At 34.3% G+C, this 72,089-nt stretch overlaps 2 protein-coding genes and 2 pseudogenes across 3 annotated transcripts; 1 reads left to right on the top strand and 3 right to left on the bottom strand.

The window, feature by feature from the left end:
- Positions 1 to 3,316: 3,316 nt before the first annotated feature.
- LOC143557807 (eukaryotic translation initiation factor 3 subunit I-like) lies at positions 3,317 to 8,453 on the bottom strand. The gene is made up of 8 exons (XM_077046793.1): positions 8,222 to 8,453; positions 6,996 to 7,211; positions 5,345 to 5,472; positions 4,804 to 4,923; positions 4,621 to 4,710; positions 4,431 to 4,517; positions 4,237 to 4,316; positions 3,317 to 3,566 (listed from the first exon to the last, which is right to left on the bottom strand). The coding sequence occupies exons 1-8, from the start codon at positions 8,403 to 8,405 to the stop codon at positions 3,488 to 3,490; spliced, it is 984 nt and encodes a 327-aa protein (XP_076902908.1). The 5' UTR covers positions 8,406 to 8,453; the 3' UTR covers positions 3,317 to 3,487.
- Positions 8,454 to 31,126: 22,673 nt separating this feature from the next.
- LOC143557809 (serpin-ZX pseudogene) lies at positions 31,127 to 32,766 on the bottom strand (annotated as a pseudogene). The gene is made up of 2 exons (XR_013139635.1): positions 32,395 to 32,766; positions 31,127 to 31,915 (listed from the first exon to the last, which is right to left on the bottom strand). The product of XR_013139635.1 is annotated as a serpin-ZX pseudogene (transcript).
- An 18,912-nt stretch (positions 32,767 to 51,678) lies between these two features.
- On the bottom strand, positions 51,679 to 54,491 carry LOC143557804 (spliceosome-associated protein 49-like). The gene is made up of 3 exons (XM_077046791.1): positions 54,356 to 54,491; positions 52,774 to 52,985; positions 51,679 to 52,052 (listed from the first exon to the last, which is right to left on the bottom strand). Exons 1-3 carry the CDS (start codon positions 54,393 to 54,395, stop codon positions 51,882 to 51,884), a joined length of 423 nt encoding a protein of 140 aa, XP_076902906.1. The 5' UTR covers positions 54,396 to 54,491; the 3' UTR covers positions 51,679 to 51,881.
- A 1,843-nt stretch (positions 54,492 to 56,334) lies between these two features.
- On the top strand, positions 56,335 to 61,658 carry LOC143557808 (protein FAR1-RELATED SEQUENCE 5-like; annotated as a pseudogene).
- Positions 61,659 to 72,089: the final 10,431 nt, after the last annotated feature.

Below are 72,089 nucleotides of genomic sequence, written 5' to 3'. Positions count from 1 at the left end.
ATCCGGGTGGGTTCGGGTATAAACCGAACCTAAGATGAGCTTAGGGGTCACCCTTGTTCAGATCTGGATCGAACGGGACGAAAAACGGTGAAAACGGTGCTGTAATGCGTTTTTCCGGCCACCGCACGGTTTTCCGGCGAAGGCGGCGCCGGAGTTGGCTGGTACGAGGATAAGGTAAATGTCAGAGAATGTTCTAACATTCTCTTACCTAAACCTAATTCGTTAGCGGAAGGGAGACGAACTAGCCTTAGTTCGTTATGCCAGTTCGCTAGGGGAAGATAACGAATTAGCCTTAATTCGTTGTGTCAATTCGTTAAGTCAAGGATGACGAAAGAACCCCCAGTTCGTTAAGGGTTCAGTTCGTTAAAGGACCAGTTCGTATAATAGTCAGTTCGTTATAATGAATGAGTTCATTCGTTAAGAACCCCATTCGTTAAGGGCTGGATAACGAACTAGAAGATTGGCAGAATTACAGAAGTGGTCCCTAGACTTAGAAAAGAGTGATATAAATACATAATAGCCCTTGGACTTTATTAATTAATGAAAGACACTTTAAAGGTCAACGAGTAACGATTAACTAACCGGGTAATGATTCAATGAAGTAAAACCGGCTTAGACGCGTAAGGCTAATTAAGTAGCAATGAGAATGACTAGAGCGATACTTAATATTGTAATTATTAAACAGTTAGACGCGCACAGCTCGAGAAGGAATAACCAGTAGCAGAAGAAGTAACCGAGTTCAGGTGAGTTTCTAGCCCCATTTCCTTGTTATGTTTTCGGGGCTGTGTGCATACTCGATGTGAAGTGTGAATACACTTACCTTGAGTGGTAAGTGTATGCTATAAAGTTGGATATGATATGTATATAGATGTTATGAATAGATGTTTGACGATGCGTAAACGATCTCCGTATATTGCATGTATCGCCAGGGAGAATGATCTCCAAGTGGTTATAAGAGTGTGTGAATATTATTATGTGATTTGCTTATTATGTAAATGATGTAATGATAGAAAGTGTGTTGTAGTCAAGTAGAATAAGGTGTGATAGAAGTGGAAAGGGATCTACTAAGAGTGTTAGGCGCATGACGATAGTACGTGATAGGGTAAGCCTATACGTGCTGTTGTTATTAAAGTGGCAAAAGTGGCATGACGAGATAACGAGGGAGGGAAAGCCTCTATGTGTCTTTGTTATTAAGTGGCATGAAGTGGCTAAGGTGTAAGTGATAGTTAAGGGGTTAAGTGGTAAGGTGAGCAGGTTAGATAGTGGGTTATGTGTCTTCGGATATGTATATAATTGCATGTAGTGGTTGTATGATAAGTTGCTTGATTAACTAGAACTCACTCAGCATAGCTGACTTTTAGTATGCACGCAGGTGAGTAGACTGAGGAGTTAGCATGAGGATGACACATGGCATGGATTGAACGGCTGGCATTTGAAGATGGAAGAAATGATGTTTTAAATATGATGTTTGTGTTATGGTATCAAAGAAAAGATTTAATGTTTTGTAACTAATGGTTGATATTTTATATTCCGCGAAAAGTTTTAATTAACTCTGATATTTAGAACTGCGTTTATGAGTAAATCCAACACCAAATGTAGGGCTACCGGGAACGGGGCCTTACAGTCTATAACTTTTTCATATGATATTTTTTTTAAAATAAAATTCACCATAATAATAAGCGTTTTTTTACCGTTAATATGAGTATAATTTTGTTACATAAGAATAAAAAATAATTTACGTCATTGTGTATTTTTGTTTACCATTGTGTCTTTTTTCGTCATTGTGTCTTTCTGTTTATTATTGTGTTTTTTCACCATCGTGTCTTTCAACTGATCATTGTGTTTTTTTTAATACTAATAACACCGTTGTGTAATAATAATATATATATATATATATAATGAAAAGTACCAATAAATTATCTGATACATAAAACACAATGATGAATGCATATTCCACAATAACATGAAACGTAAACATAATAATGAATACATATAATATAACAACACAATGACCTGAAACGTAAGACAAAATAGTAAATACATATAACACAATGACCTTAACCGTAAGACACAGTGTTAAATACATATAACACAATGACCATAAACGTAAGACACAATGGTAAATACATATAACACAATGACTTTAAACGTAAGACACAATGGTAAATACATATAACACAATGACCTTAAACGTAAGACACAATGGTAAATACATATAACACAATGACCTTAAACGTAAGACACAATGGTAAATACATATAACACAATGGCCTTAAACATAAGACACAATGGAATCTACATATTACACAATGACTTGAACGTAATACACAATCAACATAAAGCAAATGTTGAGCACAAAGACACAATGACAAACGAAAGACACAATGACGTAATTTTTGTTTTAATTTTTATCTTTAATATGAGTATCAATTGAAAAACACAATGACCAAAATATATAATACAATGCATAGAAAAACCCAATTAAAAAACACAATGGACAACCAAATAACACAATACAAAAAAACCCACCAATTTTTTTTTATATAACAATATGATATTCATGTTAAAGATAAAACGCCCGTTATTATGGTAAAAAAATTTTCTAAAAAAAGCGTCGTACGAAAAAGTTATAGACGTTTTAAAGTGATGGAGGAATTGACATATGCCTTGCATGTGGAGAGAGGGAGTTATCATAAGTAGGTTATTACCTTCATGCCCTTTTCATCATTTTTAATTTTCAAATTAATCTTCACCATCCAAATATATGATCAATGGATTAGATTCTTTCTCACCCTTCTCATTTTTGTTGTCCTTTACATTTTGACTTTACCCTTACGTCATTATCATACAATAATTTACGACCTATTTTTATAGTAGATATTTAATCGTGTGATAATATTTATATTATTACAATTTGTAAAACACTATTTAACTTACATTCATATTGAACTATTAATTATATAAAAACATCCTTTTAAATCTTTAAGAAATGTAAAATTTAAATATGTAATAATATTAAAATTGTTTCATAAATTAAAAAAAAATCCTGAATTACGTATGACTAAATACCCAAATTTCGATTTCGATTGTTTGATTTAAAAGCTAGTAAACTATATGAGAAAACCATAGCTGCCAAAACTGCAATTTACTAGTTAGAAACAAATTAATGCAACTACATTTTCAAACTTCTATAAATGCTTTTACCCTACTTTCTTATTGGTATTTAATGAGTATTCAAATAATCATTGTTCGCAAGAAATAAAGATTAACTTCAACAAACTATCTTTTTGCATCCCATCACACATGCTCGAAATGATTTGTCTTTCTGAATATTTTGTATACCCAAAACTGAAACAAGTTTTGAATAACCATTCAACAATATTTAAATTACATCTAAACAGCAACATCAAAATCTCAACCTTACTACAGAACCCAGTGACAAAGTTCACGATCCAAGTTGACCGTCTTAAACTATGTTTTGCATATATCAAATCGACGGAATCTTGAAGTAATCGGGATCAAAGTGATGTAGTCTCACATAACCGTCTTCACCGCCACTTGAAAAACTATAACAAAAATATCACAAACAAGTAATTAAACCGCTAAAAAAGAAAACGATAAAGTATAACACCTTAAATGAAGTTGATCAATAAACATGAAGATGCAAACAAGCCGAGCCGAGCCTAACTAAGCTCAAAGCTAGGCCAGTTTTACTTGCAAAAGCTCGAGCTCGACTAGTTTGACTTGCGAGAGCTCGAGCTCAGATCGTTTAACTTACAAGGCCTCGAAATCATCTAACTCCGGCTCTATTCATAAATCTCAAGCTCAGCTCATAAGTAGTTTTACAAGCTTTAGCTTGACTCGTTTACTATGCATTTATAGTAACCTTCATAAACATTTATGATTATAATTTTTATATATAGCAAAATATATATTACCAAATTATTTTTATCATAACTTTATGCCTAAAAAAATACATGAATATACATTTAATTTATTAAATGGAAGTATAAAAAGATAATAAGACTCTTTTCAAGGGCCACTCAAACTTGATAAATAAAATCGGACCCAAGCTCATTAACCAACTTAATTTCCGAGTCAAGCTCATTTAAACTCGGCTCAACTCCAACTTTTAGTGGGCCAGTCAAGAGTAGCTGACAAGTGGCTCGGCTCATTTACATCCATGTGACCATCATCGAATATTGATTTCAATATAGATAGAGATGAAGAATGTACCTTTTCCCATCAGGGTTGAATGCCAAAGCATTAATTGGACCAAAATGCCCTTTAACGCCTCCGATCTCTTCTTGCAAAACCTAGTACACAATAATGATTTCACATAGACCGTTAACATAAGCAGTTTTAACAAAAGCAAATCATAAAAGACCAACAAATGAATATAAAAATCAAAATAAAATTTATTGTTTTACCTTATCATAAAATTTGGCTTCAAACTTCCCGGCACGATGATCAGTTGTGGTTACAGCAGAGGCATCCTGACCACCACCAAGCACCACCTGAAATGTTCAAATATAATGAATATATATTCTCTAATGTACAAATATCATAGAAAATAATATATAAAAACAAGAATTAGTAAAAGCATATTATGAAACTTACATGGTTAAGAAGTGGAGACATTGCAACGGCATTGACCGGACGTTCGGTAACATATGTCTTGATCAATGTCAATGTTCTGCTGTCCCATAGCTAACAAATTGGACAAAATTGAGACAATAAGAATGTTTTTTTTACTTTTAACTGACTATAAAACCATAAGAAACAATGAAAATAGTCATATACCTTTGCGGACTTATCTAATGACCCTGTGAGAAAATGTGAACAATCGGATGCTTTTGCAAGTGATGTGATCGTCTTCTTGTGACCAACTTCTTTGTCATTTTCTTGTAGCAATTTTCCAGTCTGTTTGTATAAAAATAGGAAATTAAAAGTAGACGATGTAATATTCCAATAACAGCCCGTTTCAGGTTTCAACCCGAGCCGAGCCCATTCTAGTCAAAGCCTGTTTTGACCCAAAACCAATTGATAAAATTTTAAAATGAAATGTTTGGACCAGAACCCAGTTTGACCAGAACACGTTTTGACCCGCTCCGACTTGACCTGCTGATTTGACAGGCCTGCCAACATGGCATTTATAAAACCGAAGTAGAAGTAACACTTTAGTCACATTTTCTACACAAATAAGCAACTATTTATTGAGATTACAACTATTTACAAGCAAATTCAATATAAAGCCACATATTAAGATTAACTGTTTTAGTGTAACATAAGAAAATGATTTCAATATGATACAATCAATTAAGTTGAAAGTGAAAAAACAAACCTCTGTATCCCAAATCCGAATAATAGCATCTTCACCTGCACTAATGATTGTCTTGTTTAAAGATCCCCAAACCGCTCTATTGATCCTTCCTTGAGGTCCCTTTAGTACAAGTATGGAATCCGCAATCTCTGAAAAGTTGTTTTAATTAGAACATAATGCATGATACTTTTAATCATTTTATAGTGTAAACCAATACACAGTCTAGAACAGAAGAGTTTATAGATGATTTCTCTAATTTACTTAAAAAAAATAACAGTGAAGATAACTTAAACAAAATAAAAGAAGAACATCCGTCAACTAATAATGTACATCCATCACATCCTGCAACTGTCTCTTCTCCAACTAAGTGTCCTTTCTATCTCGAGTGCATATCCTTTTCACCCCATCCATCCAGAAACCATTTTTCATCATTTAAAATATATACTATTAAGATTACATAACAATAACAATAACAACTTTATGCAAATAAATTACTACAGTAATTATAAGATTTGATTATAATAATATATTTTAATAAATATAACAACTGATTAACTATTCCATAAATTAAAAACAATGTACGAAGACTAAATAAAAACAAGTAAATTTGTATGAAAAAAATATAAACTGAATGGGTATATTTATAGAGTTAATTTAATAAACTAAAGGAATTATTTTTGAAGCCTAATGGTCAACAGTCTGTTAAAATTTATTTTGTTAATTCAATTTTCATTTAGACGGTCATATTAGCGTCTTGATCACATCGGGATAGTCGGCAAACATCTGTCGATCAAGATAAATTTTAGTCAGTACCGACTGGGATGGGATGCATTGTACCAACGAGCCACGTTGACCCATCACGTTCAAAATGCTACCACACCACGCAGCCCTAGGCTCTCTTCAACTTTAGTTATAAAGCCTAAACGAGCCTAACCTAAGGTTTGACTGTGTTGTAGCAGTATAAACAGAATGAGCCGACATGGCTAGTCAATACAGACTGAACACCGCCCCCATCCCAGTCTGTAGACTCGGTACAGAGTAAAATCTACCATTATTGACAGACTTTTGCCGGCTATCCCGATTGAACTGAGCCATTAACATGACAGTTCAAAAGAAACTTATAAATCCTGTCAGGCTAATGATTGTTAGGTTAAAGATAATTAATTTTTTTACTTTAATATTAACCCTACAAATATACCCGATCAACTCATATTTTCTGCACCGATTTAGTTGTTTTCACTTGGTCTTGTACTTTATGATAATTTATGAAGGAGAAACTTTCCGGAATAGTAACCAAGTTTAAATTTATTAGGTTAAAGTCCTTCAACTTTTTTTGTCTCTTTCAAGTCACTATAGGTTTGATTTTCTGTTCCTAACTTGCGTAATTTTAAAGTTACCTAAAAGATGTCTCAGGTCAAAAAAAAATTTACTTATTAAGTGGATTACATACAGTGACTTGACATTTGTAATTAAAAACCTTCAACTGAATAACAGAAAATTGGTTCATAGATGGTTGAAATAAAAACAATATGCACACAGATGGAACTAACAAAGATTTGGAGCGAAATCGAAAAAAGTTAGTTGCACGATGGGAAGCTAACACGGTGCAGATTTAACATCAAAAAAGAAATAACAGAAAATTCAGGTCAAATTAGTGAAAGAGCAAACTCACGGTCATCGGGATCAACAGCAATGCATTTGACATGAATTGCAGAAGTCTGACCCATAAAGGGATCAGTAGTGATTATAGTAAGCTTATCACCAACCGAAAAGTCAACAGCTCTAGCAGGAGAGTCAAAATTGAAAGTAAAAAGCTGTGTTCCACTTTGAACATCCCATAGCTTAGCCGTTTGATCCGCACTCCCTGTAATCAACCTTGTTGAATCTCCTGCATAACCAATTGCCAATCAATTATCCATTGCCAACACCACAATTCAATCAACTTAAATCAATCATCCTGGTGTGCATAAAACCAAAAAAAAACAAACCAAACCAAACCAAAACAAAAACCGATGGTTTGGTATGATGTTTTGGTAAAACCGAAATTGTGGTTCGGTTTCGGTTTTGCATGTGATAATAACCAAAGATCCGAACCAAAATTGTAAATCTTCAATTTTTAATTTTCATTTTGAGTAATTTTTTAAGAATATAATATATATGTAACTCAAAAATTTTAGTACAAATGTATAGCAATAAATTAGTTATATTAACAAACAAAATAATATAGACCCAATTTTTTTATTTTGGACCAATATTTTTCCTTTTTTCGGCCCAAAACTATTAAATTGAAAACCGAAACCAAACCAAAAACTAAAAAACCGAAACGAAACGCCTTTCAAAATTTCACAAACCTAAATTTCAGTTTTAGCCCAAAACCAACCCAAACCAAACCATGGAGGCATGGACACCCCTAAACCATATCATAATTAGTAACAAATAATTTAGACCCAAAATTATTATTCTGGGCCAATATTTTTCTTTTTCCGACCCATAATCATCAAAATACAAAACCAAAATCCAAGAAAACCATAACCGAACTGGTTTCATAATTTAACAAACCGAAGTTTCGCAGACCCAAAACTGATCCAAACCAAACCGTGGACACCCCTAAACTACATCATAATCAGTAACAAAATAATCTAATCCCAAATTCATTATTTGGGCCAACTTTTTCCCTTTTTCGGCTAAAAACTTTCATAATCAAATGATTAAATCGATAACCAAAAAACCGAAACCGAACAACTCTCAAACTTTAAAAACCAAAGTTTAATTCTTTAATTCAGTTTTATCCCAAAACCGAACCATGCACACCGCCCCTAAACCAACAATTACCAATATTAGCTCTTGAAGCATCCAAATAATATTATCTAAACTGAAAAAAGAACAAAAGAAACGAACTTGAAACATCACAGCACCAAACGGCACCGTTGTGGCCACGGTAGGTGCCCAACCGTTCGCCGTTATCGGCAAACCAAACAGTGGGAGTGTGATCTTTAGCGCACGAGAACAACAGGTCTCCGTCTCTGTTATACTTCAAGAATGTCAGCGGCCTCTCATGGCCTTTCATCAGTATCGGCCTCATGTTTGTTTGTTTGTTTATTCAGATCGATGTAATTTGAAACCCTAATTCTGAGCAACAAGAAGATGATGGTGTAAATTAATTGGATTGGTGATTAGAGATGGGTTGGGCCGCCTTTATTTGAGGGCTTATGTTTGGATTGAATTTCTTCAGATTAATACTAGTGGGCATAAAACCTATTCTGGACCCAGCCCAGTCAAAACCCATATAAAAACCCGACCATACCAGGAAGCAGTTCCGGTTCCTTAAAAGCCTGATTTGTCCACCTCTAAATGAGATGTTGAGATGGAAAGAAACTGGTTCACAAACCGAACCCAAAAACCAACTTGGTTCGAGAGAAACTGGTTTACGACCGAACAGATGTAGAAAGTGTTTGAAGTTGAGCCAAATTGTAGGTTTGTAACGGGTTTGAGAAATTGTTATTGAAACTAGCAACAATCATACCGGGTAGATAAAACTCGATTTTAAATTAGATAGATGATTTTTCCCTCATATGTTGGTTTCAAACCGAACCAATTTAGACAAAAAATGATTTTGAATGATACCGAATCAGTTTGGACCCAAAAACTGACTTTTGTGTTTCTTTGAGAAATATATTTTTGGCTCAAATTTGCTAGCTCATATATATGTCTGAGTGGTGTTAGCCCACTTGCTAAATAATCAACTTGCATGATTCGTTTCTTTACTCGTGTATAGGTAGTTTAAATGACAATATTTTAGACTTGGATGTCTTAATATTGTTGTTAACATGTTATTTGAGGATTTGATAAAAATAATATACAAAGTCAACTAAGTTGAGATATACGAGTCAACTCCCCGAGGCATGAGTTGACCCGAGTTGTAGGCGAGCTAAGTATGAGTGCAATTCTTGGCTCGATTGAAAGTATGGGGTCAAGCTAGCTCAAATTGTTTTTTAGTTGCTCAATCTTGAGTTGATGTGTGCTAGGTTTAATGAAACTTCTAACAATCTCACTCCAGTGTTGTAAAAGTCGGCCCACGCGGCCGAGTACTCGGAGCCTAGGCGGACCTCTGCTATTTACTAAAGCGCCTTTCACCTACTCGCCATAGTATTGTCAGAATCGGTCTAACTCAGTCCAACTCGGGCCTAGGCGGTCCAGATCGATCTAGGCAGTCAATGATAAGATTTGACTTTTTACTAAAATAAAACCTAATTTCCTTCTTCACCGTCATTTTGTATTACCTAATTATCAAACGACGATTACTCTCTCAAGACCAAAGGATTTCAATCTCTAAAGTTTAAAACTAAACTATGAGTTAGGCTAAGCTATTTAAAACTAAACTAAGGTCTAAATTAATTAAGCTAAAGTAAAGATTAGGTAAATAAAGGTTAAAATTTGGCTAGCCGTAAAATTATATAGTTTAATAGTTAGTAGTAAAAAAAATAAAGTAAAGTAAAATTAAAGTTAAAAATTTGTACAATTATAGACAATGATTAAATTAAAACTTGGATCGTTCTTAGAAACGTACCGTGTCCCCGGCAACGGTGCCAAAAACTTGATAGCGTGCGTGCGTGGTGGTTATTTATATAGGATGGGATGATTTGCTTTTGCACAAGATCGTGTTTTAAATTTATAAAAGTGATTTCTACAAAGACTAAACACACACAAAATAGACAAGTGTACCTATCGCAAAATAGGCAAGTGTATCTTTGGACGCAAATGTTTCTAATGATAAATCGTTGTTTTACTTTAATCGGGAGGTTTTAATCAATTTTGGGTTAATTTTTTTGAACTTTTTATAAAATATAAATACTTATATATAATATATAGGTGACTAAGACAAGAGGTTCTAAACGAGTAATTCAATTATGTGAAGGTTACCATCTAAGATCAAGAATCCACTCCGTTTTAGCATTGATAACTAATATTTAGACATGTGGTAAACTTGCTGTAGCAATATATGATAGATAGTTCCTTAAACCTTAAGTGAGTATCTTTGGCACTAAGGAGGTAACGTGCACATTTTAAAGTTCACTCTTTCCTAATGTCATGCCATCTTAATGATGTCAATTTAAGTTGGCAAGTAGTTTCGTAAAGTAGAAAAATTAGGATTGACTTCGATTTCTCAAATATCAATTCTAATAACTTCGGGTGGTTGTAGTTTAGTCACACAACCTCCCCTTGGTTGATTTATGTAGGTTATAATTACACATTCAATTAACATATGATTTCTTTAACTAGCATGATATCCTAAGCAAAGCCATTTTCGGATTACCAAGACTTAGAAAAATACATCATAACTTATATCTCGTCATTTCTAAGTACAATATAAGGATCCATGTTTCGATAATGTATCAAAGTATTTCTATCTTTCAAGAACATGAATTGATCATGAACGATTGCCAATGGAATTGACAACCACCAACTTTGAATTAGTGATTTAAGATGGTGAAACATTCTCGTCAAAAGATAATTGTAATATAACCATGTACTTTAATAGACTACACCACGTGTTTTAATTAATTATCAAGTAAAATAAAGTTTCTTCATAGATTTTAGATGGTAAATGGAGTTTAGCTCATAATGAGCATGATGATAAACATTAAGATGGATGATGATAACAAATACATGATTAAACTTGGAACAATCTAACCAAATGTAGATGAATCTTCCTCCTTAATGGTGATGATGATGGACGATGATGATGGTTGATGGTGATGATCTCCAAGCCTTCAAACTCTTCACTAAGTCTTCTATGTGAGTGTTAGTGTGTGTTTTTATAAGAGATAATCGGATAGAATTTTTTTCAATGCACACCAAATGAGTGCAACATGAGCCACTATTTATAGACAATCTGGAGTGAGAAGCACGGCCCCGTGTCCACGTAGGCCAATGTTTTATAGTGACATGTGCAAAAATTCATTTTGTCTTTTCTGGTTGTCGTCCACGGCCCCGTGGTTGAGAGGCACGACCCCGTGCTTTTGTTCCCAGTTTTTTTCTTTTCTTGTAGATTTTTGTCTTCTGGTTCCAGAAGCATGGGGCGTGTTTCTTGAGGTATGGGGGGCGTGTTTCTTTGTTTTTCTTGTGTTTTCTTCTATTTTTCTTCGTCTTTTCGCTTGTTTCTTCGTTTGGGGCTTGGTTTTACCTGAAATTACATTTTATTATGATAAGTAGTCTTCTATGCTATGTTTTGATAGAAATTGCAGTTTTTAATGATTATTTGATGTCGAAAAGATGTATAATTTTATGTACATCAACAGCCTACAGTCTGACCCTTATGTGCCTTCCATTTTCCTTACTAGTTGGCTATTCTTGACTTGTTATTTATTAATAGATGTTCTTTTACTTTGTTAACAGTTAAACACAAAACAATTTGGTTGGTGTAATGTCATCAAATACCCAGTCAGACGTAACTCAAGAAAACCTTAAACGATAATCTAGTGATCCTGGGATTAAGGAATGTTGATAGATCCTAACAACAAAAATAAAGCGAAATGTATTTTGTGCAACAAAGGGATGTCCGGAGGAGTCAATATACTAAAACAACACATTGCACAAGTAAAATGGAACGTCGCCCCGTGTTCTAAAGTCACAAAAGACGACCAAATAAAATGTAGAGATGCTCTTAACGATAACAAATTGAAAAAGAGGCGAAAGGAACATGATGATCAATCTTTAAGAGCGGGGTGAATATTGGAAGCGATGGACATGACGAAACCATTATTATTGAAGATGATGAAATGGTAGATGCCTTTGGCGCTGCTGAGCCTCCGCGATCTTTTGGTCAAATGGATCAATTTGTGGATAATACTATCAATCCATAATATGTATTGAATAAGGGAAAAAGCAAAAGTGATATTTTATCAGATAAAATTCGTAAGGAACATATAATTCACGCAAAAAAGTATATATGTAAATGGGCATACAAATGTGCAATTCCTTTTCATGCATTTGAAGATGATAGCTTCATATTGAGGTTGGAGGCGGCTGGCCGATCTGAACGTGGGCTTCCACCTCCGACTAGATATGAGATGGGAGAAACATACCTAAAGAAAGAAGTTGAAAGAACAAAAAATTTATTGAAACCATATAAAGATGAATGGAAAACTAATGGATGCTCGATCTTGACGGACGCTTGATCTGATAGAAAAAGAAGGAGCATCATGAATTTGTGTGTGAATTCGAAGTTAGGAACTGTTTTTTATCCTCTAAAGAATCTTCCGACAAAGCTCACACTTGTGAACACATATACGAGTACATAGAAGCTTGCATCAAGTAAGTTGGTCCCGAAAATGTTGTTCAAATTGTGACTGAAAATGCTTCAAATAATATGGGAGCGGCAAAGTTGTCACACGAAAAAAGGCCAACTATATTTTTGACATCATGTGCAACGCATACCATCAATCTTATGCTTGGAGGTTTTAATTTTAATCGTGCTTTTTTTGATTTAGCATCATTGTTTTTTATTTTCTTATTTTTTTTATTAATATTATTCTTTATTGACATGTTTATTTTTTTCAAAAGGTATTGGTGTGCTACCTAGATATAAAAAAAATTCCCATTAAAGCAAAAACACTATCCGTGTTTATATACGCTCATCATAAAACTTTGGCTATGATAAGGAACTTCACTAAAAAGTGAGATATTGTGAGCTTGGGAGTCATCACATTTGCTTCTGCATTTCTCACTTTGCAAAGTTTGGCCGATAAAAAGTCCCAACTAAAACACATGTTTACTAGCGATGAATGGGAAAAGTGTAAGTTTTCCATCACACCAAAAAGTAAAAGTGCTTATAATACGGCGTTCAATACCCCATTTTGGACCGGTATAGCTTTATGTTTAAAAGTCCCCCCCCCCCCCCCCCCCCGTTTAAAGTTTTAAGGATGGTTGATGTGGATTGGAAGCCATCCATGGGGTTTATCTCTGGTGAGATTAAAAGTGTGGAAGAAGATATCAAGAATGCTTTGGGAAATAATGAAAAAGATTACCAACCAGTTTTGGTATCATCCCAAAAAAAAATGAAAAATAGGCTTGACACGAAGCTACATTTAACGGCATATCTTCTAAAACCATTTTATCTTTATAACAATTCGAATATCCTAAATGATATTGATGTGTCAGATGCGATTATCGATTTAGTTGGCACAATATATCCAGGAAATCACAGTTTGCAAAACCATATTGTGACGGTCGAGTTGCCAGTGTACAAGGGTAAGTAAGAAAAGTTTAGTCGGGATATGGCACTAAAAGGATGTGAGGTGAATGACGACAAATTTGATTTGGGTACGTTATATATTTTAATTTATAACCGGCACGAGTTAATAATTCATAGTTTGTGAATTATATAAAGTTGTTTTTTCAGTTTAGTGAATTTAATGATTTAATAACATGATTTTTTACTTTTCACATTGTAGCGAATTGGTGGGCAGCATATGGTGCATTGGCTCCCGAATTGAGAAAGATTGCTATGAGGATACTTTCTATAACAACTAGTTCGTCGGGATGTGAACGAAATTGGAGCACATTTGAAGGGGTTAGTAACTTTAATTTGGTGAATATTAGTCAAAGTATGCTTATTTAGTTATTATTTATTTAACCATTTGTTGTTTATTTTTAACATTTGTAGGTGCATACAAAGAAAAGAAATAGACCGGAGGCAAGCAAATTGAGCAATCTTGTTTTCGTTCAATTTAATGCAAATTTGATGGAAAGTAATGTAAAAAGGAAGACTAGGAAAATGGAAGAATTGTTAGCAAAGGATGCAAGTGAGGCTCAAGATTGGATTGTTGAAGGTGATGATGAATCTTTAGAAAACCGAAGAAGTGCTAGATTGAGAGAACTTGACGAGGAAGATTTCGTGTCCGAGGATGAAGAGGAATTGGATGATGAGGTAGAATATGAATCGAATGGGGCTAACATCAATGAGCAATACGGAGGCACCTTGGAACACAATGATTAAATATCTAATATGTCTAATTGTCTAATATATTTTTGAATGGATGATACTTTTTGAAATACGCTAGTATTTATAGTTTGAACTTTTGATGTATATTTAAACATCGATCATTTAATGTATTTTAAATTTTCATTATGGTTGGATGCAATGCAATTATTGATTTGAGCATTCATTTTGTTAAATATTGGTATGTTTATGATTTACACATGTGTATTAGTATATAATATCCTAAAAATAATTTCCTCTATAAATCACCATATCTAAGTACTCCCCGCCTAGGCCGAGTACTCACAACTCCCCAGTCGGCCGCATCTTCTTTACAATTAATTGGTTTATGTCATATGTTATGCGGTGTTTTCCATTAATCCCTCTATGTTGTTTTCCATTTCCAAGAGGAAAACAAAGTAAGAGACGACCATCCGTTAGAACTAGATGTCAAGCAAATATACGTTTTCTGTTTCTTGAAAATAATGTGTATAGAGTCTATAGTTTTCTTAAAGATAATCACCATGGTTTTGTTGATACTGATAACTACCATATTTCAAGTATTGGGAGGAACTTTTCATGTTGTAAGGAATACTTAATCCATGATTTGTCGAAGGTGAATACTAGACCGATAAGAGTAATATAATGAGCACATATTATGACGGTTTTTGAAGAAGTTAGGGTTACATATGTTGATTGTAATAGTTTTAAACAATCAGAAGAAGTTAGGGTTAGATGATTCTCGCTCACAATCAGGATTTGTATTCACTTTCAACCTCAATTGATTGAATTATGATACAAAGGAACTATTTACTGGAAAAGCTCCAACCAGAGTGTGATGGTGGATTCCACCATTGAATCTGAATTCATAGCTGCATCAGATGTTTCTAAGGAGGCTGCTTAATTAAAGAAGATCATCACTGACCTCGATGTGGTTCCGAGTATTCTTAAACCAATCGAGGTGTTCTGTGATAACACAGGTGCTATTGCTCAGGCCAAAGAGCTCAGATCTCATCACATAGCCAAGCACATCTTAAGGAAGCTAAGTAGCTAGTCATTTGTTTTTATTTAGTATTTGGATGTTTGAGCATTTGAACAGTTATACTTTTGAGTTCACTTTTGAATTAATGGTTAAATGCAAATGATGAATATCATGATTGTGTTCATTTTAATACGTTTAATCCATAATTATTGTATTCTATATTATCCATAGTCGATCAGACTCGTGGGAACGGTTCTGAACTAAGACTATTCTGACTTTGGACTCAAGGAGTTGACTTCCAAACTCACATACCTCATTATGAATGACATTAGATGTAACTCGCATCAAATCATCTTCATGGATCTTAGTCATAAAATTTTTTTATATAGGTATTCTCATTTAGTATCCTTAGAAGTTAAACCTGAGATACATGTTAAATGTAAGGCCCCGTTACCGGTTTCCTACATTTGGTGTTGGATTTACTCATAAACACAGTTCTAAATATCAGAGTTAATTAAAACTTTCGCGGAATAATATAAAACATCAACCATTCATTACAATTATCCATAATTTGTCTTTTAAAACATAACATAAATTATAACATTCGAAACATCATGACCATCTTCAGATGTCAGCCTCTACAAACCTGCCATGTGTCCATCTCAAACCAGCTGTCTCAATCTGTTAACCTGCGTGCATACTAAAAGTCAGCTACGTTGAGTGAGTTCTAGTTAATCACACATTATACCATACATACACTTACCTTTGATTATGCATCCGAAAACACATAATCGTTACTTTACTAATTTACTTTCATTACATAGGTTCATACATACGTTCATACTTTATTACTTTCATACTAAATAAATTACTGTCCTTTTCTATCTCGGATATTATTAGGATCCGATCCCTTCCTTTTCTATCTCAGATATTATTAGGGTCTGATCCCCCTTTCCTTTGTCTATCTCAGATATTATTAGGGTCTGATCCCTTTCTTGTCTATCTCAGATATTATTAGGGTCTGATCCCTTTTTACTTCTCTATCTCAGATATTATTAGGGTCTGATACCTTTCTTCCCTATCTCAGATATTATTAGGGTCTGATCCCTCTTTCTTCATCTTCGTACATACTGTCTATACATGCCCATAACATACATACTTTCTTTAATCATTCATACATATTCATATGTTGTACATATATCTATCACACACATCCATCTATCATAAACATACCTCCCTTGTTAGCACGTGCAATATCCGAAGATCGCTTATGTACCGACAAGCTTTCATTCACATTTAAGATACACATACATAACATATAAATCGTACATGGCATACACTTACCATTTAAGGTAAGTGTATTAACTATCGCATCGAGTATGCACACAGCCCCGAAAACATAAAAAAGAAATGGGGCTAGAAACTCACATGAATGCGGTTACGTTCGCCGTTTATAGTTATTCCTTTCTTGAGCTGTGCACGACTAACTGTATAACAATTACACGTATCAATTATCTATCACTACCCACATCGCGTTTCTAGTCTAATTATAACCCTCAACGGACGGGGGTCCGGGGGCAGCGGGGTCTAGGGGCTGCCAGTGTCCAAGGGGCAGAGCCCCTGGCTGGGGTCGAGCTGCCAGGTCAGCTTGGAAAAATTTTATTTCTATTAACTGTCGTAACACATTTTCCATTAGGATTTTAAATCATTATTTAATTCACTAACTCAAAAGTTCAAGGGCTTAATTGTAATTAATTCATTCTTTTTCTAAGTCCAGGGACTGTTCTGTCATTTTTTTAAACTTGCAGTTCGTTACTCAGTTCTTAACGAATTAACTATCATAACGAACTGGTCCTTGTAACGAATTAGACCTCATTCGTTTGGTCTGGCTAGCGAATTGAAATTCATAGCGAACTGAACTCTTTTAACGAACTAAACCTTAGACGAACTGGGGTTCATCTACTAGTTCCCCCTTAACGAACTACTTAACGAATTGGCATACGAATTGCTTAACGAATTAGTTAGCAAATGAAGCTAGCTCGTTAGTCTTCCATAGCGATTTGTCTTAACGAATCATGGGTTAGTTCGTTAAGCTTCCGTAACGAATTAGGGTTAGGGTTTGTCAGAGAATGTCAGGAACATTCCCTGACATCCTTAAATACATGCGCCGCCTTTCCGGCGCCGCCGTGCCAGAAAACCGGGCGGTGGCCGGAAAAACGCGGTTTACCCCATTTTACACCGTTTTTCATCGTTTTTCGTCCCGTTCGATCCGGATCTGAGCTAGGGTGATCCCTAAGCTCATCTTAGGTTTGGTTTATACCAGATAATACCCGGATCTCGTAACTTAACGGTTTAACGGTGTCGGCTCATCGTTTCATGACTAAATCTAACGGGTTTAAGTTTATAAACATCAAACTATTATTACCTCGGGTCGGTGCTCGATTTCCTTCTTGGTTTCGGCTTAGAGAAAGGAAGAACTAGAGAGAAAGCTTAAGTGTGTGTTTTGGGTGTTGTATGGAATATGTGTGAAATGAGGGATTTAATGGTGATTATGGTTTATATATTTAGGAATCATGGGCTTAAGCCCATGGTCTTTCCTTCTTTCTTTATAACCCAAGTCCATAACCCATATCCATTTAACCTAACACTAGCCCAACTCATATTCTATTTATCTAAACCGATAACGACCCACTATAAAATAGACAAAGTTTATTTTATTATTATAACCGAAAGTAGGATGTTACATTAAAACCTTCATTTACTAAAGGCTACTCTTTGATTAATGTCAACCTTTGTCACGTAACTGCCGGCTATAAAGGCATTGGTTGAGAATATTCTGAAGTTCAGTGGGAGTTGTATGTAATCAAGATGGGATTATGTACTTTTACATGATATGTAACAGTTAGACATCTTGGCGCCCTCGTTGATTCAAACTGGTGAAGTGTGAGGCCTCACCCAAACTTACCGTGTGTTTGATTGGACCACTTTGATTCTAGATCGAGAACAATAATGATTGAACAGCATATGAGATTGTGTCACACCCCAACCTAACGCGGAAATGTCGGGGCGTGAGCTGACTGGTATCAGAGCTGAAGATTTAAGATAGGTCGTTAGTGGTGCCTTAGTAACATGCTTAGGAACCCATACGTGCTTATCTGTTTGCCTTATGTGTTCAAAGATAATTGTTTACAACTTTTTTAGATAATTATTTAATGATTAATTATTATTATTATTATTATTATTATTATTATTATTATTATTATTATTATTATATTGTCGTGCACACACACACAACTCTGAGGCTATGCCTCAACCTTCAAAGATAATTTTCTTAAATATTTTAAATCAAAGTATGCCTTTTATTTTTGGGAAATTCCTTAAAATTTCCGTAGTTTTATTTTTAATCATTCACCTTAAGGCTAGGTAGTATGACAAGTTCCTCTAGGCCAAAGCGGAACACAACTGTCATGCGACCGACACCTTAGGTTGATTTTAAACTGAATTCATGGTGGTTCGTGGCTAAATTCGGTAAATTCCGATTATTGTGTTTTGTTATTTAAATGGTTAGTTGGGTGAAAAATCCATGGTATCCAAGGGCACTCTTACAATCCATTCCTCAACTTGTTTTGAATGTTATTTTTGTTGGAGTACATCATACATGGTGGTTCATGAGATGCTCTAACTACTCATAATTTTCTCTCGTTTACTCGTTATTTAGTTTGGTCGGTTAAACACCATGTAAAGCTCATGGGCCGATAAACCCTATTGTATTGATAATTCGTTAATTTGTTGGGCCATTTAAAATGCCATGTAACGCTCATGGGCGGTCCAAATCAGTTATTTTTATTCGTTAGTTTCGTTGGGTCATTCAAACTACCATAGAAAGGTCATGGAAGGCCAACACACAAACTTTGTTATATATTATTTACAACATTAATATAAAAGAAATCCTTATTAATAATATATAATATATATATATATATATATATATATATATATATATATATATATATACACATTAAAAGCATTTTTAGTTTAATATAAACATGTAAAGCAAATCTCTTTCTATAATCTATCCAAAATTCTATAAATATTTATTTAAGTATTTTATTAATTAAAATATACTCTTTATTTAAGTAATAATAAATCTTTATAATTTTTTATTTTCGCAAAGAACACTCGATCATCAAATCCCAAATCTCTATTTAGTTTTAGATTCTTTATTCAATCCGTATTTATTCTGCAACTATTGTTAGGATTTTTCGTCGGTAATTTTCGAAGAGCGTGACTCTTGTTTGTTACCATTCTTACCACATTCGTTTATTACTTGTTTAATTGCTAAGGTGAGTAATCACTCCCGTTTTTACTTAGTTTAAATCTTTTGGGGACATATGTGTATTTACAGTATTTATCTATTATCTAGTACTCAATAACCGCAACTTTTTAATTCTTGTGTGTATATCAGTTTATGCATAGCTTGCTATTTGCTTACTTGATTTATTTGAATACATTTCGGAGAGGTCCATCATTTAATAGTATGATCATGCGACTGTCTTAGTAGCCATCGTACAGTTCATCTGGCATCGAGCTTACTGACAACTTACTTTTGGTAACCAATGCTCATTCGCATGGCAACAGTTTAGCCCTATCTTTATATTTGTGTGTTTTGTTTATATGTTATGGTTTAACTGTTTATTCTCACATGAACAATTTGCATCTTTCTTTATTTATTATATATTATTATTGTAGTGTCTTAAATTGGTGTTTTACTCACTCAACATGTGTTGTTGACAAACCTTTCTATTTTATACGCATATGCAGGTTATTGTTTGAACTAATTGCAAGATTTGGTGAAGACTTAGTGAAAAATTTAAGTTAGATAAATTATAATCAAGACTTAGATGTGTATTCATTGTTTGTTTATTAAGTTGTACTTTGTATTTGAATTTATTTGAATATTTAACTAAATTATAATCAAGACTTAGATATGTATTCATTGTTTGTTTATTGAGTTGTACTTTGTAATTGAATTTATTTAATTAAATTAAATAGATATTGTCATTTTTAAATTATTGCATGATAGTACCTTGAGCAGTGGCGGAGCCACTCTATAACCACCGGGTTCGGCAGAACCCGGTCCTTTTTCGGTTTTATATATAACCTATGGTCTTGAATTAACGAGCGAACCCATTCTTTTTCTGCGAGCGAACCCGTTATCATTTTAAAAAGGTATATTCGAACCCATTTAGTATTATAGAAAGTTTAGTTAATAAACAAATAAAAGCATCGGCCATTGACTCGGCAACCGATCAACTTTTTTCTTCGCCGTTCGCCTCAATGTTCTTCTTCAGTGAAGCATGTAAAGTCGGATTTGCATAATTATTTGGGTGACGATTATATAAATGATGCTTCTATTTGTTCTATTGAGAATGAGTTCTTTTTCAAAGTCGCGATTGAAGATATTTTTCGAAACATGAAAATACGTAAGGAAAAATTATAATATGCAATATCTTTATATTTAATGACTTTGTATTTTATTGAATGCTAACGATATATTTTGTTATGGTATTGATATTGCATTTTACTTATCTAATCGAATGATCAACCCAACCCGACCTGACCCGACCCATTCGGGCGCGAAAACTTTGACATCGGGAAAAAAAATCAAGCATCGAAATTTCCGAACCCCTAGGAAAAAGTTTCTGGCTCCGCCATTGGCCTTGAGAGATGTGAGCAATCAGCTCACGCCCTGGCATTTTCGCCTTAGGTTGGGGTGTGACAGATTAAATATGATTGATTTCTCATTGTTCAATTGGTGTCTTATACAGAAAGGATAGATGACAACGATTACCATAAGTTCATTATCTTGAATAGTGTATTCCAAGATGTTTTTGGTTAATGAATTTAGAATGTCATAACCAGTTGGGGGCAGCCATGTGTAGCTAGAGCACTGCTGGCAGTCAGCGTTGATCAACTTAACTAAGACCGTCCATGTGGGAGACTGTTGGAATTATAGACCGGCTCGGTTAAGTCAACACGGCCGACCGGGTTATGACCCGTAAGAGTTACATCTTGGGTGACGTATGTGAAACCCGCTAAAGTTAGTTAACCGTGATTGGCATATTAACGAGATAATATAATATGGAATGGACCTTGGAGTTAGAGATGGGTTTGGTGGCCCATATTAGCTTAACTAGTTATTATAACTAGTTAACCTACTGATATGGGCTAAATTATATACAAATATTAAATGTGTTTCTTTCACTTTTGATTAACTTAAAGATTATTTTTATTAGATAATATACACGTGTTAGGTTCATATGTGGATTTTTAAGGGTACAAGAGATAAAAGGCTAAGACGCAATATCTATAATATATATAATATAGCAATGAAGGACAAATTAAGATGGTGATTTTAAGTACTTTACAAATTTTCAAGCATATGGTACAAGTTTAAAGAAGAACAAAATAGTATTTTTAGCATAAAAACTCCATATTTTTCCAAAGTATTTACAACATTTGCCCTTAAACTTTAATTAACTTTTGTAAAATTAACGAATAGTTACAACTTTAATCCTTCATCTTTTATGCATATATTATTTATATTTTCATTTTTAACCCAAATTTCTCCTTGATTTTTAAACGGTCATAACTTTTTCGTACGTTAATATTTTTTTAAAAAAATTGCACCATAAAAACGAGCATTTAATTCTTTTTAATTTGAGTATGATATTGTCATAGTTTTTTTTTCAGTTAAAAATAACATTTTACGTATATGTGTTTGTGGTTTGGTTTTGATGGTTTTAAATTAAACCGTGAGCCTAGCTATTAGTAATGCTTTTGTCGCCGAAAATTAAAACCGGACCGTTGAAAATTTAACTCAACAAAACCAACCATTGCTAATATTTAGGCATGACTTTGCTAGGGTTTAGTATTTGAGCCACCTCACGTGTCTTCGTGTTCGATACTTGGATTTACTAGTATGTGCTGCTACGCGACCGGTACACTTGCCGTTTGTGTGAAGCTTAGTTAGGTTTATCTGTTTTATTTAAAGCTTAAGTTGTGAATTCCGAGATTTAGTGTTAATAGTTATATATAGCTTTTCGCACATCACCTAATCTTTAGATGAGGTGACACAAGAGACAAATACCTAGCCACCATCTAACTCTCTCTCTCCCTCTCTCGGCTTTCTCCACCGCCGGCCGCCAACCACCGTCGACCGCCACCCACGTCGGCCGTCGCCGCACTTGCTGCCCGGCCACCGTCACCGCTGCCGTTGCCACCGTGCGTCGTTAGCGTTGGTATTAGTCTCGTGAAGTCACCTAGCGTTGTTCGTTAGCTCTCGGTGTCTCATCTAACCGAGGTAAACTTAAATTAATTGTCAGTTTACAATTATATTTTTTTTGGTTTGACTCGTGCTCGTATTATTTGTAACCGGATCCTGTACGGTTCCTAAAAGTGATGATTACTCGATTGATTTTCCGCTGCGTAATCTTAGTTTTTAATATGATTAACAACTATGAAACATTTAATTAAAACGGGTTTAATTGTTAAACCGTTGACTGATCACCACTGGAACCCAACAGGGTGTATGCACCTAGTGTTCATAAAATAAAGGAACAAATCGTTGTATACTGGCTTGCTACAGTTAAGGCAAATGTACTAATATGATAAGAGACACGAAATCATTGGGTAGTGTATCAATGTTTTGAAATGGTTAGGTATAGATGAATTACGATTGTGGTTCAAGCAAAGTCTTCAATTAAATGGTTCACTATGTTGTAGGTTGTCGAGATGCTAACATCGAGTCATCTTATGATCGAGTCGGGTGTGTTAGAATTGTTGGTAGATCTGCATATAACCTGCGTGCACACACGGTAGGTGTTTTTCTCAACAATAGCTAATAAATGATAGTATTATTTTGTAAAATCTAAGTTTAGTTTATTAGTACTACTGCTTGTTGCCAACAATTTTTATGTTCTGTCATTCAATATATAATGTTATTTGTTGCATTTCATGTTCATCCATTCCTGAAAGTTTCATTATAGCCTGCATTTGAAAGACTATTCGTTGTCAGAATTGCATTTGCATAGTACATTACAAATCAACAATGTATCAAACAATACTAGATGGGAGCCCGCGCAACGCGGCGGGTGTTTGAATATAGACTCTGGTAATCACGTAACAATTATGTGTGTTCATAGTTCGTTTTAAAAGTTTAAAATTGTTTTGTCACACCCTCAAAATCCACTAACGGAGTTTTACCGTCAGAGGGTGTGAACTGGCAGGATCGGAATCATCAGTTATAATCAAACCATAAAATAAAGTTTCAAAACCTCGAAAACGTTTACGAGTAATTAAATGCGGAAGCGTAAAAAAATCAAAAGTTGCGTCACGCAGGGCGACTTAAACCAAAGATAACCGTTAAAAATAAGTTTGCAGGACAAAAGCGTTTTCAATCAATGCATGTTCTTAAACCGCGCGCCCGCCTCGGCTACCTGAGAATAACATACTAAAAGTGTCAACACAAGGTTGGTGAGTTCACAAGTTATATAAAAATAAATCGTCTAGCGTTTGCGTTCAGCGTTACAGCGTTAAGCGTTTTGCGTAACAACGTTACGGCGTTTTGCGTTACCAGATAGTGTTATGTCAAATTATTTATCGATAGGTAGCTAGTCTATACAACAAGTATTACTAAGTGTTCGACACCGAAGCTGACTCGTTTATTAAGTGCCTTGTCACCAGGTCATCCAGACCATGGTACGTGTTAGCCAAAATTACACCCGCTCGACCTCCAGTCGAGTTTAGCGTTGGGTGGGGTTTGTCAAACCCAGTAGTACTACTCAACAGTGACTCGCTATTCAAAATATTAACCGGTTCGATGTGTAGGACTTCAAATGTTTCGTTTGCCACTTAGCCTTTACAAGTGATATATAATTTGTAACAAAATCTTAAATGCGTTGTGGAGTATGTTATCTCCCCCAAGTGAAAAGCGTTTGAAAACAGTTTAAAGAGGGGAAAGTGAAACTCACCGTTTGCGAAGAATTTCCCAAATTAAATCACCAAGATGCGCGTCACAGAAAAACTCTCTCTAGCGTTCTAAATCAACAAAGAGATTTTTCTAAGTGTCGGAATATTATCGAGTCTCTAGACCCGGCACATAATACCTATGCACATAACATGTTTCGTGTTTCGTTTGTGAATCGTGTGTGACTTTAACCAGTGTATTTGTGACACATTATATGTGTAAGCAATCATATACGTGTCATGTATTCATAAAGTACATCACTATCAATTATTCCCCGTAAGGGCATTTTGGTCGACAAATAACAATTAACTAGCAACTATTCCCCATAAGGGCAATTTGGTCAAATTATGACAATCAATTAGCAGTTATTCCCCGCAAGGGTAATTTGGTCAAAACATAACAATTATATAGCAAGTATCATGTTTCATGCATTTTCACACAACTCAGCAGCTAGTTTACCGAGACAGAAATTCTACTTGAAAGATTGTACTATTCCACCGATCATAGCATCTCAATTAATTTACCAAAAATCATCACAGAAGCATATATGTCTCAGGTTTCCAGAAAATATTTTATTATATTTTTATTCCACATAGTTTTCTCACAATCATCAAATCATTACAGCAAACTCATAACAGTCAAATTCATGCGCAACAGAATGTTATTTGCAATTCCCGTTAAACGAAAAATCCAATAAATGCAAGACCACTTGGGTTAGGTTCCTAACTCAATGAGTCAACTTCCAGAAGTGGAACCAACCCAATTGGTCTCGTAGTTCATGAGATATAACATTTACAACATAACCTAACAGCAGGTCTAACAGCTCAGCTTTGCACAACGTTTTTGTAAAATCATAAAAGTTAACTTCTACTTGTCCAAAAATTACAAGTTTATATTCTTTAGAAACCAGACTCAGCCTAGTTTACTGTAGTACCAACAATCTCAACCAATTTTCATGTTTACACTTCGTTACAGTCACTTAAACATCAAATACACATTCTGTCCAGAAACTGTTTGCATCCAAACTCAACATAATAACAACCTATGAACTATCATGCATTCATATGACCCTCTAGACTCCATAAACACCATCCATGCACATCAATTACATATTACATACTTGATTAGGGTTTGTGTTTGAACTCAAATCAAAGACACAACAATTTACATGCAACAAGATTCAATCTAGTTATCAAATCATCATCAATCAACAACAATCATGTTAACTTCATACATACATGAAATCGGCTCATATAGGGTTTTCAATTAACCCATTAAACATCAAAATCAATCAACAAGAATGTATAGAATAATCAAATATACCTTCCTAGCACCTAGTTCTTCGATCAAAACTTGGAATTGGTGGTTGTATGTGTGTGTATTGGTGACGGCAGCCAAGGAGAGACCAAGGGAGGGGGCTGATCGGTTTTGAGTGGGGAGGAAAAATAAGTTAGGGTTAATTGTTAATGATGTATTTATAATAATCTATGTTACACTTTGGCCCCTCCACTTCTAAGTATTACTTTTCCTAGCTTAAACTAACTTGTTTACATCTTGAGTTAACGTTTATAACCATGTTATCACATAACACATAAGTCTAACACATAATTATCACATAATTACTGTTTTGACGTTTTTCGTTTATTCATCAATCGTTTGCGTCAACTCGTTTGCGTTTCGGTGCAATTCCCGAAAGACTACACATGTAGTAAGTGTTAAGCGTCATTTAAACCCTAGTTTAAATGTAATGAAGTGTGCGTTATAGATTCAATGATCTTTAGTTTGAATTGACGGAGTTGAGTTAACGGAGTTAACCTGAAATTGACGATTGTCACATGTTTAAACCGAACATCGATTAAGTTTCACAGTTTGTTTTTTCTTTAACTTTCGGTTTCAATATATAACTATAACAGTTTAGTTTCGATTTTCGTCAACAAAAAATCGTTACTAATGGTTTGTCTCACATGTTTAACTTAAAAATCATCAAAACGGAGTTGTGAATAACTATACGTAGCATATTATTTTTTTTAATTGAAACATACTACAACAATATCATACTCAAATTAAAGAAAATAAAATACTCGTTTTTATGGTGCAACTTTTAAAAAAAAATATATTAACGTATGGAAACATTATGGTCGTTTAAAAATCGTGGGAGAAAGTTGGTTTAAAATTAAAATAAAAAATAATATATAATGAAAGATGAGGGACCAAACTTGTAAGTATTATTTAATTTAACAAAAGTTTGGTAAAGTAGAGGATGAAAAATTGTAAATATTTTTAAATACTTGAAAATTCACGTGCGATTTTATGTTGTACCATGTGTTGTATAAATTGTAAATTCCCTTAAAACCAATGTGTCTTAACTTGTCATCTTCTCATCTATAATATATATAAACGAAACCATAAAAATTCTACGTGTCGCGATGTGGTCGCTCCTCCTTTTTTTGGAGTCACCAGATTTGCTTAATTTTTAAATTGAGGCTTCTCATGCATTTGACCCGAATTCATGGGTATGGGTCTCATCAAACCCAGATATTTCTTAAACGGGTTATAATATCTCATTAAATTAAAAGCTAATCTCACCAAATATTTGATATAAAAATCATATAAAGTAGGGATGTACTAAAAATTAATATATGATTTATTTAATACATATATATATATATATATATTATTTATAATTAAAAAACAATTTTATAGTAAAAAAATAAACGGGTCTTGGATCTCATCAAACCCATATAGCTTTTAAACCGGGTATAACATTTCATTTGTTTGTGAAACATTTATCATCAAAACATAGTATATTATTAACTTTTATACAATAAAAAAATAAAAATTCAAAAATAAATAAATATTAGAAACAAATCCTACTCTTCTAATAAAAAGTAAAATAACTGGGACTCTTGGCGAGCTGAGAGTGCTTCTCATTGTACAAATCCCGCCCAAAAATTTTATTCCACCCGACTTGATCCAAAACCTTGATTTTCGGATCTTTATAATCAAACAACCTAATTATCAAAATCGTGTTTTGTTAACGCAATGCTTTAGTGGCTGGTGTTTGGGATTGCTAATTTTCACTAACTTATAACTTATAAACGTTTTGAAAAGTAATAAGGTATTTGTGATTGCTTATATTGTGAGAGGAAAAGTTTCATAACTTACAATACAGTAGAAACTCGATAAATTAATACTCGATTATTTAATAAACTCTCTAAGATAATATTTTTTGCCGGTCCCGACTCGGGGATAGCGTGCTAAATTAATAATTCGCTAAAATTATAAGATAATACATTTTTGATAATTTCTTTAGACCCCATATAAAATATAAATTAATAATTCCTTATATATAGCATATTACATGAATGATTTATGAAGTTTTCTTGAAAAATGACTCAATTGTCTTTTGTTTTTTGTTGAAATCAATTTTCCCTTGAATCTCGTCTCTAATTTACCTTAGCATGGTAAGAATTTCTGGTGTTTGTGTTAACCTATTTTGATCTTGTATTTATATAGAAAATATTTTTAATGTTCATAAAGTGATACATTGAACACAAGAAGCATAATAAGGTGGAAGATTGAAGGTTTCTTTCAAATTGTGTCATTCATTTGATATACATGCATTGTATATAATAATTAAGTGAAAACTTGAAAAGTGTTTGTAAACTAAGTATTCTACCATAAATTAATAAAATATTAATTAATATATAAATTAATAATTATTAATTTATCGATTAATTAATAACTCTTTTAATTAATAAATTTTGGTGGTTCCAAATGTATTATTTTATAGGGAAAATGTCATAAAAAACCAACATACTTTCTCTTTTTGCTTATAAAAGTCCTTTAACAAATTTTTGCATGTTAAAGTCTCTCCACATGCTAATTTTGAACATAAATGTAATATAACTTATAATAACATGTTGTTTTTGCTTATGTTGCATACACATAAAACTAAATATGTTAACATGGACGGCCTATGTGTCAAAAATTGGCATGTGAGCAAATTATGTTGATAATTTTTTTTATATTGTTCCTTTTGAGCCTTTTGTAATGTGGTTATTGTTATTTTTATATTTTAATTTTTATACTTTTATAAATATAATTGTATGTTTATATTATAAGATAGTTGGTTATTATTATTGTTGGATGATAATGTGTGCACAACTCGTGTTCTAATGCTCTTGTCAATACTGTGTGCACAGCTCGTTCTATTCCATGGCCATCACCATAATCACCGGTATAACTATTCTACCCTAGCTCATACATCTTCTTATTTGATCATCCAACAATAATAATAACCAACTATCTTCTAATATAAACATATAATTATATTTATAAAAGTATAAAAATTAAAATATAAAAATAACAATAACCACATTACAAAAGACTCAAAAGGAACAATATAAAAAAAAATATCAACATAATTTGCTCACATGTCAATTTTTGACGTCCATGTTAACGTACTTAATTTTATGTGTATGCAACATAAGCAAAAAAAACATGTTATTATAAGTTATATCACATTTATGTTCAAAATTAGCATGTGGAGGGACTTTAACATACAAAAATTTGTTAAGGGACTTTTATAAGCAAAAAGAGAAAGTATGTTAGTTTTTTATGATATTTTCCCTATTTTATAACTTAATAAAAAGTTATATTGAACCTCTCCTAAAGAGACGAACCATTTGATTATGTATTGTATATTTGTATTTGAATTTTGTAACAGATGAATGTCAATCACCTAAAACGTTTCTCTAACCCTAATCAATTTTGTTTTCCTACTTTTGTTTCTAATCGATTATGTGTTTTATGTTTTTCTATTCAGTTCAATTCAGTTCTCACAGTTCTTAATATATTCAAAGCATTCAGGTACCAAATCTATTATTATTTTCATGATTTTGAGTGTTTCATTCATGTTTTTAGCTAACATTCCGTTAGCCTAATGCCCTAATTAATTTTTGTTAACATAGGCTGTGTAGATTTTGTATAATATTAAATTGATTGATTTATAATTTTATGTCTATCAGATGATTCTATAAAGAACTTGAAAGGTATGTGATAAATGGTGTAAATCATTGACCTTTGCCTCCTTTGATATCAAAGTGGAGGAGTTTGAAACTCCTCTGATGACACTTTGAGTGACATATATATTCTTCTTTTATTAAAGGTTATTGTGCATTACATAAGTGATCTTCAAATGGGTCAAAATTAGTGTGGATATTTGGATCTTAATATTTAATGAAGTCCGAAGTATTGAAAGAGGCCAGAATATCCTTTAAAGTTTGTAGCTATATTTTTGTTTTACATTTTACAACGATAATCATAATCTGTAGAACTGTTAAATGTGGCAAGATAGGCGGGTCAAATAGATTAAACACCCTTTTGTCCATTTTCTAGGTTTGTTTTGTAAATAACTGATCCAATAAAAAATGATTACAAAAGCCGAAATGCCTAAAGGTTAAAAGATAAGTGAGACAAATAGATTTTGGAGCAAGGAGTGTATCATTCGTTGGAACAAATTTTAAGGTCCTGCACGTGCAGTTGGCTGTGAAGTTTGGTATTGAAATCCATGCTTAGTTGATAGTTGGAACTCCAGGAGTAAGCTTTTCACTCTCTTGCTGAATAAATAATTCTATTTAGTTTGTTAAATCATATTGTCACGTGTGACATTCATATTTCACTCCATAGGAGGTGTCAATATGAGGGGTTGAGCGGGCTGGGTAATATGTCATTATCACTATGTGCCAGAACATGCCTGTAAAGGGAGTTGCAAACACTTTTTTATGCATTTTTTTTGCTTCTTTATAAATATTAATGTGCTACTTATGATTTTGAGTTCGGATCTTGAAGTAAAAGAATTTAGTAGGTTTTAATGTTGTATGCATCAAGCTTTCGACGACTTTCAATGCGATTGACCTTTTTAAATTTTAGTTGACACTTGTATTGTGGAGGCTACATTTGATCTTAATGACAGGTCTTGCAAGGTTCTTATACACTGTGAATTTTTTTATGTCGGAAATGAGGAAAGATTTGAAAGATATGGCCATGAAGATAAGGATCATAGGACAGTGGTTTCCAATTTAGATTATGAAATGGCTATGATAAATACAACTTTGCTGCTTTAGTTAGATGGAACCTACAAACACATAGTGTGACTTGGATTCTTTGTAATTTTTCATGATGTATATGGGTTACAATAGATTTTATAATCATAGCATTGAGGGCATTGTTGGAAATTACAACTGGATAGTGTATGAACCAATATTTTTCTATGTTTATAAATTCTTTTTGGGGTTCTGTCTTCTTTACAATATAAAAAAAATGTAATAAAATAAAAAATAGCTACATACATATTGTTTAGATTATATTGAATTTTTTGTTATTTGAAGTATCCCGTGTATTACGAGGGCTCTAAAGCTAGTATATTATATTTGAGATTAAGAGCTTATTGTGTGTGGCTGGAGATCTTTAACCCCATATCAGAAAAGGCGTAAGCTAGAACTTTACATGCATTTGAATGCCAACATTCAAGATGTATGTATCTTCTCGTTCCGTGAGGGTAAAAAATATCGTCTTCTTTACCAAAAAAAATAGGTTTCTTTCATTCAAAACAACTTGAATCATAACCTCTCTCACAAAAACAACAAATCTGACAAAAATAATAAATCATTCGCTTGAATTTGGTAATTAAATGGCCCAAAATGCAATAGTCTTACTCCAAAAACAAGTTGGTACAAAAATCAATGTATAAAAAAATAAATAAAACAAGCCTTCCATAAACAAAAGACAACTTATTCATCAACCCTTGTTTCATCCAACATGAGGTTCAATCACCTGTCCCATAAACAACACGACACCGGACCTATCTTCTCTTATCACAAACAAAAACGGATGATCCGCCACAAAATCAATCTTCTTTGGCTTCTCCCACGGTGGTGCACAGCCACCCAATTGCGCACTCGTGTACCCTGCAGCTTCAGTACCTTCTTCACAAACCTCCACAACAGCTTTATGAAAAATGCTTGAAACATAAAGGCTTTCACCAGCAGATGAGTCAGCCATTTCACTCAAATCACAATCAATGGTGAAAGGCAATACAAGTCCTAATTCCGTCAACAGATCAGTAGCTATAAACTCGAATGAGATCTTAAACTTTGGTAACAAAAACCGCCCAAGTTGTACTTTATTGTGTGGAATGTGACGGTCTAAAAAGTCTGATGTGGAGCAGATTTTCTCTACTAAAGATTGCAGGCCGTCTTTTGCATCTGGTAGGAAAACATACATTGTGAACCGACGTTTATCTTGACCTTGTAAATACGGAAGACCCAATACTTTGAAGCCATCATATTCGCGCACGAATTGTCTTTCGTAGCTGGTCATGAAAGGAACTTTGACTTTGTTGCCGTCGAGTAGGTGGAAGTCATATTCTTTTGTCATTGATTGTTCAAACTTCTGACTCCATGCTCCCTTGAAGTAGACAGCATTTGCAAAGATGAGTCTGGTGAGATTGTTAACTGCACTTTCAGGAAGGACTTTTTTGATTAGGTCATTTGTTTGCTTTTCGGCCCATAGATTCACCTTGTTGACTACCTCGACAGCCTTTGTTAATCAATAAAGAACATGTTAGCGATAAGATAAACAATCTTAAATATAAGAAAGTGTTATAGCTTTAATAAAGATAGAATCCAAACAATTAAAAGCCTGAAGAATGTGAACAAAATAACCAAGATCTATATATCACAGTAAGAATATATAACGATGGAACAATCGATCCATGAAACACCATTGACATGATCATTAAAGGTAAACCTAGAACATATGATCTAAACATAGCCCATCAAAGTTGAACATAATTTGATTAGGGATAGATTAATATATCAAAAACAAAACGAATAATAAAATATGTTCTAAGATTCTAAAAAACTTACATAATAAATTTGTTGCATAGAACTTTGACTAGGTTTACGTTAATATATCACAAACAAATTATATTGTATAGCATGCACAATATGATCTAAACGATTTATGCAACAACTGTACATAGTCCAACTTGAAGTTAGAACTTAGAACGTACTGACCTTGGTCTGGAAATCAACTTGTTTGCAAGCGGCTTTATAAACGGTGTCAGCAATGTGTTTCAAAGAAGGTTTAAGAGAAAGCGTTTCATCAAACCAAAGCCCGTTTGTGAAAGACAATCGAGGTCCGCCATATGGGCTTCCATCGGCTAGGACTGAGGACGCAAGCTGCGAATAGAGAGAGTTGAGGTCATGGGTGGAATTAGTTTTGAGAAAAGCAAGAAACTGGTCGAGTGTTGGGCCTTTAGAACCAGCGGCTGCCAAGCTAAGGACGGCGTGGATGGAAACCGGAGAGAAAACAACGTTGGAGTCGTGTTTTTTGGAGAGAAGGCGGGTGGCGAGTGTGGTTGAGACGTGGGTTTGATTGCTGACTGATTAAGAAGGCGTTGGTGGATAGAGATATTGAAGTTGTTGAAGGATTGATTCAAGTTGTATTGATTGAAGGTGTTGATTAGGGGATCAGGGATATTAGAAGAAGCCATTGTTGGGTTTGAAGAATAAGAACAAGAAAATTAGGGAGATTGTGAATTTATTTATAGTTTATTTAAACATCTCTCACATTCAAAATCAATGTTATTTTTTTCGGCAATATTTTCTATACAAAAAAACTAAAATTCCGTTTCCATTTTTCTTAGTTACCATACTTTAAGTTTAATCAAACAGAATATTGTTAAAGATTTGATATAACAAAACGATTCGTTACTTTGTTAATATTGAAACCCATTTAATTTAATTTTAAAAACTCATTTAATTAAAACCCATTTAAATTTTCACTTATCTCCTATAACCACCACCGCCCACCGCCACCACTTTGCCGGAAAAGTTTTCGAAAATTTCACCGGAAAATAAAACACTATGAAAAAGACAATGTAAAAAACACAATGGAAAAAACACAATGAAAACACAATTAAATAACACAATGTAAAAACACAATGAAAATAAAAACACAATTACAAAAACACAATGAAAACACAATTAAATAACACAATGTAAAAAACACAATGCAAAAAATACTATGAAAAAATAAAACACAACTGTATAACACAATTTTGTAAAACACAATTATGGTAAAACGCACTTTGTAAAAACCCACGGAATTTTATTTTTATTTTTATAAAGCAATATGGTACTCATATAAAAGATAAAAAAACATTCGTTTTTATGGTGAAATTATTTTGAAAAGAAAATGTCGTATAAAAAAGTTATGGACGTTTTAAAATGATAGGGGAATTTGACATGTGTCTTGCATGTGGAGAGAGAAAGTCAACAAATGTGTTATCCCTATTATGTCCTTACCATTGTTTTACACTTGATGATCTCTCTAATCTAATCTCAACCATTCAATTCTTAAATGAATGGACAAGATTATTTCCTATCATTCCTAAAAAAACTAATCTTCTTATTATAACTCAACCCATTGTATTTAATTACATTATTAATGGCATGTGTGTGTAAAAGATAATTAAGCTAGTCAACTTCGTAAAAGAAAATTTTTGCCCTGTTGAACTCATAAAATGAATGTAAAATTACAATCCCATCGTTCTCAATTGTATTATCTTAGATGTTAAATGTATATAAACGAAATCTTTAGACGCTCTCTAGTTGTTTCCTACATTATCTCAAGCTATCAGATTGTTTTATTTGTAAATTGAGGTTTCTCATGCATTTGACCCGAATTCACGGGTATGGATATCACTAAACCCATATTGCCCTTAAACGAGTTATAACAACTCATCAAATTAAAAATTAATCTCACCAAATATTTGATATGAAAATCCTATAAAATAGGGATATACTAAAAATTAATATCGGATTTTTTGTAAAAAAGAATATTATTTATAATTAAAAAACAGATTTTTTGTAAAAAAATAAGCGGGTCATGGGTCTCACCAGTCCAGATAGATTTTAAACCTGGTTATAACATCTCACTTATTTGTGAAACTCTTTCATCATCAAATTCTAAGTATATTATTTTTTTAGCGACCAACAAAAAGGAAATTCATTAACCAAACAAACTAAACGGAGCCAGCAAAAAACTCGCCACCGTATTACACCACGCGTTACAATCTTTTCACATAATTATTGCAAACAAATACAACATCACCAACTAACATTACAACACAAAATCAAAATTTCACCACTCCTCCCAAGTCAAGCCCAACCGTTTCGATCTATTACGAATCCAAAGAAAACTCAACGCCTTTATTTCACCCACCACCTTAATCAAGCTTATCGGCTTCCTCTCATAACCACCAAATTCCTTTCCTTCAAAATACTTCATATCGTAGTAAGCCAGATTGCCTGAAAAGCCTTTGTAACTCTTGGATGTATAGGAACAAATTTAAAAAGTTCCAGAATATCATGTAATGAAAAAGCGAAGAAATCCATAACTCTACACCACCTCGCGATCACCCCCAAACTGCATGTGCGAATCTACATGACACAAAAAGATGCTCCACCAACTCCTCATACTCCCCACAGCAAACAGACGAAACCGACTCCACTACTCCCCGTCGTCTCGCCAAGGATGCTAAGGAGGATATTCTCTCCATTTCCACTCACCAAACAAATATACCCACCTGTTTTGGGACTAACCTGTTCCAATCAAACACATAATTTTCACCATGTGCACGGCTCATTTCCAACCAATTTTCAAGACTTTTCACTGAAAACTCATGAACATGGTCCAACCCCATATGCAACGATCATCACCTGGAGTAATTCTCACTTGTTGGCAAAGTAACAATAGCCCCCTCAGTTCATTCATTTCATCTTGTGTATAGGGTTGTCTTGACCAGCCCCATTGACCACATATTTCCCCCATATGCATCACTAACCGGTCCACCACTTTACACCCTTTACTCGTCTCGAGCTCGTATAATAATGGAAACATGGACTTTAAAGTTTCCTCCCCGCACCATCGTTCAATCCAAAAGAACGTGTCACGTCCATCCTTTACCTTTTTGCTCATTTTGGTTGCGATATCTATCCCGGACTCGATTAACTCCTCAAATATTTTCACAATCTTCTTCCAAGGACCCACTAGTGAGACCTTTGCCGAAATAGCCAACCACGACCTATCCGAATGATGAAAATCCCATATAATATTTCTCCACAACCCATTCTTCTCACATTTAAACCTCCACCACCACTTAGCGAGCATTGCAAGATTCACATCGTTTAGCGAACCTAAATTGAGACCTCCTTTTTAACCGGCGCTATTACTTTTTCCCATGCAACCCAGTTTATCTTATTTTTCTCTTATGAGCAACCCCAAAGACCCACTCCCTCTATTTCGCAGGCAACTGCATTTTCTCAAGTACCGAGTCTGGAAAGCACCAGTTTAAGGAGTCACAGGCCTTTTCGATATCAACTTTAAAAATCTAACACGTTTTTTTATTCTTTTTCAACCATGCAACCAACTCGTTTAAAATCAACGGGCCACGAAGTATACTTCTCCCTGTTAAAAACGTGGATCGTTCAACCGACACCAATTTGCTTATAACTTTCTTTAAACGGTTAACTAGAACCTTCGAAATAACTTTGTTTATACAACATATTAAACTAATAGGTCGATATCAAGGCTCTCTGGGTCTTTAACCTTAGGAGTTATAACAATAAAGGACGAAACTACCCCCTACCGAACCTCCTTGTTGTGAAAAATTCGTCTTTCACAAAGTCAGTTTCGAAACACTTCCAACACCTTTTTTAAAACTTGAAAGAATAACCGTCCAGACTTGGGGATCTACCCCCCTCACAATCCCAAACCGCTTCTTTTATCTCTAAAAAAGTGAACGGTCTTACCATTTCTTCCGCCTCGGCTATGGCGAGCCTCCCAATATTTGGACAACATATAATCGGTCTCTGAGAAATCGGTTCCATGAACTTGTTAGCAAAAAACTCGAAGACCTCTCTTTTTATAATCGACGGATTAGTTACCCAAACCCCGTTAATCGTTAAATCATGTAGCATATTTGACGATAGGTTGGCATTAAGAATACTATGAAAATCAGGCCGTATTCTCATCCCCGTCGACCGCCCATCTGATTCAAGCCTTTTGTTTCTCAATTTCCACCGCTTCAACCAACGCCATGCACTTTGATCTTTCATCCATTTCATGTTGCTGAAGTGACCTTTGTTCAGCTAGTTTGTCAATTTCAATAATCTTTCCATACAATAAATAAAAATAAAATTAAAATAATATATATATATATATATATATGGAAAATTGGATTGTAATAATCCCAACTTAATGCAGTTGGCCGATAATAATCCCAACTTTAAAAATAGCTGTCACTGGTCCCAACTTTCACACTATTTGTTTTCATTGAACCTCCGTTAAAAAAAAACTTAACGACGTTAAGTTTTTTCCAAATTTCAGATGATTTTTTAGGGCTTTTGATCGGAATGAGAATGTGAATCGATTTATGTAAAACTTAACTTGAAATGGTGCTTCAAACAGCTTGATTTTTGTTAATTAAAAGTTTAAATACCGGAATTGAAGCATCTTTTAGTCGTTTGGACCACCATTTGGAGGTAAGTTTTACATTAATCGACTCGTATCCTCATTCCGATCAAAAGCCATAAAATATCAATTTGAAATTGCGAAAAAACTTAACGCCGTTAAGTTTTTTTTAACGGTGGTCCAATGAAAACAAATAGGGTGAAAGTTGGGACCAGTGACAGCTATTTTCAAAGTTGGGATTATTATCGGCCAAATGCATTAAGTTGGGATTATTAAAATCCAATTTTCCTATATATATATATATATATATATATATATATATTAGAAACGAATAATGTAAAACAAACATGTAATACAGAGGATAAATGCTAGTAATATAATAATCTAAATAAGATCACTTCATATTTTTATGTTATCGTTACACCATTAAATTACAAGTAATTATTGTAATCTTGTAACGATAATAAATTTCGAGTGCTATATAACGACCACAACCCAATGATGTTCAAACACCCTTAAGTGTAAACTGCTAAAAAAGTTATCTACATTCAGTCATGGAGAAAGTCATCGCATTTAAATTTGTTATCATCGCTACATTACTGATCATTACAGGTCTTCCATAAGTCTTCAATTCGTTTATTTTATTCTTCACATTTTCCTAGATTTTCTAGTTTAAGAAATGCAATCCATCATCTATATATAAATGGTTATTATAGCTATAAATGTGATAAATGATACCAGGATGACATAAAATCGAAAAATAGGGATTGTATATTTGATAACATAATGATTTATTGGAGGGTTGGGATTATTAATACATATAAATATAAAAGTAAATTGATTAAATATAAAAGTACTATTAACATTGATAAATACTTGATTTGATTAACTAAATAGATTCCAGTCTCAGTTGTTGGAGGGAGGAATCATTCGGGTGAATGCGGAAAATTGCATTAGAAAATCTTGTCAATTCGGAGCTCCTAAGGCAAAAATATGTCATCCTCCTTCGTGCCGAACAAAATATGATTGTGAGAGGTATTGTCTTCCCAATCCTGAACCCTTTTGTGCGCGTGGCACATGTTGTTGGTAGAGCATGTACTCATCAGTTAAAATTGATAAGATCCTAATAAAGTTTTATATCTCTCTTAAAGTTTCATCATGAATTAGCATGTTACAAAGAAAGGAAATACGGTTGAGTTAATGAGTTGGATACTCGATGAATGGATAATAACAACAAGTTTATGAGCAAAGGAAAAAAGAAATACAAATGAACCTAATCATACGAATCACAAAATATAACTAAACAGAAGAACAAATTGTCTAGTACAAATATATATTCAAACGAATTGCACGCCACAATATGCAAGAGCCATGTAATGGATGTATACATATTGACATCAACCAAAACAGAACATCATATCTTAAAGGGTCGTTATATTCAAACACCACCCTCATGGTGTGTTAAGAACTCTATACGGTTCGTATAAGGGCTGTACGAGTCGTATAGACGCATATGATGTCCAAAAAACCTATATGGTATGTGAATAACCAATGCTATCTTCAATGGTTGATAATATGCATCCAATAAGAATCAGAAATTATAATGTCAACTTCTACCGTAAGCACACCGCCACATATGGAAATGGAAAGTGAAACTTCATACTACAATAGTCTGTGAAATAAATATGAAAACAGTTATAGTTCCTTTTCTAAAAATTGAATCATTTAAAAATGGGAAAAACATCTCTATTCACCAAAATAACAACATATAAAGTGTAAAATTTAGAGATTTTATGAAAATTGAGGACCTCAAAACTTGATACGTTGGTGAAGCGTTTAGACTTTAAGGGCTTAATCTGATAGCCGGACCCACCAACGAACCACTTATTTTGTGACACTTGTCATATTTCAAAGAAAGCGCCTACACATACGTCTGTAGAAGGGAATCAGAAACATCTAAATATGCACTTGGAAGCGTCTAGGATCAAAGGGAACGTCTAAAAATGGTATGGAAGCGTCTAAAAATGGTACCAAACGTCTAATTACATGTCTGTCATGTCAGTTTTCCCACATCATTTAACCCCAACCTTCAGCATCTTTCAACCTAGGATTATACATCATTCTTCATCATTCTCCAACGTTCTCCATTTTCTATTTTTATTTATTTAAAATTATTTATTTATAAAATACATTTAAACTTAATATATAATATTAGTAATTATATAATGGTTAATTAAAAAAGCAAATACAATAAAACTACATAAAACCCATCCATTCCACCCAACTCTTCAACCTAAAAACCATTCTCACCATCTTCAACCTAGCCTCAACCTACCACTATCAAAAATTCGGCCACCACCACCACCCTCTTCTTCAGGGCCAGCCCTTGGGAATGGTTGGGTGGTCGATTGTCACAAGCCCAACACCACGCTAGGCTCGAAATTTTAAAATATATATATATATATATATGTATGTATTTTTATTAAAAACAATATGTAAATTTAATGTTTAAACTCAATTACATAACCAATAGTTTGGTGTAGTGGCAAATGGGTATTACTCCCAACCAAAATATTATGGGTTCTAGTCTCATTTGAGGCATAATTAATCTAATTTTTATACAAAAGTTTTATTAAATAACCCAAATTATAACCAAGTAAACCCATATAAAAATTGAATTGTATAAACCTTGACTGGACTGACCACCACGATGGCGGCGGCGGCGGCGGGGGGGGGGGGGGGGGGGGGGGGTCCAGGGAGACACCTCGCGTGAGGGGTGCCAGGTGTCTGCCATGTCGGACAAGTGGGCGTTATACCAGTTAGCCTAAACACATCTCAGAAAATTGTTGCCACTAATCTCACGTTTCACAATGTTTGTTTTCATTGGACTATAGTATAAAAAGTATAATAAACAGAAAATTGTTGTCACCGATCCCACGTTTCACAAGTATACAAATATAATAAACAATTATAAGTGGTGAATAGTACTAAATGTTGTATTAGTTACTACAAAGCGATTACAATAAAGTGGCATGCAGATGGGCAACAAGATGCGCCGCAACCCCCTTTTGAATAACAAAGCCAATCCTACTAAAAACGACCTTTGGGACCTAGGAGTTGAAGAGGTTCCGTGTACGACACGCTGAACCCTACTCAAAAAATTCACAGCTTCTGGGCCAGAACACCAAACGTATCAAAAGCAAATGGGAGAAAGATATGTTGATTCTTTAAACAAGCTTTCTCATGTTTAACAACTTTGCCCGATTCAGCCTTCAACGCAGCCTGGCCCACAACAAACTCACGGTTCCTGAGCCCAACAAGAGGAGACACTTCTGTAAGATCCACACAGGAGTGTTTTCCCTGTCCACCTGAACACAAGAATATCAGCTGGTCGTAAAGTAGACCTCCCTTCAAGAGGATCCGTGAGAAAGTTAAAAGGGGCTTCCTTTTTAGCAGAAACCCCTACTCGTTTAAGTACATCACACAGAACATCCCTAACAATATCATGTCTGTATTTAAAGCCAGGGGATTTTTTGCAATGCATCGCATGGTCTCCAAAAGAATCCAAACAGACCTTGCGACAAATTAGGCAAGGCTCATCAGTCGGGAACATAGGGATCATTAACCGGTACTTAAAAATATCCCGATACTCCAAACCCGACATATGTTGGCCCAATCCTTCAATGGGGATAGCCGTTAGAAAATCCTCAGCCCGAGGATCACGAAGGCATTCAAATACCGCCTTTTGGCGAGGGGATAGAACAAACTTCACTTCTAAACTATGAACGATTCCACTAAATAAGGCACTCACCACAACATGTTGAGATTTAGGGGTGGCAGTGTCCTTATTAGAGAACCCGCTAAGATCAAAATCTGGAAGTAAAGTACGTAAGCGATCCATCGCACACCTATAATCAGAGTCCAACCCATAAATATCACAACCACGAAGAATATGGTCTTGCAAACACCACGATTGTGCTCTCGAAGCAACAAAAGCATATGAAGATACATCATCGGCCGAACATAGACCCAACCCCTCAAAAACTGGTAGGTAGTGATGCCAACCTCCATTGGAGATCCTCGAAGAAAGGACCCCCACAAACCACGAGGTCCTCAATCGCCATTCGAAGACCATTATCAAATATAGAAACAGCTTCCCCCATATTCATAGGTTGGCACATTCTCAAACCCAACAAAATTTTTGCGATTCCCATACATGAGCGAAGCAAAAGAAGCTTGCATTGAGGATCCCGAAGTCTTGGGAGCAGTGGCGAAACTTGAACATATCCATGGGGGGGGGGGGGGCGAAAACCTTAGATTAAACATAAGCTCAAACACATAAAAAAAATTAAAAACGCCAACTTTTTTACACGACATAAAGATTATCTATCCAAGAAAAAAAAAACAGTTTTTAAAAATAAACGCCAAAAAAAAACATATGACATTTTGTTGCGGGATAAAACTTTCCAATATTAAGGCTTATTCATTAAACTAGTATATATACATCATACTCAAACTAATGAAATAATTAATAATGAAGTAAATGATAATAATACAAATTGAAAATCAAACTTTAGAGTTTGGAGCCACTTATTTTATCATTTTATAATATGAAAAGGGGCTAGATGGATAATCGTGTCAGTGTGTATGTTCAACTTTTCAGTTTACACCTATCCATTATATCATTTTCAAGAATATAGTAAGTCATTTTTTTCTTCCTATCTTTCTTTCATATCATGACAGGAAAAAAACAACACAGAAACTTCTAAATTGAAATAACTTAAGCTGTAAAACCCATTGATACACCCAAAGTCGGGGGGGGGGGGGGGGGCATGTTGATCAGTTCTTCATGTACGTAATATAAAACATGATAAATATTAAACCTATGAACCTGTTATAGCATGAAGAGTAGTAACCGCAGCAGGGTATGATGTAGTCGACATGCTTGTTATCTTGATCGAGTTCCCCTTTAGGATGTATAGTTAAGGATGGTTAGGGTTCTTGAGAGGAACCCGATTTAGAAAAGAGTGGAGACACATGATTTACTTATGTGTGTGAGATTAGATTATGATGTTAGTTTATTCTCTCTATATGTATACCCAAGGGGAAACCCTTTATTAGCTATTAAGAGTAATATGACCCATTAACAATTACCAAGCTAATATATAATAAGGTATAATTAATTATTTTGATCTATTATTATATAAATGATAATGATGGCCATATAAATAAATATATAAAAAATATTTATTCTTACATTCTCCCACTTGGCCGAGTAATCATTTATTATGAGTATTAGATAAGCCTGATCAGGAGTTAACACCCATTTTAGCTTTAAACTTGAACTGGAGCAGAGAAATACAGTCATTAAATTGAACATCAGCTCAAGACCCCCATTAATCATACTGCAGTCCTTATTTAAAACCTAAGTAGTTATGATCAAAATTTTCAAGTATGCCCTTCAGAACGTTTGATTTATATATTAATTCGTCAATATGTCATTATGCATGTAGAACATATTAAGAGACGTACAAAATCAAAACCGATGAGGAAATTTAATAGTTAATCATTCATAGTATGATATGCAGTTGCGCATAGTCATCAATACCCGTCATTATTATAAGCGCCTTCATAATATTTATGGGTGAGACTTTTATTTATCGGATCCTTAAGCATATCATGAATGTATTCGATACAAAAATTTAGATTCCTCAAATCGTTCATAAACGAATAATTAATTTCATATCAAAGTTTAATGCAGCACCTCTCAAATTGTTACTGTTTAAGAAAACATGGTAGCTGACTTTATCACAATAAGTCTTCAATATATAATTTATATGGAGTTTAATAAAAACTTATGAGTCCAATAATAAATGTTCAACAACATTTATTGACAACAACGTTGCAATTAATCAATATATTATGTCGTTATGACTTAGGTTGTTGTTATCAGTTCATTATGACTCCTCCATGAGATAGATTTGTCTAGTGACATAAGAATATATCCCGAAAATTACATTTTCTTATATTTGAATATGACAAAATTTAGAGTAATCTACCGGTTTGAATTCTCACTTCTTCTTTTATATTAAGTCTTTCGTTTCTTTTAAAGATATCTTAGTACTCTTTTAGATGCTTCACATTAATCTAGACATATCTAGTGTGTTGCGATTTTGAGTAATATCTAAACGAGTATAGACTTGAACTTATATAAGGCTTCTACTTAATGAAGCATAAGGAAATAATCTATGTGTTCCTATTATCCTCTAAAGTAGAGCAATAGTGTTTGTTACATGTGTAAGGAATATCTCTGAGATCTATAATATCAAAGTATGTGTGAAAATACTTTGACTCATGCAACATATACTTGTTAGAAGAATGTCATCTATATAAGGACAAGTTTGTTTTTAGTTGCTCCCACTCATCTTGAGGTAGGTACATTAATCCACTTGGTTTTTGATGAAAATAATTGTATAAATATTTTATCAAATTTTGATGTTTGCATTAACCCATACATAGATTTTATTGACTTATAGATTAAATGTTCATTAACCTTCAGTTTATAACATTTAGGTTGTTTTATGAGCATGTAGATATATAAGTCAGTTATTAGGGAAAGATTTTTTAATGTTCTTCTAACGTAGCTCTTTAACTATTATAAGCTACTTGAACAGTGATGATCCTCAAATAAATGTTTTATAATATAGGTTATAAGATTCTTTGATGATTTATTCCCTTTTGAATCTAACCTTTAATAATCAATTATGCTTCTTAGTGTCTTAACGTTTGTGTTAGGATTTCGTTTAGTTATGAACACCTTTTAGGTGATTCAATCAAATCTCAAAACGTTAGCGACTTATGGAGTCAATTATGATTGATGATAATGGTTTAATTATAAGGGTTATGATCATTAAACTTTCCAACATCCAATTCAACTTTAGTTAGGGAGGTTACATAAGCATCAAATTTAGTAGGTTTGAAAACCTAGATGGCCTCCTAAGTTGATTATTGGGTAATTTTAAAAGTCTCAGTTTTATGGATTAGCTCTTAGTTAGGTTGCTATCATTTTCAGGATTCTAAGTGTGTAAGAGTTGGTGCAGTATGGTGTACAAGAGGTGTAATTGGTGTTAAATTTGGAGTAAAATTTAATGACTCTCTTCCCCCCGCCTCTTGTACTTTTAACAAGTCATTATAAGGACTTTCACCGCTCCCACTGACTTTAAAAACCTTTAGAAAATTAGCATGCTTATGGTCAATATTTAAAGACCAATAAATTCTAACAGAAAACGAGTTAATGATGTAAGTCGTCGTACTTTCTCTTGTGAGGATTATTTCAGTAAGAAATAGGAGTATGCCCACATTTAAGAAATATCGAAACTTTTGTAAGAGTAGTAGTAAATTCTACAGAGATAAGTTTTGATGAAATAGTATTGTGATGGAGCAGTGTCTTGTACAAGAGGTGTAATTAAGACAATATCAAGTTTTCACTCCTCCACCTCTTGCAAATCTTGTAAGTTATGATTGTGACACTTAAGGCTCCCACTGATCTTTAATATCTCTAGGAAAATACAAGAGAAGTTTCAATGATGTACATGACGTGGGAATCCATCATATATATGTTAGAATTGATTTGATTCCATTAACGTTCAGATGTCATAATAAACTTAAAGGACATATTTTATTGAAATCGTATTAAGTATATATGAACGGATCTCTTTAAGACCGCGGACCATAGAATACTGATTAGATACAAGTAAATAGCATTTTAAATGATAAAAGAATTATGTCTGAATATTCCGTTTGAATAAGTTTCACAAATGTCAGTGAAATATAACTTATGGTGGACCCATACTTATTCCTTAAGCCAAGTAATTTTTAGGGCATTTAACACATGATTTAAAATCACTAAGAATGAGATTATATGAAAAATCACCCTCATCAACCATGTCATGATTTCTCATGAAATTTGGTTTTAATTGATGAATTTTATATGTCTCATTTGTCTTTTGTTACATTTTTATTTGTATGATAACAAAAGTTGTGAAAATATATAGTATCATCTAGTTGTATTTTATAAATGTTTCAATCCAAATATTGATAACAAATCATATAAGAGTTTAAGATAATAGTGATTTTATGTTGGTTATGCAAACCTTAAAACTGACATAATGTAGCTTAAGTATTGATACTAAATTCTGATTAATCTCCAGAATATTTAAGGTATCATAAAGCGTAATTTGAAGACAGTTTATCATGGTTCTAATAACCTTAACATGTAAATTTGTCACTAACCCTCATGTTAGTTATTTGTTGATTTTTGGGTAAACATATAGAACTAGACTCAACCAATCATGTGCTAATGAGAATATTTGGTTAGCAGACTTAAATATCATTAATATATAACTATCAATTTTAGCCAGTTGTTCTTTTGAATTATGGATAATCTTGTAATGCATATGCCTAATCTAATGGCATATTTTTGCAATGAGACTTCTCCTTAGATAACTTAAAGCTGGAAGTAATACTTGTATTTTGTTTATGAACCTTAGAATAATCCTCTTTTAGGTTTTAGTGGTAGTGAGTTGAATAACATCTTATTTTCCAGTACCGGATGCTTCTTTTCTTGTACATATGTTGCAGATCAACACACTTATTTTCCTTTGGTACTTCTGAGTATTATAGTTGATTTTTAAGGCACCAAATTGTACTATTGAAAATTTGATTATGCAATGTACTAGAATATTGCACTTAATATCATGTGTGAGCCCTTAATTTTATGGGTCATGATTGTACATTATGATATATTCAATAATACCATCTAACCTTATAGTTAGAATTCTTAAGGAGTGCATGAATCTTGGGAGTTATTTTGATTAGTCTTAGGAAAAACTAAATCTATAATAACTCTAGTGATAGCATTTATTTATATAAGTTCTTGATTATCATTATCGTAATAGACATTATGATTGACTCATTCCATTTGTTAGGCTCTAGTTTTCAATGGAATAATTGTTATTAGAAAGAGCAGTAGGATAGTCATATCATGTCTTAATGGATAATTAAAATTGAGAAGAGCTAAATGTTATTAAAACTCTTTTTGAAACAAAATTTAATTGTGTTTTGAGATTAGAGTGGATGATTTGGATGAGATAGCTATTTATAGAAGAAAATTATAGTGAGTAATGTTATGGGATATTAAGATAATACATATTTAAATTTATGATCATTAGATTAATGAAGGATCATTAATGTGAGGATCATTATATTTTATTGAAGATGTGATATGTCTATTATTAACATCAAACTAATAGACTATAATTAAAAGTTCTACTTAAACAAAAAATAAATCACCTTTGGGCAGAATTTAATTTTATTTAAGTATGTGTGCAAAATAATTGTAACACATCACCTTTGGGCAGAAGTGAGACAATTATTTTAATTATGCACAGGCTAGTTTTTCTAGATAAAAATGTAACACATCACCTTTGGGCAGAAGTGATACATCAAAATTCACTCAAATTAAGCTTTTTACGTTTTGTAAAGTTTTATAAGATTTAATTATTTACAAAACATTTAATTAGGTTTAGTTTATGGGAATATTAGAGTTCTCGTGAAATTAGTTATCAAGACTTTTGAGTTCTTGGGAATTATGAGTTCTCGGGAATTTTAGTGAGCCCGACTTTTAGTGGGTTTTCGGGATTATGAGAGTTTTCGGGTTTTATAAGGTCATCGTGATTTTGGTAAACCAAAACCATTTTAGAAAAACCGAAATTTAATTTTAGATCTTTAACCCATAAATATTTTTAACTCTTAAATTATTTTTTTCCCATTAATTATTTTTAAATCCCATAAACTAATTTATGATAAAGATGGAATTCGAATTTTAATGGATTATCTTGTTTCCAAATTTAAAAGATTTGATTTAATTATCTTATATTTTGAAATCTTTTATTAATAAAACTATATAATGTTTCAAAATTTTTAATAGATAAAAATCAATCAAAATTGGAAACAACATATTTTATTCCTACGATTCATCCAAAATAAGGGCGATTCTTCGGTTTTTATGATGAACACGAAGAACATCTTCGAATAATCTTTAGTCAATTTTCTCTGGAATCGAAATCTTAAACATATTTTTAACAGATTTAGAATATATTAGAGTTTTTTAAATATGAATTTTAGCAATTATAACCAGTTTTCTTAACAAATATGAAAATCGGAAAAATTAGGGTTTTAATCAAAATTTATGTTCTTCGATTTTAATTCCAGATTTAGGGAAAAACATGAAGAACTGATTAATCAACATCACTCTGATGCCACATGTTGATCAGTTCTTCATGTAGGTAATATAAAACATGATAAATATTAAACCTATGAACCTTTTACAGCATGAAGAGTAGTAACCGCAGCAGGGTATGATGTAGTCGACATGCTTGTCATCTTGATCGAGTTCCCCTTTAGGATGTATAGTTAAGGATGGTTAGGGTTCTTGAGAGGAACCCAGTTTAGAAAAGAGAGGAGACACATGATTTACTTATGTGTGTGAGATTAGGTTATGATGTTAATTTATTCTCTCTATATATACACCCAAGGGGAAACCCTTTATTAGCTATTAAGAGTAATATGGCCCATCAACAATTACCAAGCTAATATATAATAAGTTATAATTAATTATTTTGATCTATTATTATATAAATGATAATGATGGCCATATAAATAAATATATAAAAAAACTACATAAAACCCATCCATTCCACCTAACTCTTCAACCTAAAAACCATTCTCACCATCTTCAACCTAGCCTCAACCTACCACTATCAAAAATTCGGCCACCACCAACACCCTCTTCTTCAGTGCCGGCCCTTGGGAATGGTTGGGTGGTCGACTGTCACAAGCCCGACACCACGCTAGGCTCTAAATTTTAAAATATATATATCCATATATATGTATTTTTATTAAAAACAATATGTATATTTAATGTTTAAACTCAATTACATAACCACTAGTTTGGTGTAGTGGTAAATGGGTATTACTCCCAACCAAAATATTATGGGTTCTAGTCTCATTTGAGGCATAATTAATCTAATTTTTATACAAAAGTTTTATTAAATAACCCAAATTATAACCAAGAACCCATATAAAAATTGAGTTGTATAAACCTTGACTGGACTGACCACCACGATGGTGGTGGCGGGGGTGGGGGGGGGGGGTCCAGGGAGACACCTCGCGTGAGGGGTGCCAGGTGGCTGCCATGTCGGATCAGTGGGCGTTATACCGGTTAGCCTAATAAACACATTTCATAAAATTGTTGCCACTAATCCCACGTTTCACAATGTTTGTTTTCATTGGACTTTAGTATAAAAAGTATAATAAACAGAAAATTGTTGTCACCGATCCCACGTTTCACAAGTATACAAATATAATAAACAATTATAAGTGGTAAAATAGTACTAAATGTTGTATTAGTTACAACAAAGCTATTACAATAAAGTGGCATGCAGATGGGCAACAAGATGCGCCGCAACCCCCTTTTGAATAGTAAAGCCAATCCTACTAAAAACAACCTTTGGGACCTAGGAGTTGAAGAGGTTCCGTGTACGACACGCTGAACCCTACTCAAAAAATTCACATCTTCTGGGCCAGAAAACCAAAAGTATCAAAAGCAAATGGGAGAAAGATTTGTTGATTCTCTAAACAAGCTTTCTCATGTTTAACAACTTTGCCCGATTCAGCCTTCAACGCAGCCTGGCCCACAACAAACCCACCGTTCCTGAGCCCAAAAAGAGGAGACACTCCTGTAAGATCCACACAAGAGTGTTTTCCCTGTCCACCCGAACACAAGAATATCAGCTGGTCGTAAAGTAGACCTCCCTTCAAGAGGATCCGTGAGAAAGTTAAAAGGGGCTTCCTTTTTAGCAGAAACCCCTACTCATTTAAGAACATCACACAGAACATCCCTAACAATATCATGTCTGTATTTAAAGCCAGGGAATTTTTTGCAATGCATCGCATGGTCTTCAAAAGAATCCAAACAAACCTTGCGACAAATTAGGCAAGGCTCATCAGTCGGGAACATAGGGATCATTAACCGGTACTTAAAAATATCCCGATACTCCAAACCCGACATATGTTGGCCCAATCCTTCAATGGGGATAGCCGTTAGAAAATCCTTAGCCCGAGGATCACGAAGGCATTCAAATACCGCCTTTTAGCGAGGGGATAGAACAAACTTCACTTCTAAACTATGAACGATTCCACTAAATAAGGCACTCACCACAACATGTTGAGATTTAGGGGTGGCAGTGTCCTTATTAGAGAACCCGCTAAGATCAAAATCTGGAAGTAAAGTACGTAAACGATCCATCGCACACCCATAATCAGAGTCCAACCCATAAATATCACAACCTCGAAGAATATGGTCTTGCAAACACTACGATTGTGCTCTCGAAGCAACAAAAGCATATGTAGATACATCATCGGCCAAACATAGACCCAACCCCTCCAAAACGGGTAGGTAGTGATGCCAACCTCCATTGGAGATCCTCGAAGAACGGACCCCCACAAACCACGATGTCCTCAATCGCCATTCGAAGGCCATTGTCAAATATAGAAACAGCTTCCCCCACATTCATAGGTTGGCACATTCTCAAACCGAACAAAAGTTTTGCGACTCCCATACATGAGCGAAGCAAAAGAAGCTTGCATTGAGGATCCCAAAGTCTTGGGAGCAGTGGCGGAACTTGAACATATCCATAGGGGAGGGGGGGGGGCGAAAACCTTAGATTAAACATAAGCTCAAACACATAAAAAAAATTAAAAACGCCAACTTTTTTACACTACATAAAGATTATCTATCCAAGAAAAAAAAAACAGTTTTTAAAAATAAACGCAAAAATAAAAAACATATGACATTTTGTTGCGGGATAAAACTTTCCAATAGTAAGGCTTATTCATTAAACTAGTATATATACATCATACTCAAACTAATGAAATAATTAATAATGAAGTAAATGATAATAATACAAATTGAAAATCAAACTTTAGAGTTTGGAGCCACTCATTTTATCATTTTATAATATGAAAAGGGGTTAGATGGATAATTGTGTGAGTGTGTATGTTCAACTTTTCAGTTTACACCTATCCATTATATCATTTTCAAGAATATAGTAAGTCATTTTTTTCTTCCTATCTTTCTTTCATATCATGACAGGAAAAAAACAACACAAAAACTTCTAAATTATAATAACTTAAGCTGTAAAACCATTGATACACCCAAAGTCGCGGGGGGGGGGGGGGGGGGGGGGCACAGTCCCTCCCCGCCCCATATATGTTCCGCCCATGCTTGGGAGACAGCTCATCTGTTTCAAATCGCTAGATGCCCTTTTCATAGCCAAACTGCTGATAAATCGCGCACCCCGACTTACAGCACCACCAAGGAGTTTCACACCCGGCACCGGCCTTCCAATCCCGCAAGGGAACAATCCCTCCTGCACCTTCACCCCATTGCATGTTGGCCAAAATAACTCTGTTTACTTAACGTTTAATTCAAGACCCAAACGAGGCCCCTCGGACCTGATAATATCTAATGCTTTGGCCACCTTTCTAGTGTCCCTGATAATCGTACCATCATCCAAGTACCAAGCATGAAATAGAAGCTTGCACCAATCTTTGATTTGGTGAACAAGTGGGTGCCAAACTAAGGCAAAAAGGAGAGGGCCAAGAGGGTCCCCCTGTTGAACCCCAGTGGTGGATTTAATGTAAGTATCACCCAGATATAACCTAGCCGACTGCCCATATAAAAAATCCACCCAAAGAGAAATGGAAGGACCTCGACTCCGGACCTCATGCTGAAGGGTCGTCCTATCGACTAAGTTGAAGGCATTAGAGAAATTAACAGTAAGCATAGCCAATGACCCATCCGAATAAAACTGATTTAGAAACATGTTCGCGCTATGGAGCACTGACTCTAGTTAACAAAATAATAATAACTCCATTAAGTTCTTTTCAAATTTCAAATTGATGTTTTAGGTATTTTGATTAGAAGAAGGATACGAGTCAATTGATGTAAATCTTATCTCAAAGCAGTGCTACAAACGACCGATTTATGTTAATTGAATGTTTAAACATCCAAATTGAAGCACGGTTTCAACATTTGGATGTGCCACAGAGACTCAGGCAAACATGTTAGTTGTAGTCATATGAGTTGGCTTGTCTAGGTCTCAATGAGCTTTAGTGGTATACCTCTAATAATGTTCATGTGGGTCTATACATAGAGGACATTGTGATTGTTTAGAGTTAGATCTTTAGAGTAGCACTATTGTAATTAAACCAATCAATTGATGAGCATTTGAGATTACTTTACGTTTTCGTGTTCTTGATTAGACCGAGTGTTATAGAGTCCCCCAATGGCGCCCTCACCCTCCACCTGATAGGGCTGCAGGCTTTGACGCTCCCCATTTGCCGTTAGTCTGGTGGCGCTCAAAAGGGCTCTACCGTTTTGGAGGTGATGTGTCAATTTATATGATTATATCTATAAGACAATATGAAAGCTCTAACTGAAAAGCAGACTCTTAATTAAATGTCAAATCATCCAAACACAAACCACCATATACAATTTTACCATTTCAACCATCAAGCTCATTAACTCACAAACACACACCTACACATATCATCTCAAAAAACCTTTAACGTCTAAGGCCTAAACACTGATAGCTAGCTAGCTAACCACTGACTGATTACAGGTCTAGTGACTAATATATTCCGGTTCCAAATCTACAACCAATATATTAAGTGCGCCCAATCATAACTAATGCTTGACAACAAGATAGTCACAATTACCAACAGATTTAACGACGATCATAGATGCTGGTAGAATCCCATGTGGCCCCGTGAGTTCTTCGATGCTCATAATTATTGTAATCCCCATAAGATCTACTCATATGAGAATATTGTGGTGCACCGGGTGGAACTGATATTTTAACAAACAATAATTCATCAAAAACCGTTACAATCTGATTAATGATCAAACTGTCAAACACAAATACATGGACAAACGAAACACTTTACCTAGTGTATGATGATGAGACGAAGAACTCAGGGAAACCTCAACATTTAACCTTGATTTGAAAGAACCGTTTGATGCAAGCATGGGTGGCGTTTGCGTGTTTGCTGCTGACTTGTCTTGCCCAGAAATCTATTTTTACATAATTCAAATGTTGAAAATAAATAACAAATAGAGGTAGGACTCATAGGAGTGCGCATGAAACCAAAACACTGATCTGTAACTGGAATAATCGAACTCAAAACAAAAACTGACAGTTTGGTTTTATGTTTTCATAAAAACCGAATTTTCTGTTTGGTTCGATTTTGCATGTAAATAAGACCGAAAAACCAAACTGAATTACATTTATGTATTTCCATTTTAACTTTGAATGATAAGTTATTTATAAGAAATTAAAAAATAGTGTAACCCATATATTTTAGTCCAGATGCATAATAACAATAATCATTAACTGAAAAAAGAAAAAGACATTTAGGCCCAAATTCATTGTTTTATATCAAAAGGCGGGCCAAATGGAGAAACCAAAAAAAACATGACCGAACCGAACCAAAACCGAACGATTTAAGAAAACCAACCCACTCGCACCCCTATGCAGAGGTGGCAATTTGACTCATTTACTTATGAACGGGTTCACTAGCATGTCAAACGAGTATGATAAAAAGTTTAGATTAAAATGAAACATGCCAAATTAATCAAACCGATCAAAAGTCACCCACCAGTGTCTTTCAAAGACACAAAATCTCCTTAATCATTTAATTCACTATATTATGTTGGCATTGTAGTCATCCTAGACACACAGATTATTTATTAAAAAAAGTTAATCCAAATAGATTAAGAAAAAAAGATAACTTACTCCAAATCTTAATGTTCGGTTGTAAAGAGTAACAAGTCCAATAAACAGCTTGACAGCATAATCAGCAATTTCTTTGCTTTCATATTCTGCAAAAGCAAAACCTTTTGGTTTATCGGTTTCTCTATCTCGGTGAATGTGCAAGTCAACCACCCGTCCAGCTTGAATAAGAATATCATATAAGACCCTATCAGTTACTCGCTCATCCAAATTACCTATATATAAAAATTAAACAACAGTTATAGTCAGATGAATAACCAATTAACGGGCACGCACCACAACACTACTTTCCTGAATTAAATTGGAAATAACACAAATGAATGAATGATCATATATATGAATATCAGTTTATGAAAAAGGTATCTTTATGCATACCCTTCAATTTCATCACACGCGATGAATCAAATTAATGGAAACAAGAACCATAAAAGGATTTGACTTGACAAGGAAATGCATCATCCTAATGGATTCGGTCCATACTACATAACATTTAATGACCATTTACAAGCCTGACAAAGCAGACAGCTCAGGTCAGCAAATGGGCCAAACTTTTCCGGAGTGCATCATGTGTGTGCGCGGTGCGGTTTTGTGCTAAAACCTAACTGAAAGCCAAAGTTTCGGTCTTTTATTTTTTCAAAACCATTCGGTTTCGGTTTTTGGGCTTTCAGGTTCAATTCGGTTTTTTCGTTTTTGCTAATCGGGCTAGTAATCTTCGAGCCAAAGGAATTTGACCCGTGATATATTGAAATTGGGCCTAATATTATTAAAATATTAATAATTAACAGAATATTGTACTTTTTGACCTGGAATATTAAAAGTTTATAAATAAAACTTACATTTAAAATGATTTAATCTCATCCAAATCAACAAAAATTAACCGTTTAAACATTAGAAATAAACAAATATCCAAGTTTATAAAACATAAACTATTTAACGAAATAGGAATTCAACAAATCAGTTTTTTCGGTTTTTCACAAAACACAAAACAAAACCAAAACCAATAGTTCTATTTTTACTAAAAATCAAAACAGAACCGTCAGTTTCTAAACCGGTTTGGTTTTACAGTTTTGTGCGCACCCCTACATCATGCCAGTTAATCAAGTAACTATAACCAATTGATTTGCTTATATTAGAGTGTATTGACCGATGGTTGACTTTAGTTAGGTTGTTACATAACTAAGAAAGCCTTGGAAAGTTATGGTTGTTAGATTATATACAGAGATAGATGTAATCTTGTTTCTGTAGTATTATTCAATTAACCTATAATAATCAATCATAATGAAAGCTTACTACTTTCTCTATCAAAACTCAGTTATTTATAGCTTGTTAGTTAACTTAACCGAATTTCAACCTACGTTCAATTACTAACAGACAGAGTCCAATATAAAATTGTGAAACATAAGGCGAATATCATCGTATAATTATATCGATTGAAATCGGGGGCTGTAAAGAAGTAAATACTCAAAATAGCACAATTAATTAACGAGCTAACTCATGAGTTGAGAGTAGATGTTTGAGCAAGAATGTAATCAGATTAATAATAATAATAATAATAATAATAATAATAATGAAAGAGTAAGGTTACCAATGTAAACTGTGCAGTTAGAGTTAGGGTTTGAAGACATGACTGCCTGCCAGCCGCAACAAAGAAAGAACGAAAGATGAACACACAAGAATGAATACAAGTCAAGTCAAAACTAGATACTGCTGCTGAATCTTATCATCCCAAGTAATTAACCATAATAATAATAATAATAATGATTTTATAGACAATGTTTTAGATATTTATATGTTGTTGCACTTCAATAAAGAAATTATATTTGTATTAATTTAATTTTCAGATTAATAATATGGATTTTAATAAGGAAATTCTCAAAATAACTATTTTTAACCAAACTTTTCCAATTCTAGCCCAAAATCAAACTACTTCCCGAAATAGCCTCCATATTACGTCGGATCAGACCGGAACATTACCTGATTCGACGGAATTTGTAGCCTATCACGACGCGCCACGTTGCCTGATATTCAGTCGGATCCGACGTTTTAAGGTTTTGGCCGACCAGTTAGCCGGAAAAACCGTCGGAGGAAAAGACAGTCGGATCCGACGGTTCAGTTCATGCTTCCATCAGATCCGACTTTTAATTTGTCCGACGAATCCTAGATTTTTCAATTCGGGGATTTTTTATTTTGAGTTCTATAGTGAAATTGAATACTATGATTGTGTTCCCCTCGAAAAACTAAGTGATTTTGCACTACTTATTTGCTTGATATTGTGAAGAAATAAGAAAGATGGAGATGGAGGTTGGTTATGGAGGTTTAGGGTTTGAGAGGTACAAGGATTCAGTCGGACCCACTAAATTTCAGTCGGATCCGACGGAATTTTAAGAAATTTTGTCGGATCCATTAAAAAGTTGACGTGTTGAGTGATTTTAAAAGTCCAAAAGTTCAGTCGGATCAGAAATGGTTTTAGTCGGATCCGACATAATTTTTTTTCTAGTTTGGGTGTTTTGTTTGGTCTTGAGCTATTTGTGGAAAAACGATTTTAATAACAAGGGGGTGTTTGGAATTCTTTATTTTTAACTCCTTATAACTTATCCATAAGTCATAAGTCACAACCTTGTGACTTGTGAAACTTTTCCAGTCACACATTAAGCAATCCCAAACACCTTTTTAACTTTTCAATAAGTTACAAGTTATAAGTTATAAGGAGGCAAAAATAAGGAATCTTAAACACCCCTTGACTGTTGCGTTTTGTGGTGGACTTTGGTTTCTATTGCATATATATATATATATATATATATATATATATGTATTGGTTCATTTCAGAAGTCTTTTACAGCGAGAAGTGATATTAACCAATCATGTATTTTATTTTAATGTTTTTTTTTTTAATTTATGTTAAAGGGTAAACTGGTCACATCATATATTTTTATATTTGGTATGTTTTAATAACCTGCGTATACCTCGTGTTCATCGATCATCACTTTCAATTTTTGATTTCACAATCCCAGATAACTAGGCTTTCAATAACCATCATCGCATATAGAGTCCAGATTGATTGTTGAAGATGACGTCCAATTCGTTTGTGATATTCAACAGGCGTATGATATGCCCAATATTATTCTTCCCTAAATCAGCCCTAAATCTTTATCGGTTCAGGAACATTAGGTTTTTCTTCTCGTTAATATTTACATCAGTTTCGATTTACCAATTTAATTTCGATTTTCCAATGTTTTCAAATTATCTGTGAGAATTGGAATTTAATTTATTATGGTTCAACAAAACTAATCGGATGATATTTCTGGTACCTGATGATGTTTTGAACTTATGATTTATAATTACTTACCATTTAATGTTTTTTTCTATTTAATTTTAGTATTAATTTGGATCAATGTTTGATGTATTGCAAGATGTATATGAATATTTGTTTTAATGAAAGATCAAAATCATTATCTTTTACATGCTTAACTGAATATCAGCCTTAAATGGGTCATTATTGTTATAAAAACTGTTTATTTTCCTTAACCTGTCATCCTTATCTCTTCATTTTTCATAGTAGATTCAATGGTCACAGGTAAATAATATCATGCTATTTTTTTTCTTATGAATTTGTATTTTCAATTTATCTGTTTGTTCTCAAATTATTAGGTGCAATGGACAATGATTCATCTTCACATATACCTCAGTCATGCATCATACCGACTAATAACTACGAAAGTAAGTTCCACATTTTCCTCAATTTAACAACTACACAAATTCACGTTAATCGCACAGTCCAAGTATTAGAAACCACATTTTGCTCACTTTATCAATCTATTTTCTATAAATCACAAAACAGTATTTGTTTCCTTAACCTATTATATCGTGGGTATATTTTGGCTTGATTCATTAATTTGTGTGTATTTATGCTCATACAGTTGTATGTAGGAGTCCTCTCTGTGTGTATGTACATTTTCTCAAATGTGTATAGTTTTTTTTGTGTGTATGTATGTTCATGCAGTTGTATGTATGGACTCATCTCTGTGTGTATCTACAATTTCTCAAACTTGTATGTTTTTTTTTGGGTATGTATGTTCATACAGTTGTATGTATGGACTCCTCTCTGTGTGTATCTACATTTTCTCAAATGCGTAGTTTTTTTTTGTGTGTATGTGGCCTACTATCTTGTTATATGCCTTTTATTTTGCTAGTGACATATCTTTATAAACATGTTAGTCATAATGGTATACAATTTCAAACACTAAGTATTTTATACAAATATAATGTTGCAATTAGCCCGATAATTTTTAAGTGCTAATAATACGCTGATTTTTAATGCTTTTTAAGTAGTAGCCATCTTCTTTCATTGATAGTATTCATATTTTTTCATTAATGATCTTTTAATGTCATTTTTGTTTGTATAATGATCTAGGTTTTACTAATTTTTAACAGTATCTAGTCATTTTAACGATACTCAAACCGTTTTTCCAGGAAATGATGATGTTCCCGAGATTCAAACCATTATCCCAGAAACTAATGAGACGTTACTCGGTCAGTCGAGTGTTCCACAAGTTGTTAGCCTTAAATGTAAGAATTAACCAAGTTTCATTACTTACACTTACTTTCATTATCATTTCTTATTATTATCCAATTATTAGTATATTGTTTGACTTGTTCATTTAGTATTACATGCAGAAAATGACCAACCAAACTACACATACGCATCTGATGGGACAAAATATTGGATTCCAAATGTTCCATCAGATGAAAAACCTTCAATCGGATTAAATTTTAAAACATGGGATGATTCTGCTATTATGTACAAGTCTTACGCATCCAAAGCTGGTTTTGACGTTAGGATCTCAACCTCAACACGGATAAAAGGTGCCATCTCCCATAGGTATATGGTATGTCGCAAATCCGGTAGCCCACGTTTCAAAGATGTCGATACCATGGACACCTCATCGTCATCTACCAAGCGACGCCACATGAATATAAAGGTCACCGGTTGCACTGCATGTATTAGACTTAAAGTTCCATCAACATCAGTCGGGTTCGAGATATATAATTTCATAGAGGGTCACAATCATGGCCTTGTCAGTGATTATAATATGGACCTAACCCGAGAACGAAGACAGCTACAGTTTACAGACAAGAAATTTATTCAAAATCTTCAAACTGCCGGTTTCGGTCCAACCGTTGCTCACCGTGTGCAATCATTCCTGAAGGGCGGCCAACACTTGGTCACAGGAACAAAGTCTGACTTTAAGAACCATGCTCGCAATGTTAGGTCTTGTGTAGCTGATGCGGATGCTCAAATGATTGTTGATAGGTTTGCCGACAACATGACTCATTTGGAGGATTTTTTTTTCCAATACAAAGCTGTTGACGGTCATCTAAGGTGAATATTCTGGTCTGACAACATATCTAGATGCAACTACACTATGTTTGGTGAAGTGTTAGCTTTCGATGCTATGTACGGAACAAACAGGTAACGATCGTGCGATTATCTTTTCCTGCAACACGCTTCATTAATTTTTCATATCCCTTACATTTGTGCACATGCATAATATGATTTTCGTCCCTTTCACAGGCGTGGATTGCCACAAGAAATGTGTTACCTTTGGTGCTGGCTTAATACATAATGAGACGATTGACTCTTACCACTGGTTACTAAACGTGTTCATAACAGCTCATGGCAAGCAGCCCAGGTTGGTCTTGACCGATCAGGATGCGGCTATGAAACAAGCCGTTTCAAGTATTTTGACCGAATCCACACATAGACTGTGCATGTGGCATGTTACAAATAAAATACCTGTTAAGGTAAGACTCTGGTTTTAATTCTACTTTTTTTTTCGCGTGTAACACTTTCAAACATATTACTGACTTGTGGTTTTTTTTGTTTAAGCTGAAGGGAGAAATTCAGGTTAATAAAGAAATCAGATGTCGTGTTAATAAGTTGGTTTGGAATGTGTTCATCAAGCCAGAGACCTTTGAATCTAGATGGCATGATTTGATTGACGAATTCAACTTAGACGAAAACAAATGGTTAAAAGACATGTTTGCTATTAGAGAAACTTGGGTCCCGACATATTTTAGAGAGCTTCCAATGTGTTGCCTAATGAAGACTACCTCCCAGTGTGAGAGTTCCAATTCACAGTTCAAAGTATATTCTAGCCTAGGCAACAATCTTGTTCAATTCATGAACTGTTTTGAAATGGCATTGAATGCTCAACGACACGTGCAACGCCAATTGCAAAATGATACGACAACAAAGACACCGTTGTTGGAGACCCCTTTGCCAATCGAGCGCCACGCATCATATGTTTACACTATAACTATTTTTAAAGAGGTTCAGAAAGAGATTACAAGGGGACTGTATCATTGTGCACGTACTCGTCTTGAGTCAAAAGACGGACTGAACATTCACTTTAATCACAAGGACAAATGAAATGGTTTTGTTGGTGAATTCAAGGTTCATGTTTCATCACGTATCACCACAGATTAAACTTATAGTTTAAATAATTTCATGTCATTAACATCTAACCCTTTTTTAACTTATTATGCAGGTTACTCACAATCTCAATGACAACACTTTTTCGTGTTCATGTAAGAGCTTCACTCGCATTGGCTACCTATGTAGACACGTTTTTAAAGTCTTCCAAATCGAGCTAATAGATGAAATCCCTAAAAAATACATCCCAACACGGTGGAGGAGTGACGTCCTACCATCGTCACTATTCAAGATTGAATCCAGATACGGGGTTCCTCTAGACGATAGGTCTATACTGAGGGAACAATTTTTGACTTTGACCAATCAGTGCGAGGACCGGGCACGAGGTAACACAGAACTTCTTCAGTCCTTGGTTGACCAAATGCATCAGATGAAGAATAAAATTTGGGAGAAAATTGCTTGCGAACCTTCATACAATAGCAACTCTGCCATAATCCATGATTTGATTGGTTACAAGATACCCGAAAAGGTCACCATACTTCCACCGACAAGGATTAGAAATAAGGGTTCCGGGTCTCGCAAGCGCAAGAAAGGTCCAGGGGAGATGGCCAAAAAGAAAAGCAAAAAACAAAAAAGGTTTTGCAAAAAATGTGACAAACATGTTCATGGTCACGACTCACGTAACCATAACAAAGTTATGCTCGAAAAAGAACGCAAGCGAAAGGAGCGTGAGCAACGGCGAAAAGACAGGATCCAGGCGAGAAAAGATAACGTAGCAAAGATGGACCAACAAGGTATGGAATATGTGGAAACCGACGAGCCCGTTTACACATCTGAAACGGACTCATCCAAAGAATCTGATGACAACAACGATACCGACTCGAGTTATGAAGACTAAAAGTCTGTTTTTTGTTTTTTTCTCTTTTCCATTTATATTTGAGAAACCAGAGTATTCGCCTGGAATAGATTTCTTTTTATATTAAACAATCGTTTTCACTAGACTTTCATATGTTTTACATGCCTTTGTGGACCCTTTGTTTGATTAGTTATGCACGTAGCCATTGGCAAATTATTGTTAACTATTATACGCCTATGTCTCGAAACCCACTGCTTCAATAACACATGTTGTTCACCTTGAATGGCAGAACCAGGGATCAATGTGTTTAACAATGACTACATACTTCCCTTTCGCAATTCTATATGTGTACCCGTATATCTACTAGTCTATAACTGATGAACAACTGCTTTAAAACTTCACGTCCGCTCTTATAAACAGATGTACCCATGTATGTCGAAATGTATATTCAACTCTGCCTGTGCATATAGCCACTTTAGCGGTTGGCGCCAATGCCTGCCCTTACATAACATATCCTACAACGGCTTTTACGCACATCCGAACACACGGGTTCACAAACGTGCACAGATAACCCTGTCAAACATCTGCATACATACTATTGGCCACGCGCGTTGACACTTGCGCGTATGCGCATACGCAGTGACATTGTACTTACGTATGCCCACATGCATGCACTTACATCCGTTGGTATGTATGTCCATACCATAACGTTCACGTCCGTACGCGTATACGTCGGTATCTATCAACGTACACATATCTCTTTGTTCGAACACATCATGGCCTTACTTATGTGTTATGACATCTCATTGTACTATGAACATACACATGCGCACGCGACTTGTTCTGTAGGCACCACTTTTTTATGCTGGTGTATGTGTAGGTTTCGTATGTACACAGGAGCGTATGTTAGCATACAACACGCACATGCACCGATTTTTAAACATTAACACACAACCAAGTTCACACACTGATGAAATCAGTCTCACTGGTTCGAATTATCTCATACATATTGCTATTTAACATCTGTCAGCTGGTGCGTCTTCACTTAACCTCATTATGGATTTATAGGATGTCTTAGAAGTATCTACTTATGTTGCGTCGGCGCCTACCCATTAACGCCAAACACATTAATCATACCGACGCTCCTCATGTAATACACATTCAGCTTTGTTTTAACACACAACACATGATCAATATTTAACCATTTTATGTCTACCTACATCCAATTCATTATCCCATCTGACCTATATTGCCTCATGTTTTTGACACGCATCCTTCTAATGCCAAACACATTAACAAAAACCGCTACGACTAGCATACAACATCACAACCCAATTACCTAAATCTAGCAAACACAAACCATATGCGCAAATTATTTTAACCACTAAGCAACTACATTTCAAATAACATACAAAATGTTGCAAACATAATAACTTCATTAGGTTACTTAAATCCGATTACATTAACCAAACACAAAAACCCAGCCATGTACAATGGCTGAAACAACACAAACGACTACTAATCAGACCAGATCCGTCTACGTAGCCCACAAAACATAGTTTAACTGTTTAACAAACATTAACTAACGACATAAAATCAAGAAAACATAAACACTTAAAACATAAAACCATTAAACTTAGCTAGTAGCCTTCAGTTTGTCATACTTTCATCGTTAATCACCGCTTCATCGGTAATCGGTTTATTCTTGTTTATGGCAGCTAGAAGGATCTTGGCTGTGTACTTTACCCTTAAGCCGAGTAACACCTTTTTAGACCTCAACGACCCATCACCTAGACCACATTTGCAGTTCACTCCACCCATGAACGTCTCCATATGCCTCAACACAAACAACCCTGACTCCTCGTATTCCTTCATCGTACACTTTAACTTCAACCATTTTGGTTCTACCCCCTCCATTGGAGTTGCTTTTGGATGATCGGCAATTGTCAAATACTTCACAAAAAAATCCTTTTGCATCCAACAACAGTCATTTAACACATTAAACTTTACCCTCAAACAAAAAAACAAAAGTAAACAAAACTGTTACACAATTCAAACATACTAACCAGTTTCATGACCGTACGTGTGCATAAACCAACATACTCTTCATCAGACTTCTTCTGGGCTTTCGACCGTCGTTTGTTTGCTGACTTGTCAACACTATTTAACACATCAATAGCTAAATTTTTCACATCAAAACACACCAGATAGTTGTGGCCACCCGACACAATAGGTATAACAAACATCTCATACGGTCTTAATTTCAGTTTCGTCGCATCGTTTTTCACAGCGCGCCTAACACTCTCCTTGATCATCCCGAGACCCGCTATGAACTTGACATCTTTGAATCCAAGTATGCTACCATTCTGTAAATAAAACACAGCCAGTTATTATTTATATGGTTATACTACTAACGACAACCACACATTATCTATAACCATTGCTGACACCTACACGTTACTTAACCTTCACCAACTACAACAATTTACTAGACACACCTAACTACCTTCACAACAATTTACCAGCACCTATGTGTCCATAACTAATGTGCCCATCACAAATATGTCCCGATTCGCTTCCACTCTATCTACCACGTGTTATGTCCACTAACAAACATTGTACACCAACCAACCAGAAAATACTAGCATAATATTATTTCGGCCTTTATGATTACATAACAATATCACGACTTACAAGCTCGATGGGTGCAAAAAACAACCGATACTGTGACGAGTCACTCCTATTCGTCTCCCCCTCATTCATTACCATTGAGAAACATGTGATTACGTTGCTATTAATCGTCATGTTGGGCTGCATTGTCTCAAAAGCACCTCTATACCCTTCCACACCTTCATCAGTAACAAACACGGCTTCCCTGCATAACATCACACCTAGGTTACAACCATTAACGACGACATACTATCAAAATATTAAATGCACCAAACAAAACTTATGTTTTAGGACCACCAGTCCTATGTATGTATCTCCACACCAGAGTTTCATATTTATGTTCCTTGCTCTGAATGTCCACCGGCCTTTTCATATACGGCGATCTAACCCTGTAGCTCTGCCGTGTTTCCCTTTTCTCCCTTGTGATGCCTTTACTTTTTTGTGCAATCAACCTTGACAAAACACCCAAGGGTACGTGCTCAGTATCACTATCCATCCCTTGTTTATCTTCATTCGTCGGTGTCCTAAAATCATCGTCCGTCAGCATTTTATCAAGTGACATTGTTGTTGTGGCGGGTGTCTTCAGCACATTTCCTTCGTCAACTTGCATCAGTCCCAAACTAAATGAAGGATCGTCGAACTGCTCAACATTTTCTGGCATCATATTCAACCTACGACTACAACTACCACCAATAGATCCACCTACGCCGCCACTCCCGCATCCACCCCCACCTGCGCTTGCCTTGTCCGCACTATCACAAATTTCTTTAACAACTTCTGGATCACTCCAAAACTGTGACGCAATCGGATCGGCCGCACAAACACTTACAACTTCACGTGAACAATTTTCTCCTTTTCCTTCTTCCGTATTACTGATGTACATAGAAATATACATCTTTTTGACATTAAATAATCTCTAAAAACTGCAATTTCTATCTAATAACATAGCATAAAAGGCTACTTATCATAATAAAACATAATTTCAGGTGAAACCAAGCCCCAAACGAAGAAACAAGCAAAAAGACAAAGAAAAATAGAAGAAAACAAAGAAACACGCCCCCATGCCTCAAGAAATACGCCCCCATGCTTCTAACACAAGAAAAGACAAAATCTGGAAGCAAAAGCATGGGGCCATGCTCATCATGCACGGGGCCGTGGACGAGAATACAGAAAAGACAAAGAAGAATTGAGCACATGTCACTAAAAAACACGGGGCCGTGTCTACCAACCACGGGGCCGTTGCCACCTCACACAAAAGACAAAACAAACCTGGCACATGTCATAAAAATGCACGGGGGCGTGCTCATCAAGCACGGGGCCGTGCCTCACTATCCAGATTGCCTATAAATAGTGGCTCATGTTGCACTCATTTGGTGTGCCTTGAAAAGATTTCTCTCCGGTTTTCACTTATAAAAACACACAGTAACACTCACTTTGAAGATCTAGTGAAGAGTTTGAAGGCTTGGAGGTCATCACCATCAATCATCATCGTCAACCATCATTACCATCATTAAGAAGAAAGATTCATCTACATTTGGTTAGATTGTTCCAAGTTTAATCATGTATTTGTTATTATCAATCATCTTAATGCTTATCATCATGCTCATTATGAGCTAAACTCCTTTTACCATCTAAAATCTATGAAGAAGCTTTGTTTTACTTGATAATTAATCAAGACATGTGATGTAGTCTAGTAAAGTACATGGTTATATTGCAATTATCTTTTGATGAGAAATGTTTCACCATCTTAAATCACTAACTCAAAGTTGGTGGTTGTCAATTTCATTGGCAATCGTTCATGATCGATTCATGTTCTTGAAAGATAGAAATACTTTGATACATTATCGAAACATGGATCCCTATATTGTACTTAGAAATGATGAGATATAAGTTATGATGTATTTTTCTAAACCTTGGTAATCCGAAAATGGCTTTGCTTAGGATATCAAATTAGTTAAAGAAACCATATGTTAACGGAATGTGTAATTATAACTTACATAAATCAACCAAAGGGAGGTTGTGTGATGAACTACAACCACCCGAAGTTGTTAGAATTGGTATTTGAGAAATCGAAGTCAATCCTAATCTTTCTACTTTACGAAACTACTTGCTAACTTAAATTGACATCATTGAGATGGTATGACATTAGGAAAGGGTGGACTTTAAAATGCGCATATTATCTCCTTAGTGCCAAAGATGCTCACTTAAGGTTTAAGGAACTATCTATCATATCACATGTCCAAATATTAATTATCAATGTTAAAATGCAGTGGATTCTTGATCTTAGATGGTAATCTTCGCATAATTGAACAACTCGTTTAGAATCTCTTATCCTGGTCACCTATATCTTATATATAAGTATTTATATTTTATAAAAAGTTCAAAAAAATTAACACCAAAATGATTAAAACCTCTGATTAAAGTAAAACAATGATTTATCATTAGAAATATTTGTGTCCACGGATCGATACTTGGTTCTTACCAATACTATTCTACATATACGATAGGTACACTTGCCTATTTTGTGTGTGTTTAGTCTTTGTAGAAATCACTTTTATAAATTTAAAACACGATCTTGTGCAAAAGCAAATCATTCCATCCATCATATTTTATACCACACGCACGCACGCATCAATTACCAAGCATCTTCTCCCGGTTATTCTCGTCTACCTTACCATGACTCCCCTTTTGATTCCAAACATCCATGGGTTTACCAGTTTCTACCCGCACCTCCAACGGATTGCCACCTACTTCTTTATTTCCACACGTACCAACATCAGCTTGCCACGCCCATCGTGTTTGAACGGTTTCCTTGTACTTGTCGGCAAGGTCCTTTGCCTCATCCTTGATACTCACCACAGACAATTGTCGCTATTTTCTCAAACTCTTCCTTGCATTGGTGAATCATATCCAACACATTCCCCATACGTTCCAACTTCTCCTACATAATTAACAGCAGGTTTCGTAAATTCAGTCATACATATACCGGTTACTATATTAATCCTTAACTATATACAATGTGTCTACTTAGATACCTGCAGATAAGATGTTGCGATTGACTTGCTGGCCTTGCTCTTATCTTTGACTTTACCAATCCTTTTGCAACCTTCTACAACAACCTCCGGGCTTTTACATCTACCAAACCCACCCCCTGCCATTTCAATATTCTGTCTTTCCTTCAACTTCTCCAAAGTCCAGCCACCAAACCCAAGATTAAATAGTGTGCGTGGTATGTTGTCGCTTGTTACCGTGTTAACATAATACAACTACAACAACAAGACAACAAATAAATACTATCAAAACACATAACAACATACGTTCATCACATTTATAAGCTATAACATTCAAAAATATTAGAACCATCCACCATCACAACACTGGTTATGTTAACGTTAATCAACTAGTTTTTAAATCTCAAAACAACAAAACCGTTTACTACCTTCACCAGGCTGTTACGTAACCACAAACTAGTTTCAACCAACTTCACACACATTAGACACGATACAAGAACGCAAATAAGGATTAAAGTGTTTGTTCACTTACACTAAGAATCGACAAGGGCCCGAGATAGTAAGCCTTCCGCTCATCACGCTTCCATATGTTCGTACAATCTCTAGCACTCCGGTATATAACCTTACACCAATCTATGTTCTTGAAATCACACTCCTTGGTTAAGTAAGGTAGGAACGCCTTCTGACATTTACCGTTGCCAGAACACACAACCATGGTTGCAATGAAAAGCATCACAAAATCCACCCTAAATGACCAGCCCGCTTCATCATACTCCCCTAATCTACTGTCTATATCGGGGGGGGGGGGGCTCAGATCTCCTTTACCATAAGTAGCTTTCCATGTCTTACTTGCGGTGAGAACGGACTTGGCATCATCAGATTTCCCGATTACAACACCCGAATTTGGTAATCCGGTCAACGCATGAATACCGGACTTTGTTATCTTTATTCCACCTATGCTGAGTTTCACATTCATTGTGGTGGTATCAAGATTGTCCACCACATAGTACCCCAAATTACCAGGTATACCGTCCAACGTCATGCTAAAAAACTTACCAAAACCCATTGCCTTCACACACTCTTTCTGTGCATTTGATAGTTTTTTCATCGCACTAAACAAAGAGTGTGGAGATGATCTTGTCCTAAGACTTGGCACATCAAACTTCTCATACTTCGTCTTTCTTTTCGACTTCTCCTGTTTTGGTTCCACTACTTCCTGATTGCCTACATTAGGTTGCTCGTCCACAAAGTCGTCATCAACATCCATTAATGCCATGGTCACCCCATCCCCACCATCATATCCACCTTCATCATCAGCAACTTTGCCTATAATTATACAAAAAATATAACTTAACAACTATATAAATATACACTACTAATAAAAATTGTCGACATGCTTCTCATACAGAATATACTTACCTCTCTGTTTCTTCTTAGAGGGTGACCGTTGTCTTTTCAGCACCTTCGTGGTTGCTGAAATGTTTTCGACATCACCTACACGCACATTTATTGCTTTAATATCAATCCATGATTTCTAAAATACACAACCAACACAGATTAATCACAAAACAACAAACCTTCAACCATACGTTGAATCTCCTCCTCCGCGTCCACATCAACGGGGTTCCCCCTATCATTCACAAACTTAGAAAAGCTAGTTCTTATCGCAATCCTTTCGCTTTTCCTCTCTACACAACAGAAACCAAACCTTTATTACAGCAACATCACCAACCACATTAAAACTCTATTATGATGTAACATTCGTTAATTTTCAAACCCGAAAACCCAGACCCATTTTAAATTTTCGGTTTTGTTCTACTTAATTTTATATATTTTTATAACATTATTAATTAATCGCAATTTTAATTTCATGTATTTTATGTGATCATTTCCATGCAAATATACTTTTTACCACCCTTGTAGTGAAGCATACTCATTTAAAACATTCATAATCAAGATAATTTATTCATGAACTTTTCTCATGCAAATCATTATAATAAATCTTGGATTATTATTATTACCATCTTTTTCATATTATGATTTTTAATTAACTAATAAAAATAAAGCAATGAATGTTTTAATTAAATAAAATTTATTAAAAGAGTTAAACACTTTGAAACCTTTTAAACCATTTTAATTTTTGTTTTTAATTATATTAAATATGATTAATTTTCATAAATTCCATAAGACATAACAACTCCATATTTTCACTATAAAAGGAGGATAAATCCTTCATTATTTTCACACCTCAATCCACTATTTTCTTAAGATTGAAAGCACTAACAAGTAAGTTTTATGATTCCATACAGTTTATAGTTTTTGTTTTGATTTAATGTTGAATGTTCATAATTTGTTCTTCATGATCATGTTACTTTTATCATAAAAATATTATATTTTGGTTTTAAGAATCATTATGATCATGGATATCTAAGATAAACATTTTGATTTTTCTAAATCTTGGATCAAACCTAGTTATTTTGCAAGAACAAGCATGAATATATATATTTATGTAAATCTTACGATTTGTTGATCATCATAAACTTATAAACTTTCTTTCAAATAAGATGATTTATAAAAATTTCCTTTATTTAAAATATTTTACAATAGATATAACATATTTCATATCTTTAAATTAATAATTGAGTAAGTTAATTATTGTTTATCTTATTTCAACATAAACTAATATTTATAATTTCTTTAAAAGAATTAATGCAAAACATTTAAGTTAATTAATTAATTATGTTACTAGAATAAAATAAAACATTTAATCATTAATTGTTATTAATATTAATATTTAATCTTATATTAACAAGTTATAATTATTTATCTAGAAATCATCTTCAACTAATAAACATCAAATGATTTATATAAACTTTATTCATTTTTGTTAAACTCATTAAAAATTCCCAAGTCCCCATTTTCCATAAGTTAATGAAATTGATATTTCAATAATGCATAATTTCTAAAACTAATATTATTTAACTTTTATAATCCCGATAGTTAGTCTTTAAATTTTGTATTTCCCTTTTAATTATAGTTTGTGAGGTTCGATCGTTTCAATTTCCTTAAACGCGCTTTTGGTTATTATTTCAAGTTGTCTTCAATCTCAAAGGTGAGTTTCTCACACACCCTTTTTACTCTTTTATTACTTTTGGGGGTAGCATATATATCCTATCCAAATTACAATTTCGTTTATTCATTATTTACAAACTACAATTCGTTACATGGACTTGTGTGTTTATTTGCTTTACTTGCTCAAAGATTACGTGCTCATGGTTTCCTCATTAAGTATGATCATACGCCCCCCTATCCACTCAGGACCTCGATGTTATGAGTGGAATAGGGACCCCCGATCCGAGTACGTTGGTTGTTACCAACGGAAAGGACAATTACTTGCACTATTATCCGAGTACATTGGTGCACAATCCCAACTGGAAAGGACCTTACTTGCTCATTTACACTTGTTCATGGAATTGTAGATTTTTATGTACTTATATCAAACTTGTGTGAACTCACCAACTATTCATTTAGTTGACATTATTTTATATATATGCTACAGGTACCTTATTTAGAGACTGATGCCATCAAAAGGACACTAGAACTTAGGTTATATTAATAAATGGATAAGTTGTTAATTGTTCTTGTATTTTCCTTGTATTTTTGTTACAAACTTGTGTACTTGATGTTTAAATTAATTAATGATATTATTGTCACTTAATAGTGTCACATGTGTTTTGAGAAATCTGTACGTCACACTCGGGCGTATTCCACTTTAGCCGGGGTGTTACATATGACTATACAAAAAAAGAACCACTTAACAAGAACTTACTTGTCGACATAGTAAACCTTGGCTATTTCCGCTTATGACCTGCAACATACAACAAACTGTCAATTTCATAATTATCCAATGTTACAACCTACACATAGGTTTCCTACACACACACACAATACAACCAAGTCACACACTACCAGTATCTACACACAACACATCATATCACACAACAGTCAAAGTTGCATTAACAGTTTCATCCAAACCCAAATACCATCCTCAGATCCACCTAATGATTACAAACATCAGGTTCTCTCAGGTCTACCAAGATGTATCTACACATTCTTATACCAATTTTACAGACCAACCGACGTAATTGTACATACACAAACTATCCAACTCAACCGACTACGCAACACAACAAACATAACAACACCGTGCACCCATCTCGACATCACCTAATAACTCATACACACAAACATTCAGTTACATAGAACACTATACGCACGTACACATGACACTCAGAACAGTAATCTACACACAACACATAATAACTCATACATACAGACAATCAGATTCACAGACCACTTTACGCATCTACACAGCACACTCAGAACACTAATCTACACACAAAACCTAATAACTCATACACACAAACAATCTACACACCAACAACTAACCCACGGCTTTAATTGATGACAATAACTAACTCTACCAGATTATGTGAATGTACACATCCTTATTTAATTAAGTTTCAAAACTACTGAAAATATATTGCACAGCGCCAACATGTAATCATTCAATTATAAAACCCTAATAATCTGTTAAGAAAGCAAAAGAATACCAGTACCTACACACAATACATTGTATCACACAACCTGCAAACTTGCATTAACACTTGCATCCAAACCAAAATATCACACAACTTAACTCATCTACACAGAACTACCATGTCCACCAACTCAATATTAAAACGAGGTTTCCTGATGTCTACCAAGATGTATCTACACCGTATAAACCATTTATACAAATCAACCGACTATCTTGCACATACATAAACAACACAAACCACCCATCAAATGCTATAAACCGACACTACTTCTCTAAGTGTAGTAGACAGAGCCCACGTGTAACCAATCATATAGAAAACCCTAAATTTTATGTTAAGAAAATTTACATCATCAACAACCATATTTTGATAACAGAGAAATCTAAATCATCAATCAACGCCGCTACATCTAACATAATCAAAACACCAACAACACAACTACACAACAACCGATGTACATACCTTCGATAATGAAGTTTTTGACCAAAATAGCAACCGATAAGCCCGCAAATCGACTTCAAGAACAACGGCAAAAAACTGCTTATCGGTGGTTGCTTCTTATACTAACCCGATTGGAATCAAAACCTTTAATTCAATCAATTGTGTATCACGTTTTTGATCTCCCAGAGGATTTTGTGGCAAGAAAAATGTCTAATTTGATTCTTAAAGATAACCTGATATATGAAATTATTATGTGCATCGATTTATGTGTAGGCATAATTGATTTGAATTGGACTGTATCAGTTGAAATTGGGTGGAAAAAATTGGCGCCTCGTTATTTGTGTATAGGTTATAGAGTGAAACAAGGGTTATTAACTCCAATTCCTTTTTATTAGCTACACACATTTTACTACTTTGCCCCCTCTATTAATAAAAATCTGGTTACAACTTCATCTTATTTACTAATATGCCATTATGTAACATCCACCATTGATCTTTGTCATCAATGGTTGTGATCTACTTCTCGCACTTCTCGCCAAAAGATTACTTCTCGCAAGATCCATCCCCTATATATATATATATATATATAAAAGGATTCAATACAAAAATCCCTTATCGTACAATTGGTACGCGAGTGTCTAGAACGTCGATTTATGAAAACACACGGTGGCAAGATTGTAATTTTCTTCAAATCCTATTCCGTCCCTAATTAAATAATTCGCTCATCAACCACGATCATACATCGACTCCTAAATTGCAGACCAAGATCAGAAACATAATCAAATGTCATTCACACCCATCGACTCGTCTGCTGTTTCATAGGGTTTCACACAGGTCAGTTGTCAAATTGAGCAATTGAAATTGAAATTGTTGAACTAATTGATCAATTAAACTTTGAAATTGGTCCAATTAATCATCAATTTGAAGTTTCAATTAATCAATTTTGAGTTTTGCAGAAACCCAGTTGCAGACGTTCCATATTTTGTTCATATGATCTAATCAATGATCAAATTAACAGTCGATTGACGATTGTTTGATGATTATGAGATTATATGAAGTGATTTCAGTGTTCAATTTCATATTTACAGGTGTTTAATTTTTTTTTGGTTAGTTTTAGAAGTTCTGAACACCCAGAACTTCATAGAACTTCTAAACTTTATTAGAACTTCTTAGAACTTCTAAACTTTATTAGAATTTCTAAACTCTTTGAACACCCAGAACTTCTTAGAACTTCTAAACTTTATCAGAACTTCTAAACTTTTTTGAACACCCAGAACTTCTTAAAACTTCTAAACTTTATCAGAACTTCT

This window comes from Bidens hawaiensis, unplaced genomic scaffold (genome assembly GCF_021521415.1).
Source record: "Bidens hawaiensis isolate Kalapana, Puna unplaced genomic scaffold, B.hawaiensis_p1.1 tig00019197_1, whole genome shotgun sequence".
NCBI classification, from domain to species: domain Eukaryota; kingdom Viridiplantae; phylum Streptophyta; class Magnoliopsida; order Asterales; family Asteraceae; genus Bidens; species Bidens hawaiensis.
Note: the sequence above shows the minus strand (reverse complement) of the source record. Positions and strands in the feature narration are given on the sequence as shown.

Coding starts and splice junctions, on each gene's coding strand:
- LOC143557804 (XM_077046791.1), bottom strand. CDS start 54,395: ATGTCTTCAAACCCTAACTCTAACTGCACAGTTTACATTG. Junction 52,986..54,355: donor TAACTGCACAGTTTACATTG/GTAACCTTACTC, acceptor TTTTATATATAG/GTAATTTGGATGAGCGAGTA. Junction 52,053..52,773: donor ACCGAACATTAAGATTTGGA/GTAAGTTATCTT, acceptor ATGTAAAAATAG/ATTTCTGGGCAAGACAAGTC.
- LOC143557807 (XM_077046793.1), bottom strand. CDS start 8,405: ATGAGGCCGATACTGATGAAAGGCCATGAGAGGCCGCTGACATTCTTG. Junction 4,518..4,620: donor TGTCTCCACTTCTTAACCAT/GTAAGTTTCATA, acceptor TGAACATTTCAG/GTGGTGCTTGGTGGTGGTCA. Junction 4,317..4,430: donor AAGCCAAATTTTATGATAAG/GTAAAACAATAA, acceptor ATTGTGTACTAG/GTTTTGCAAGAAGAGATCGG.